Source organism: Parambassis ranga, chromosome 1 (assembly GCF_900634625.1).
Source record: "Parambassis ranga chromosome 1, fParRan2.1, whole genome shotgun sequence".
Taxonomy (NCBI): domain Eukaryota; kingdom Metazoa; phylum Chordata; class Actinopteri; family Ambassidae; genus Parambassis; species Parambassis ranga.
Genome location: NC_041022.1, coordinates 20,396,759 through 20,460,861, shown reverse-complemented (window position 1 = coordinate 20,460,861; position 64,103 = coordinate 20,396,759). Strand labels below are relative to the sequence as shown.

Here is a 64,103-nt window from a genome sequence, read left to right as displayed (position 1 = left end):
AGTTTTTCTCCCTCTCTCTGTCTGTCTCTCGCTCTCTCTCTCTCCTTGTGCTAACTCCCCAGCTGCAGCACCCCTCACATCATTTCAGTTGTGTCCCCAGTGCGGCGCTAACAACCAGTAATCACCATTCTAATTAGCACTCTCCCATTCAAACCAGGTCAAAGCCATGTCCGTGTTCTATCCCTGCCTCTCAGACCAGCTGCCACCATTCAAATGAGGGCACCCAGGTTCATGGCAGACACAATGGTTTTATCCCATTATGAGGCACATTGAGTATTAATGATGAGACACTCTGACCTGTTTGAGGAAATGTGGAGCCCAATAGTAGTCACAGACTTTAATTATGAGAAGACATTTTGTTAATCTCATTCCCAGACATATAACTGCTTACACATACAGGAACAAATCCATCAACTTTTCCTGTACAATAAAAACTGCTTTATAATTAGGTTCTTTACAGAATTTGCATTAAACAACTTGTAATTGTTGTTGCAGCACAATGTTTTTGTACTTCTTGAGTGGGTGGTCATAATTATAGCAATTAGATCTATCCTTCCAGTTCTTTCTCTCCGTGTTGTTTTGTATGCAGTGTGTGTGTGTATGCAGTGTGTGTGTGTGTGAGGGCGTCTTCATGTGTTTCCTAGTGAGTCTGGCTTGTTTTCTTCATGGAAATATATATATATAGAAATAATAGCAGTGAATGTCTGTCACCTTGGGGTGCTTTGTGTACCAGCATGTAGATTATTCATGTATTTTTCCTATTTGCACCCAACAATGTGTGCATAAATGTTTGCAATGTGTGTTTCACTGCCAAGAGCAGTTACCCCTTCAGTGCTGAGGTCGTCTAAATGCACACATAAACAGTGTCTTTTTGTATTTGGTGAGGACACTTATTGTTAAATGCAGTCTATCTCGGCCACTTTACAATTAAATGCCAAAACTCCAAGGTAATTCTGAAAAACTTGAAACAACAGTTTGTTGTTTTTGTTTGCAGGAACTGTTTACAGGAAGTCTCCTCATTGTATGCTTTCAGCCTAAGTTTTTTTCATCAGGTTGTGGGATCCACCAGACTTACAAAGTGATTAAATAAACCAAATTCTCTTTTAACTTTCTGCACATTTCTAACATAATAAGCCAAAAAGCATCTCGTCCTCACCAGGAAAACTGGAAAAATGAAGTCCATACTTCAGTCCCTGAGTCTGCAACTCATGTTTGTTAACAACTTGTGTGTTTTAAGATAAAGACCTAAGACCTTACCCTGTTTTTACCCTGTTCCGGGGCACTACAATTCAATATGTAATATTGTATAAAATGTATTATTGGTATTTTCCGCCTACCTATGGACATAGATATAGATTTCTTTGTATCGTATGGGTGTAACAAGTCTGTTTGTAAGCCTGTCTATGTGGCTTAAGTGTTCGCAGACATGACTTCCTTTAAAACACAGTCCTTGATTCAATAATTAGTACTCAGACCATGTTTGTGCTTTTGGCAAAAGACCCGTAACACAGTATGAACAACTGCTGTTCACCTTTTTGCCACAAGAGAGGGCAAACGTGGCTGCTGCCACTCCCCTTCAACGCTGAGAGGTTTGGCACATGATAGGCAGCATTGATTACAGGCACTGACATGTTTCTAAAGGTAAGGAAGCCTGGTTTGTTTTATGGTAGTTTCGAATGGGTTTTATTGCATCCATAACTTCATAATAATCCTCCCTATATGCATATAGAACCAAGGATTCTCTTTTCTCTGTAATTAATGCATCCTTTTTGCCGTGTTCAGCAGCCCACAAAAGAGGATTTTAAACCTGTCCATGCCTTTCATATTCATTTTTACATGTGCCATTAGGTGTGTGCTTTACTTAAAGCATACCATAAGTGCTTGCATTTTATCATGCATGGCCCCAGTAGGCACTAAACCCCTGCACTCAAGTCATTTGAATAGTGAGCAAGAAAAAGGTTTCACATTCCTAGCATCAGTAACGATATACATAACTTAAAAGTGCATGAGCCCTGCTTTTCTCTCTACAGAAGAAACAGACATTCCATGTCATATAGTATCTTACCTTAGTTCCATTAAATGCTGTTATATGACGGTGGAGGTCAGATGTATATCATCTTGTGTATGATTTGTGCTGCCATAGTGCAGGGACATGCAGCAGCTTGCTTTGTCATGCTCTGATCATTACCATGGGAAACCTGGGGTTGTTGGGCAACACTGTTACACGGTTGACCTGCCACATGCATCCTAATCTCATAACAACACTCTGTTAGCATTCTTGATTCAAATAACTGAAGCTATAGACCAGGACCAAGTCCGTGCTTTTAACCACATGTCCGCATGTACTACCTGTGCTGTGCCATGATTGTAACTGCTTGCCTATGTGCTACATGTGTTATTGGAGGATTCACTGGTGGACTCATCAGTGTGGAAAATTGGCCTCAGTGGACCACTAACTGACAAAATTGCTTAGCCAGCAGGAGTCTTATGGCTGCTGGACAAAACAGGCATTTAATGGCTTCATCCATACTGTGCATGGATGGAGAAGACATGTTTCCATTTTTTTTATGCAGGTTTCCATGTGAACCACTGAAATGCTACTGAACTGACGTACCAGGCAGAGCATGACATCCTCCTATATATATTACAGAAGAAGTAAGAATTGTGAGCAGCGTCAAGGCATTTTGAGATTTGAGATTAATACTGTTACACAGGCTACACAGGCTTTGTGATGCAGCCACCATGTGGACACATAGCAGCTAGTCTCTGGCCTTATTGATAGAAAGTGTGGAAACATGCAGTGAAGTTTCAAGTGATGGATATTGTGTACATTTCGTGTAACTGTGTGGTGAATCTAAGCATCTGTCTGCTTGTCTGCAAACACCCATTGCAGAAGCTTGACCCACAAGTAATCCAGTATGTAGCTCCATCTCATTTCTGACTTTATGATTTCACAGCATATCATCATCTGGTTTATATTGTATTCAAAGCAGAGCTTGAGCTGCTGCATTGAAAATGCTAATATTGAGTAAACACTTCATGGATTAATTGCTATGTTTGTATAAAATCTAATTGATTTGCACCTCGACATGGCACCATAGCATTTTACAAATTATGTTTATTGTGCTGTTTTACATCTAATAAAAATGCAGGCAGTATGTCTGATGATCAGACACTGACTCCATTACAGAATTGATAGCTGCGGTTGGCCCCAGCATACGTACCTGCTCATCACATCATATCTCTGCATGGTCTGAGTTGGCTCGGAGACCTTAGGGCTTTATTTCAGCTATATTTCACTGCAGTGCTCCTCACCCAAAACAAACACTAACACACAGTTTTGTATTCATGACACAGCCTGAGCACGGGGCGAAGAGTTCCAGCTCATATCTTACACCTACACTTGCTGATTTTCTGTAGCAGATCGGCTCTCTGTCTGTCTGCTTTGTCTGTCTGTTGACTTTCTCTCATATTTTTTTCCTGTCTTCACTCTTAAATAAGGCCAGGAACATCAAGCTGCACAAGACGTATACCAGCTAGTCTCTCGCACACACTCTACCATCGTCATAAATTATTCTAACTCATAAAAGTATAGTAACCTGATCAAATTTAAAAAGAACTGACCTCAACCTTGGTCTCTCTCTCGGTCTCCCTCTCTCTCTCTCTCTCTTGCCCCGTGTCTGTGTGTAGGTGTGTGTGTGTATTTAAGCATGGCTTGTTCCATAGCCCCAAACTGTCCATGACCTAAAAAGCTTGCTAATTGCAGGTAAGGGAGGACACAGCAGCTGTTCCCCTAAATCTGCTACCTTCCTGTCTGAACTGCAGCGTGACAATAATCAGCCACAACGCCTCCGAGCTCACCGGCATAACAACAAGAATGTTTTAATGCAGTATTATCTGCCATAGGAGAAATGTGATGCTGTTTCATAGAAAAAATATAAAGCAATATAACAGCAGTACATTAACCCTTTGAATCCCGCTCCTGTCAAACAATTTTATTCACTGCAAGATTCATTTTTGATTAGAAAACTCATTTTATAACAGGCTTGGGGTGGAAGGGGTTAAATGGGATCGATTAAATGGAAGCTATACATGCTATTATCATTGAACTATTTATAATTTTACAGTCTTTACAAACGGTTTTCACTAAGCTGTTAATGTTTAGTTATGCTTAACTTATATTGACAAATACCTACAACTCCCTACAAAAAAACCTGAAAGACCTATATCTATACATATATACACTGCTCAAGGAAATAAAGTGAACACTAAAATAACACATCCTAGATCTCAATGAATGAAATATTCCAGTTGAAAATCTTCATTCATTACATAGTGGAATACGTTGAGAACAAAATAACATAAAGATGATCAATGTAAATGAAAATTATTAACCCATGGAGGTCTGGATTTGGAACCATACTCAAAATAAAAGTGGAAAATCACATTACAGGCTGATCCAACTTGAGTGGAAATTGCTAAGGAGAAGTCAAAATGAGGCTCAGCAGTGTGTGTGGCCTCCACATGCCTGTTTGACCTCCCTACAACACCTGGGCATGTTCCTGATGAGGCGGTGGATGTTGTCCTGAGGGATCTCCTCCCAGACTTGGATTAAAGCATCAGTCCACTTCTGGACAGTCTGTGGTGCAACGTGGTGTTGGTGGATGGAACGAGACATGATGTCCCAGATGTGCTGGATTGGATTCAGGTCTGGGGAGCGGGCAGGTCAGTCCATAGCATCAATGCCTTCATCATGCAGGACCTGCTGACACACTTCAGCCACATGAGGCCTAGCATGGTCATGCATCAGAATGAACCCAGGGCCCACTGCACCAGCATATGGTCTCACAGTGGGTCTGAGGATCTCATCCTGCTACCTAATGGCAGTCAGGGTACCTCTGGCTAGCACATGGAGGGCTGTTTCTCCAAAGAAATGCCTCCCCACACCATTACTGACCCACCACCAAACCGGTCAAGCTGGAGGATGCTGCAGGCAGCAGAACGTCCTGTTCCTCCTTGCACAAAGGGCCCCTCCACGTCTCCTGGTGTACTGGCCTGTCTCCTAGTATCTCTTCCATGCTCTGGACACTGTGTATAGGGCCTGTCTTGATAACTGCCTCTCATTTCCACCTGTTGTCTGTTCCATTTGCACAACAGCAGCTGAAACTGATTCACAATCAGTGTTGATCCTAACTGGACAGGCTGATTTCACAGAAGTGTGACTGACTTGGAGTTACATTGTGTTCTTTATCTTTTCCCTTTATGTTTTTGAGCAGTGTACATACATATTTGCCTTTTTATCATTTCAAAAGAATAGATTTAAGGCTTCCAGGCAGAAAAAACTTAGAAACTCAGAAAAAGTTAAAGCCTTTTTAACTTTTATTTTTGACTTTTTTTTTCATTTAAATGTATAAAGTAAACCGAATTCCCCTTCCACTAAATTGACTTGTGTCGCCAATACTTGGATGAGGTCATTGAGTTCAAACTCTGACATGAGAGGAATCATTGTGTACCTCCACACCAGATGGGGGCAGTGTAGTGCTGTTTGAATCTCTACTCTCTCGCTCTCTCTCTCTCTCTCCTCCTTTCCTCCCTCCCTTGTTTGCCTCTCTTCGGTGATCACAGCAGTGCTGCAGAGAGACATGCCGGCCACTTTGATCATCACACCGGGGGAGGAGAGAGAGACAGAGAGAGAGAGAGAGGGGTATAGATAAAGAGAGGGACAGCACACAGAGACAGAGGATCATGCAGCATGCAGGACATCCAAGCTGATATAAAAAAAGACATTTACTGTTCAGCTGATGGTTCCAACGGTCAGGCAGAAAGATGGAGAGTGAATGGGTGAACAAGGAACATGAAAGAAGATGATAAGGTGAATGAATAAGAGTGAGTCATTAATTCAATAGAAGGAGCAAGCACAAAAGAACATTAAATCCAACAAGTCAGAAATGTCTTTTTACCATCCAGCCTCCAGTAGGCATGCAACTGTTAGATTGGCAGAAGCAGTGGTGAATAAAAAAAGTACCATTTAACACCGGTATGGAAATAAATGAAATCTTAAATGGCAAATAGTCATCAGTTGCTTGTCAGTGTGGCACTAATCAGTCACCATTGAAACACCCAGTGTAAGTCCTTCAAACAGAGTCTTCTGTCACTCTCCACTTATTCTGGGACACCCATGACCCTGTTGCTGCCTCACAGGCCATTTTTGGTCAGGCCTTAACTATCACACTAGCTGGATCAGCTTCTTTTGTGCACATTTGGAAGATTCACATCAGAAAATTGAGGTGGAAATGCCAAAATATGAAAAAAAAATTTCTAGAAGTTTGAAGAAATTCAGTGATTTAGAAACACATTTTTTCACATTGAAGCAGGAGAAAAAGAAGATGAAACAATGCTCCAACAACTTGATGGAAACATTCCTGCGCTCTTTCTTGAAACCAGTGGACCTTGTTAGAGTCCACCAATGCCACTAAGACCAAGGCTACCCAAGTCTCCTGGAGAAGTGACCCCTTACAATTTGTGTAGGCCTGTCTAAATCTTAAAAATCTAACCTCCCACACAACTTTTCTGCATTATTAGTTGAATTGTTTTGGACAATTATTCAATTGAGTGATTTTTGTTTGTGTTTTACAGCTGACTGATCAGCTGCAAAATGATTAATCTAGATCCAAAATAATCCTGTAATCCAAATCCAGATCTTCTCGTTCTTCACTGTTGGTGTCAGTGATCAGCTTTTTGCTTGCATTTGTTCCAGCATACGAAACAAGGAGTCAGTGTCAGAAAACTTACTTCCCTCAGTCGTGGAGTATTTAGATTTCTTTGGAGTAAAAATCAGCATCTTGGACCTCCATAAAGCTGACTGCCACATGAGATGATGAACCTGCTCTAATCTCCATATGTTAAATCATAATGAGGGCTTGAGCAACTAGACAGGGTAACACTGTGTTCTTTGACCAAACATATAATACAACAAAGACTCATTCAGTTCCCTACGGGGGGGTTCAATTTTTATTCATCATCGGGACTTGATGCATCCAAGTTCAGAATCATTCAGTTTTGGCACCTTGAAAGACATTACGCGTTTTTTTTTAAATTCTCATTTACAACAACACAACGCAAAACCAAAGAACGAGAAAAATGAGATAAAGAAAGACACTAAGGCTGTGTGAGAGTTCAAAAGAACTGAAAAAAATAAAAATTAAAGGCAAGATAAAATTTTTCTGATACGTCCAAAGTTTTTTTAGTTTCAAGCGTAATGAAGCCCTACCCCAAATTACCCATTTGAAAAAAAAATAAAGAAATGAAATAAAAATAAAGAATTGAATTTGACACAGTACTGTAACATTAATTTCTACTTTGTCACTCTCACTGCCCTTACATGGTATCATTGTTCATTTGTTCAAAACATAGGTTCCTTAAAAGCAGATCGGATGATTTGATTAGCATGCATGTAAATTCTTAATTTTTTTTGGAGTCACTTAGTTTCAGCTCGCTGGTAGCCATGTTCTCTCACGCACTACTTTGTGTCTTTGGCAGTAGTGACGTTTCATTGTCCACAGTCATCTTCAAGTCCGCAGAGAGATCATCCTTTACCCAGAGTTCTTTCTTCACTCCACCCCTTCATAGGGCAAAAAAAGGGAGGTCGACTTTCACCTCTAGTTGACCTTGAACAAAGATGGCTGCCAGGGTTTTCGGCGGAAGGCCAAAAAGCCTTTTTTTTGTCATTGTAAAAGAATGTGATAATGTGTCTAATACTAACCAATATCAGTTTATCAAGGTAGGCAGAAGCCTTGGCCCATCAAAGGAGCCAGTCACGATGACTCCTCCGTCTTGGTTTTGTTTCCATGACGACTCAATTAAATAAGTTACTTTTGTTTTTTCCTTGTTATTTTTTTTGCGCCAGGGAAGTCTAGTCATGATTTATTAACATATATATTCATATATTTATATATAATCAATACATATATTAACTTATGTTTTTTTCTTTTTTTTTTCTTTTTTTTTGCGGCCTGAATGGCTCCCTGCTAAAATCCTGCACCGCAATGGTTCACAGTATTAATGCGAATAAAGAATGAAATCAAGAAAATACAGCAACTGAAAGAAGGAGTGGGGTCTAAGGAAGTTTAGGGTGTGTGTGTGTGTTGAGGGGCTTGTGGTATGGAAGTGTGAGGGCAGGTTCATAGGCAGGGGGGGGGCAAACTACGTCCCCTCTTTTGTTCAGACTGAGGAAGAGTAAAAAATATAAAGTTCGCCTTTAAACAGGCAGTCTGGCCCATCCCACCACTCCATGGATCCACAGCCCCGAGACAACCACTGCCCACCCCCACCCCAGAATCCTGGAAGCCTCCCCTCCCGACTCATCTTTTCCCCCATCCTCCCCCTTGACTCTTTACAAACATGTTCAAAATGTGTTAAACAATGGTTCATGGTAAAATCATGCATGTTTCTTTTTTTTATGCATTTGTACTCCATTTCTTTTTTTTAAACAGAAGCTCAGTGATTATCTGAGTATCTGTGGAGCGCTCAGAACTTTTCCTCACCTCTCACTCCTATCAACTATCTGTGTAAGCCTTCCTCTGTCTGTCTCCTTACACCATGATCTGTCTTTTGCTGCTTCCCCCAGAGTTCCTTTGATTTTTGTAAGTGTCTATGTCAGTTTCATACAGGTGTGGTACGCCGGTTGGCAGTGTTGCTGTGACCGCCTGAGTCTTTCAGGTCCTTCTGGATGCAGTTGTGGACCTGCAGGAAGTTGTGGTCCCTCTCTGTGGAATTATAGGTGGCTGTTGGGGTGCCCGTTTGGCCCTTGGGCAGCGTGTACATGGACAGCTCGGTGGAAGGGAGCGTCCCAAAGGCCTTCAGGCCCACTGGAGACGCCTCGCGAGAGTGCGAGGGATCCGTAGAGCGGGATGATGAGCGCGAGCGGCGTCGATAACGGTAGCGGTAGCTTGGGATGCGTGTGATGGCCGCGCCTTGGAGGTAGTCGGCAGCTCGCGCCCCCACTCGCAGCTCCCGATGCCGGTCGATGAACATGTGTACAGCCAACACACCCACCATTTCGGCCATGATGAAGGAGAGGGCGCCGAAGTAGAAGGACCAGCCGTAGGAGTAGCTGTTCTTCTTGGAGTCACTCTTGGAAGGGTCCCCAGCGTTGGCAGATATATACACAATGATTCCTATAATGTTGCTCAGTCCTGGAAAGAAGAAAGAGATATATAATCAGATGACAACTGTGAGATAGTCATCATTTATATTTGGCAACTAATACATTTCAAAGAATCACTCAATCCTCATATGGATTTTCACACAATACAATCTGGCTTTTCATGTCAGGAGGGAAAATAGGCAAGCTTGATATGTCTTGATATGTCATTAGAGGAGGCCACAACCTGACCATTACCCAATTCCCTGGTGTAGGACTTCCACTTGTCTTTCATATGTACATGGAACTATGTGGAAAGGAGGTGTTAATAATATTATATCCAACACAAAGAGAAATGCATCAAAGTCCATCCATCCATATTCTACTGCTGATCAGGTCTGGTCGCAGGGGCAGCAGCCGAAGCAGTGAAACCCAGACCTCTCCCTATAGCCACCTTCTCCATCTCTTCCAGGATACCCCTGTGTCCTGGGTCTGCCTCAGGGTCTCCTCCTGGTTGGACATGCTTGGACTACTTTACCAGGGAGCTGTCCAGGGGGCATCCTAACTAGGTGCTCAAACCACCTCAACTGGCACCAATATACTCACAAAATAATACACTGCAGCAGAGATGAGAACAATCCTTATAAAATAAAAGGCAACAGCTACAGTACATAACATGGAACCTTCAAAATATCAGCATGCAGACAGCTGCTACATGTATGCACCCACACGTCTACAACGTTTACATATGGGAAGTGTAAGGGTAGCGACTACAAGAGCAGAAACAAGTTGAGTAACCATAATGTATGTAACACAGATTGTACAGTGTATATGTTTCAGTTTACTGTGGCCATCATGTGCTTTGGTAATAAAACACCCGAGGAGATAAAAACATTGGAAATGAATCCAAAAAACCTGCAGTCAAGTTCAAGTGGCCATAGGCTGGCTCAAAAGTGAATCACTCTCCACAGACTCATGAACTTTATAGCAGAAAATAAACATGTTTACAGCCTTTTTCTCTTGTTCCCAGTCTGTAACAAAGCAAATTTCAAACACATTTATTATGTCTTATTATGTTTTGTTTACAGACGTGGCTCCATTAAGAGAGAGATGGGTGCTGTCTCACAGTGGCTGTCATTTACTTGTTCATAAGTAGTTGATTCCGGAGTGTACGTACATAATTTTTGTTGTTTACATTTCAGTTGTTGTCCACCGATCCAGGACAGAAAATCAAAGGATGCTTAAAAAACTTTACATGTTTGTGTCTTTCACGGTTCTACATGCACTGATTCCTGCTGTGGCGATTGACACACAGCACTTTCCCTTTTACTGTTCTTTGTTTCCAAACTGGGGCAGATTCACTTGTGTTTCTGAAATTCTATTTGAATCTAAATCTCTCTGGGTGTCTGCATTTCACCCTCCTCAGCTGTTCCTATCTCCAACGATGTTTTAAATTCACATCCTCTTGTCAGTGTCTGTCATCTCTCTTACCTTTTCTCTCCATCTCTCTTTCCTGTGTCCCTGCCTCTATTTTGATCATTTGTTGTTCTTATGTTGCATCAGCACTCTGGCTGCGTGCAACCAGAAATAGACATAAAGTTGGACAAACAGGCAAAAAAGGCACAAATATGAAGATAAACAATGAAAACAGCAGAGTGAGGTGTGAGGGCTGTGAGGGCCTGATTGAGATGGATCAGAGCAAAAGAGTATCAGGGACACCTTATTTTTAGAGTGTAATCCCAGTGGCCTCCTCTTAGCCTAGCAACAGGGCGAGAGAGACAGACACAGACAGTGAGAAAAAGAGAGAGAGAACTGCAGCTCTCACTTCTGACTTAGAGGGGAACTAGTTATCTAGTGCAGCACAGTAGGCCATGGCCTAGAACCACAGTACACGCATGCACACAGGAAAAAATGTTTGGCGAAACGGCAGCCCGCTCTACCGCTCTCTTCCTAAGTCGCTATTGTATGTTACACACAGGAGTGCAACATGTCACCTGATGATCATCAGACACTGTAGTACAAACCAGGACATTTTCACATTCAGCAACTCCACATCCTTTTTTAGAGTTTTTAGAGTACGCACATAACACTGATCTTTAATTTATCCACACTCATCCCTGCTCTCCTGTACTCTCCATATTTTCTTAAATTTACCATATTTCATTTTCCAAAAGCATCCCTTTTTTTTGCACCCCCCACCCAACATCAAACCTCTCTCTCCCTCCCTCCCTCCCTTCTTGTCTTTGCTTCATACCTGCAGAGACGAAGAGGATGCCGGCGCTGAGGATGATGTTGTGGCGTGACTTGTAGAACTCGCTGGCGGCGATGCACAGCCCCCCCATGAAGAGCAGGATCACACTCAGGATGGGGAAGATACTGGAGGCTCGTACAGCGCCTGGATACACACGCAACACAACAATAGTCATCAGAATTGTCTTCCCTGTTATGATAATTAGTGCAAATATTTTGACAATGCATGGATTAAACACATTGCTGATGTCTCAAATAAACATCATATTGGCCTTTGTTTACTTTAGATTATGATTTTGATGTGTTTTTGCTTTCCAACCATGCCTCACCTCCTCCTTTTTTTTAATCACAGATCTCTTCTCCAGTGGACATTCTGTCTCTGTCTCCCTCCATAAGACCCCTCTCTATCACTCTATCGCCCCATCTCTCTGTCAGTCTGTGTCCTCTTTCTCTCCCCCTGTATCAGTCTGTCCATCAGCTATCTGTCAGTTTGCCCTCTGCGTGGCTGATTGGTTGATTGGCCTCAGGGTTGTCATGGCGCTGCAGTGGTCATGGAGCTCAATCTGGATTCTAATGCATCCAATGTAACATTCCTGAATTTTTTTTTAACCCGCAAACTATCCTGCTTCACTTTGTGAAGATATTATTAATTCTTACATTTTTAATCATTCCATCCAAAGGCACTAAATCCTTTATAATAAACTAGACTTCACTGCCTGGCCCATGGGCCTCTAAAATGGCTGTTAAATGAACAAAGATCATGTCTTGTCCTTGATATTGTTTCTAATGTCAGAGACCCCCCCCAACCATCTTTCCCATCTCTCTAGCATAGCTGTAATGGTTTCATTCACTGAAGCAGATCAAATATTAAGGTGACCTCAGAGTTGGCACTGCACCAAGATTCTCCTCCTCCTCCTCCTCCTCCTCCATCCTATTTGTTTTAACCCCATCTCCTCTTCATTGACATGTGCCGTCAGGACAAATTGTCTTCAAGGTGGAAAGCCCTCTGCATTACAGGTACATACTGTATGCATGCACACGCATCTTTTTAAAGTGTAAGCAAAAAAATGCCTCCTATCATACAGTCACACAGAGACACTCATACCTGTGCTACCACTCACTAGACGTGAACACACTGCTGGCTCCCCCCAGCCCCCACCACACATACACATATATAGCTTGGTTAGGTTCCCTAAGCATCACATAGTAACACAATGAGTACCCTGGATGTCACTGTTGACCAAACTGTGCTGATGTCACAACATCATTACCATTTTAGATGGCCAATCATCTTGGATGCGTTTCCATGGAAACTAGGTGTAAAACTATCAACTTTTCCTAAACATGTTTGCCTAAAGATGTCTAAACTTAGCCAAACATCAAGTGAAACCAGCTGATGAGGCACGATTCTACGCTATAAATGAATGCTTATTGGTTCTCATTCATCCAGGTCATAGTCATTTCCAAGAGTTTAAATCAAGGCAACTGGACTCAAGGATTGTTTTTTGAAGACGTTTCGCCACTCCCTTCTTCAAGTGGCTTCTTCAGTTCTGCTACTGTTCTGGTTGGGAATCTGAGTTCTAGCTGGTTAGAAGATACCAGCTGAAAAAAAAGGATGTCAAAAAGACACATAAATACAGAACAATACATGAGAAGACTGTTGTGTGGAAAGCTGAAAATACAAGTAAAATAGAGGGATAACTAAGGAATCGAATAAAAACATAGAGAAAAATGCATAAGAGAAAGAAATGAGAGCAGAGGAGGAGAAAGAAGGCGAGACAAGAGGAGAAACATTGCAGGCCTTCACTTCTCTGTGAAGCTGCTTTGCCTCTAGCGATCTCTGTGTGTGTGTCTCTCTCATTCGCTCTCTGCACTTGTGCTTTAAGCAGAAGGCAGGGAATTTAAAAGGAAGAATTTTTAAATGTGCTGGCCTCCAGGCGCACCCTGCCACCAAGCACATCACGGCACGGAAACAGAGAGGCACAGAGGGTTGAGTTGAGAGTGAACGACGTGAAGTCTTCAGCGGCGGCAGCGTGACGAGACGTCAACAGTATGTTTTTAGTTTCTTTGTCAAGGATGCTTGAGGCTGCTGTGCAGATTGAAACTTGGCCTTCCCGGCTGTGGTTTGCACTCTGTAAACTTGGGGCCACCCTGCCTCATGGCACTGTAGCACACATAACATCAGTCATAACTTGCACCTTTTCTGAGTCAACCTCTTCAGTATCTCACTTCTGCATCTGTGTACATGCATTCCTTGACATTTTATAATGCATAGTTAGTTTGTGCATCGGAAATGACATGGCAGATGGCCTGGATGAAGAATTATCAGCTAACTTCAACCAATCTCTTTACTTCTTGCTTTCATAAAACACACCCACGGTTGCCCGGAGCTCCTTACAGGATGCTGATTGGTCTGACTTTCAAACAGCCTGAAACCTGGTAGGAGGGATTGTTACACCAAAGAATCCAGCTACCTCAGAAACCTTAAGAAACCTCCATAAACATCAATACTATACCAATGAGATCATGCTCACCTTGTGCAGATACAAAGCAGTTTCGAGCTATTCCACTAAAAGACAACCAGCCCTAAATATATATAAAAAAACGACCAATGGCCTAGAGCTTGTTACCATGGAAACTATGCTCAAAACTATGGCCTTTTCTTAAACCTAACCTAAGTAGTTTTGCTTAAGTTGTTCAAATCTAGCCACATTGTTGCATTGTTGAATAATAATTTCTTATATGTTGATGCATGTGGATGAGGTGAAACCCATCCTCATGCCGCCCCCTGGTGCAGGATGTCATCAACACTTACATTACTATTAAACTATAACAAACTAGTTCCAGGAAGGTGAAAAATAGGAGTCTAAGTTAAACTTTTACTCACATAAAATATATGTATTAAAACACTGTCCAAACACTAAAAAAGATGCATGTGACTTTGAGAGAGAGACAGGGACAGGGTAAATACACAGCAGGTTTAATGGCTTGGAAGGCCCAGCTGAGCTGAATGTGAGCCCTCAGCCCACTGCACACTGAGATCTATGGCTCCAAATCTGTGTTAGAGGCATCACAATACCAATGAAAATAACACCATGGTGCCATTATGTTCATTATTTTAATATTTTCATAAATGATATTACAAACATGAATATTCTTCTCTGTGTGAATAAAAATAAAAATCTGCTAAAATCAAAGTGTTAGTGTACTCATTCCTTAAAGTAAAATGTCTTTTTTTCATTAAAGTACAAAAAGCTACGTCAACAAGTGAAGGCCAGCAAAAACACTCACGTCACAAAAATGTCCTAACTCCTCAGGTCTAAAGCTTTGTCCTTACAGAGACAGAAGCACAGCACACACAGACGCAGAGGCAGAGTCCTGATTTGCACTGAACACTCTGAAATGGAAGCACTGCGCAATCTTGCTGTTGCTATAATTAGAAGCCTGGATACTCGTACATAATGCTAATACTTCGGATTGGGATGCTAGGAGACACGTGACGTCACCCACCGATGATGTCATCAGACTGGCTGATGTCACCGCAGCTATTTTTGGGGAGCTGAGTTGTGACATGGAGGCATATCACGATTTACATGAGTAATACGGCATGATAATGACTGGCAGGCTGCACAAGCTCCCCCCTTTGTCAGTGTGTGTGTGTATTTGTGTGTATGCTATATTTATAAGAAAACATACACTCACTCAGAAACATGTAAACACACATCTGCCAGGCAGTGTATGTGTCATCTACTTCTTCCATGTAAATTAGTGTGTTTTATAGACATGATTCTAGAAGTGAATATGTTTTCAGATTTGCACACACACACACGCACGCACCAATAGTTTACTGCCCTGTAGCTGTTTTGCTGAGTTCCCACTACCACATGTTCTTTGCTGCTGGGCTCTCCCACGTGGGCGAAATGTGTGTGTTAGAAGTTACTGACTGTGTATGTGTGTGTGTGTGTGTGTGGGAGACTGAGAGAGCAAGCAGATTGCTCCCGCATGGGTAGTGTACAGTGTGTATGGGAAACACCCCACTTTGGAGAGTGAGCAAGTGAGTAGGTGGTAGGCTGATCGATGAGTGTGTTCACTTTGTAGCTTGTTGAGCTTGTGTGTGTGTGTGTGAGACAAAGTAATGGGGGGGTTGCTGCACTGTAGATGGTGCATGTGTTCGTGTGTGTGTGTGTGTGTGCGTGAACCCGGGGAGCTCCCATGGTGGTGTCCACCCCCTCCTCTATAATTCAGCCACAATTACAAGGCTCTCCTCTGCTGCAGCTAATGAAACCATAAGTCAGTCAGACACACACGCACACACACACACACACACACACTGCAGCACATCCAAGCAAGTGATGAGAGAAATGAAGGCAAGATGAAAGTGTTGAACAGAGAAGAAGAGCGATAGGAGGTGTGGAAGTGGGGATTAGGGCCAGGGCTGTTGTGTGTGTGTGTGTGTGTGTGTGTGTATACGTGAATGTGTATTGCGTCAAAACACACATTGACTCACTCTTTATGGATGCAGGAATGACAGGATGTCTCGCTTAACTTTAATTCTAGAAATGAATCATCTTGGAAAGTGAATAAAACGAGTGTACCAGCAGGTGCTACACACACAGCTGATCATTACTTTGATCACTACAATAAAGGCAATGTTATCAGCAACAGTGTCGTCATTCGGAGCCTCTCTCCTCTGAATAATTGTTTATCTATGTACAAAATTCTTGCCACACCTCTCTTTTCTGATACTTCTCTTGGCTGAAGTAACTTCTCTTGCTTAAAACTGTTGTCATAAATGTATGCGACTTTACATCCATGCTTCTTTATGCACATGTTACACTCATTCTTGTGCATGTGTTAGGCAGTTTCTCCATAGCATCTTCAGGAAGCTGCTATTGTATAAATAACTGCTTCATCAACCTCTGCTTAGAATGAAGGTAAAGCAGTGGTTGTGATGGTTCATAACTAGTGAATGCAATATTTTACTGAGGGTCCTCACAAATATAGAAGCACAAGCAACTGTGTGTATGTGTGCGCACGGTTGTGTGTGTGTGTGTTTAACTGTGCCTTGTTCAAGCCAGTTAGGGCCAGTGCTGAGCTGTTGGCCATATCTAATCCCATTCATCGGCTCCATGCATGACACAACACACACAGCCACTTCACACGCTCACACACTGCGTGTTATAATACTTCACACCCTTTCCCTTTTTCATTCCCATTTCCAGCTCTGCATACACACAGTGCGCTTTAGTAGTCGTGTCTGCAATGAGTGCACTGCAAGCCCAGTGCCCAATGCACATGGATCATATGTTGTAGAAGTCAAAACACAACTTTTTAACGTGTCTATAAACACACATCGACGCTTCACACCTGCTGAGGTGTAAATCCAAAACACCTACAGTATCTAGGTATCTAGTGCACCTACATCCTGTTGACACCACAGGACATATTGTCTCCTAAATCTGTAATACAACAAATACAAGCTCAGGTTTCAAGGACAGGAGTTCATGTGCAATAATAGCAAACAGTGCAAGAGATATATCAGGCAGTAACCTATACTTCAACAACTGTTTATGTAGGACATCATAGAGCCTCAGCAGTCCAAAGTGAATGTTATGTCCTTGCATTGTGTTTGTTGTCAGTCGAACTCTGTGTTACTCTCTGATGCATATTGTTGTCCTTTCTTCTCTCAAGTAACTGTGCTATCATTGTCTTCAGAAGTCTAACACCAGCTAGGTAAACCGCAAATTCTGTCCTCTATATTATGCTGTAGTGAAGGGTTAGGGTGGTGGCTCTGTCCTCTCTCTGTGGCTGATAGTACAACTGCTGCAGGACGAAGGCTGACTGCCGCTCTTACATAACCACATGTGCAAATTCACCCAGCGAGAGGAGGGTAGGAGGAGGGAGGAGCGGGGAGACAGCACAGAGAGCAGGAGACTGAGGGGAAGAGATCGAAAAGGCCCTTTAGGGAAAATGAGAGAGAGAGCGAGAGATAATGGTAGAGAGAGGACAGGTAAAGGATCTGAAATGAATAATGACCTCCATCCCCTATTTAATATTAGCGTATAACTGTTTCAGTCATTACAGTTGGACTAAATGGTCGAACCGTGTATGAATTGTGACATTTCTGCCTCTCTCTTTTAGGAATTCATTATTTTCATGAGGGGTACTGGATTTTTCTGACAAAATGTCAAAGTTTCCTAAAACTGAAGTAATATCACACACCAGTCAGACCTGCAGCGCTCCTCTCTGTATTGCTCACATCCTAGTCTGTACTGTTCCAGCAGCTACATCCATAGACGTGGATTTGAAATACATTTCAGAACTGTTTTCAAGTGTAACATGGGAGGCACTGGCTGTCACCATCTTGGCAGTGCCTGAGTTCACCTTAGTGCAGATAAATTCAAATATTGGCAAACAGTCAGTTATATACATGCAGAGCTGTTATGAACTTGGCTGGTATTGTATTCCATTATTTGCTTTCTTTTGTGCTTTAAGCAGTATTGGTATATTTTACTTGTTTTGGTGCGTTTTCCCTTCTTTGTGGTTGCAGGCCCCACTCGTATTGTCTTCACCTGTGTCTTGTTACTCCTACCATGTGTAACTAGGTCTGATGCCTTCCCTTTGTCTGTATCAGTTTGTCTCTGTTTTGCCCTGTGCATCTTCCCTGTGGTCTTACCACTCATTTCTGCCATAGCATTTTCCTACTGTGTCAACCTGTTTCTTCCTGTTTCATTTTGATAGCTTTTATTTTCTCCTTTTTGGATCCGTTTAATAGAAATAAAGCTTGCTTTTGGTATTGTCTGCATTTGGGTCCTTCAACCTCCTTTTCACTGCAAACTATGACACTAAAACATGTTTATTTCAGCTGTACAGTTGGTGTTTTAACATGGAGGCCTGTGAAGATTGACTCACTGTTGGAACCAAGTGGCCACACAAGAAAATGCAGTTTTTGACTACTTATCTACTATATATTTCCTTTTATTGATTAACTTTTCGTGTCTTTACTTGCATACACTTTCTCATCTCTATTCTTATTTTCTGCTGCTTTATTTTTATCTATTTTACCACCTGTTAATAATAATTTATTATTATATTTCTTTGTGTATCAATTTCTTATTCTATCCTTATCTCTTAATTATTCAGTTATTAGTTATTATTTGTTTTTTTAATTATATCTTTATTATCTCTTGTTATTATTGTGTCATTATCATTGACCTTGTTGGCTCATCAGTTGTCAATTGCAATAACAAAAGTTCTATTTGGTTGATTTCATCCTGTGTACTGAATTGTAAGCCACTCGCTTGCATCTATTCACAAAACAATATTTGCCTTTGTGCCATGGGTGTTGCCGGCGGACTGTGGATTGGAGTGCGTACCAGTAAGCTACAAAGTCTGAGGGAGCACTCATCAGGCCCCGGACCACCTCTAGTGGGTCCTCTTTATGTGGAACCTCTCCTAGACTTTTCCAGTTTCTCATCAGATCTCAGAGCCCAGCCAGCACCCTGTAGAGATTTTTTTTGATTTTCAGTTGTTTCTGCAGGTTTCTGCATCAACTTTTGGACAGTGTGTATGTGTCATTGTTTGCTACACACTGTACAAATTTGGGTAAATGTGAATTGTTTGCGGACCATCTGCCAATTACATACATTTAATGGTCTTATGTTCACGAAATAGCAGCGTCTTGCGTAGGTGTAGTGTTAATCTCAGAGGACATGTACAACCGATTCAAGTGGATACATACATACATATCTACCATATATTTCCAGCCTTAGTGAAAACATACTTGATTTAGTAGAAAAAAAAACATGTCAAGCTTTTTTGCCTTCTTCTGCCTAATGTGCACCCATCTCACTGTGTTCTGTAATGTTGAGATGTGTCAGTGCTGCAACATGGAAACACCAAAAGAAAGTCAGATGTATATCACAGCAGCATAACGGTAAACATTAGATTATCACTCTTGGGTCATTTGGGTCAGAAATATTATGCAATGCTAATCACCAATGAGGAGCGACATTGGCCTCTCTACATGTATTTCATTTATCTATCACACCCACACAGTAGCTACTGACACAGGAGAAAGACCTGCATTACTATGCGTTCACACCAAGAGCTACTAAAGCTGAAAAATCGCTGGAAGTCATTTACTGTTTAGGGACAAGAGCGCCTAAAGCGCCTATAGCTACAAAAGCGACGAGCTACAAAAATTGAGGGACTAAAAAAAGTTGAAGACGTTATGGCGTTATGCAAATTAGCTATGACGCATTTTGGCTGTAAAACACTGACAACCAATTGGAATGTAGACATTCTTCGCTTGCGTGGATCTCAGAGAATATACTCGGAAAATTCGTTCCTACTATTCCTATCAAAATGATGTACGAGAAGTTCATCACTGTCATCGCTGGGCACCCGGCGTTGTATGATCCTACTCTTTTGGCTTTTGGAGATTGCCACAAAAAGGCTCTGGCCTGGGACGAGGTGTCACAGGTTGCGGGTTGGCCTGCTGAGTTGATGACAACAGCACAAATTGCTGTTAAGCACTAGCTACAAGCAAAGTCCTAGCTCCTTTAAATGGATAAGCAAAATCAAACGTTCCAATTTCTCACATCATGAGCGACTTGAGCCACAAAAGCGAAAAAAACTTCTTTTACAGCTTTAGTCGCTCTTGGTGTGAACACACAGTTAGAAGCATTAATACACAAACAGAAGACTTGTATGAGCCACACTGGAGGATGGACAGAACCAATTGTCGTCTCATGTCTCCAACAGTTAAAACAAGATCATCAGTCTAGTCGACCTGCCCGTCAGTAGGAGACTGCAGCTGTACTGGGGAGCTTCCAGGTAGGAACGTGTGTGTGTGACAGTGTGAATGTGAAGTGGAGTAACAGAGAGAGAGAGAGAGAGAGAGAGAGAAAAAATCCTGCCTTGATAAACAAATGTTGCATCATTTCCATCTGTCACAATGTGTCATCCTCCACACTCTACATTGTTATTGCGGTAATTTAGCCGACAGTGTTACTCAGAGTGACTTGCAGTGAGTGCAGCAGTAGAATTGGCTTTGATTACCGTATCACTGAAAGATTACGGGAAACCAAAGGCAAAGAGCACAAGAGTCAGTGTGTTGCTGCATTTATAATAATTATGTAAAAGTGGTGCTCAGACAACAAACAGAATAGGAAGAGAATTTATGCAAATGGTCACAGTCATGTATAATTAGGGACTTGACAAAACAATGCTGCTTAGAGATTGAATAAAACTGATAGCTTTTTTAAAAAAGCTGGTCAAACGCAATGAGATTGTGTGACAGGATTCTGCATGCATATGACCACTTGTGTTATTCAGACGTGTTATTGTCTGTGGATTCCACTGATTCCTGTTTGACTGTGCCATTTTTAAGGTTCCTTTATTACAAAAATAATATAACAGAATCACAATTTTATTGTTTAAATTTTCACCATTTCAGTCCAACATGTGTGGAAGAAGTTCTGTTGTGTAGACACTGGACATGCTGCACATTGCAGGGGGGCCTTTGTAAGTGTCCTAGATCCAGATGTAGAATTGCTAGTTTTAATCAATAGTGTTTCTTATTTTACTTTCACCATTTGAGTCAGTAAACACATGTATGCCTAATAACAGGATCAAAGTAAGTTCAGCTAATTTACTTTTTTCTTTTCTTTTTAAATGCACACAGAATCACTGAGCCATATTTAGAAAAAAAATCAATGCAGTGCCCCCAAGATTCATGCCTTCAGTGAAAAATAAATGGGCTTACAGATTTAAACCATCCTTTTTGCAATAGCTGACACAGCTAGCCAAAATTGCAGCAACAGTCCCGCACAGTCTCACATATATGATGAAAGAGCTCTCTGGAGAATATAAAGAAGCAAACATAGGCTCTAAAACTGAGGATCTTGCTCAAACATATGCTAAAATCTGGCAAATAAAGTATCTATGTGTGTAATTTATGTCATTCTCTGAACAAAGACACACTCACCCCAGCACTGGTGACTATGAGTACTTTACAGTGCACACACACGTGTGCAGAGGACAACTAGTACATTCTATCTTCTGCTTGAAAAAGTTGCATCAAAGATTAAAAAACTACCGAGGGGCCACAAAAAAGGCTTAAAGATGTTGAAATCTTTTTCATTGCTCAAAAATTCATAAAGTCTCAAACTTTTTGCATTTCTGGTCAATCCTTGTTGGACCCAAACTAACTTAAAACTTTTCTAAACTTTCTATAAAAATGTTTTAAGTGGACCTGACGAGACCTACGAGTTCCCCCTCTGTCCTGTTCCCCATCATCTCCCACTCCACCCCACGGCCTCTATCCACCAGCTGTCAGACAGGCGTGAAAGCCTCGGCGGAGATGGACAGACAGATGGATGGAAAGCAAGAGGGAGGAGGCAAGGGATGGACGGAAGAAAGGAGGAGAGGGAGAGGTGTGACCCACTTAGCAGAGCCTGGAGTATTTATAGAAGAAAATGTCCTAATTGGCAAGCCGCTGGGAGAACGACAGCACTGCACTGGTGGTACCCTACTCCTTGTCCTTCACCTCCTCAACCTCTCCTTCTCCCAGTTCTTTCTTCTGATACCCCTTCCTCCTGTCCTCTTTCACCTCCGTCTTTCTTCTGCCCTCACCTCCTCCCCTTCCACATGAGTGACCTCCTCTCCATCCTTCCACTTACCCATCTTTCTCTTTTACTCTCTGCTCTAACTTTATGCTGCCCTCTCTATAGTTTCTCCTCCTCTTCAACCACTTTCATAGGTTTGTTCGCTCTCATCCCTGCCCTCCATCTTGCTTTGTCCTCACCGGTTCTTCACCTTGTCCCATCTCTGTCTTTGTCTGTCCTTGGCTCTTTAGAAACGTTCAGCCTTGCATGGTGTTCCCACTTTGTTTCATTTTTGGAGATGTGTTTACTTCTTTGTATGTACCATGAACATGAGTCTACACATAGCCAGCCCAGCCTACGCACACAACGCACAAGGGGAAGGTGTTTGAACTTGAGCATCAGCATTTGCTCACTTGCAGGCTGTTGATGGCCTTGGTACTGTGGTTGGCTTTTGATGGCTTGATCTAGTTACTGGCTGCTGATGGCAGGGTCATAGGGTGGACTGCTGATGCCTGGTCCTGTTACTGGCTAGTGATGGCTCACTCCTGTTGATGGCTGATGCAACATGGTTCATGGCTTGATTGTTTGGACCTGTTGCTGGCTGCTGATACTCTAGTTCTAGGGCTGAGTGCTGACAGCTGGTCCTATAGCTGGCTGCTGATGGCAATTACATCCTCCTCTCAGACAGACATGAGATCCTCATATTCTTCCTCTTCATCATCTTTCAAAGCAGTAAAATATAGAATACTTCCCCCAAGACAGAATATAAAATGTGTTGGAATATGGGAGAGGTGTAGTCGCTTCAAATGTAACAATGTGCATGAATAACAGGTGCAGACAAACACATCCAGCAGGCCCAGGCAGGAGAAGGACAAAGTGAAGTGACCCTCTGGTCCAGTGGGTCCAAACACCACATACATAATATTAGTGTGCAGCAAGGTGAGCAGCTGTTTTGTATGTTTGTCACAGAAAAACAGCCAAGGCCAATGAGTGTGTGGTAAAACCATTATTATTGGCATCATTTAATTTCAGCACACAGGGTTAAAGATGTCTGTTCCCACACCACAACATAACAAACATGAATGAATATGATGTAGGCATGGGACTTCTGCTAACCGCAAGGATTAATACAAGGTCATCAAGATTCAAAACCAAACTAGGAGTGAAGGAAAAGGAAGTAACAAATGGAGGGAACCATGCAGTATAATGTAGACAAAAACCAAGAACTTACGTAGGAAGTACTCTGAAGCATCCGCCTCATAGTCTGCATCTTCAGGGAAGTGGTCTATCTGCTTACACATGCCTTTAAAAGAACCTGCACGAGAAAGACAGAAAGAGTTTTAATAAAACTTGATGTTCTACAGTTAAGTAGAAAACAGACAAAAAACCGTCAAAAGAAGAAGGAGAGCTGCTAAAATTGATCAGAACAGAAACAAGCAAGAGTGAGGAAGTGAAATTTGTCAACAGCTTTGGAAGAAATGCATCACAGGACAGAAAGTGACAGACAAGAGCAGAAGAAGATGGGAGGCGTTTAATCTAAAAATGCAGGTGGGAAGGTGAGGAGGAGGCAGGAGGAGAGAGTGAGCAAAATGCAAATGATAGAGAGGAAGAAAGGAGAGCTGATAGTGCTGCTCATTAAGAGGGATTGTGTGTGTGTGTGTGTGTTTAGCTTGGTTCAGCTCCAGTGGTAATTGTATGCCCTCCCAAACCACTGCAATTAAATGGGCCCTTGTTAATTGGCGATTGAAGGACGAAAGACTAGTGCCCGGCTTTCAAACAGGCATCAGTTACACACACAGACACACATACAAACACATAGGCGCACACTCACACAGTATGTCTCACACTTACAGGCACAAGCTCTCTCTCTCTCGCACACACACACACTGTAGCATCAGCCCTGCTGTTGAAAGCGTCACTCTGGCTGTCTTTCTCACTTATCATGGTGAGAACACCTACTGCTAAACTTTGAGATATTTTTTTTATTTTCATCAGAGAAAAGAACAATTTTAAACCAAAGCTGAGAACATAAGAAAAGATGACAGGACAATAACAACAGCCTGTTTCATATTTATATATCTGTAATACACCTTAGTAAACACTTTCATCAGGTAGACTTTGATAGATACATTAAAGATGGTTTTTTTTTCCCACCAAGACGCGGCACAGAAACCTTTCAGCATCCAGCAAAATGCTTTCATCATTTTATAATTTCACTGTGGTGTAGGTGCTACGTGCTGATATTCCGTGTGCTTTCTAAAAGCCCTGTGAGCGTGTGTGTTTCTGGAGGAGTAGCCTCATATCTGTCTTACCTACTTTACTGTAATTGTTTGTTGTGCAAATATGAGCGGCACTACAAAGTTAAACATACTTGAATCATGCTCTGTGTACTCAAGAGGGTTATCATAGCCATAAAAAGCTGCATGTAGAGGTCTTTGAGATGATGTGATTTTCACAGCAGTGGACGTGAAGGAGGCTTTAATGGTTTAGCTTAGAAATTGCATTCACCACGACTAAATGCTAAAGAGACATCCACACCGACTTGTGTGCCTCTCGACCAATTTTCTTATAAGCAGACTTGGCCTACAGAACAAGGACAAAAGGAAGATGGAGGGAAGATGAATGGGACAAAAAAATTAGACACGTAGCAGAAAGGGTGGTGGCAGGGTGTAACAAATAGCTGAGGAGGAGGAGGAGGAGGAGTAACAGGAGTGGGCTGTGTAAAGTGAGAGCAGTGACACTCAAAAGAGGTGGAGGGGGAAAGAGGTGGAATTTGAAGGATGAGGTAGAGGTCGCTGATATAGATGAAGCGGAGGGGAAGGGAGGAGAAAGACTGATGAAGTCATAGACAAGATGCATTCTTTGAGGTAACAGATGAGAGGAAGTAAGTGCTATTGCTGGTTAGACCGAAGCACAAAGCCTGAGACCACCTCCTGCTTCAATTAGATGTAATCAGGTAATTTACTTAGGAAACATTTGGATCCCGGTTTTTGAAAAAATTAGATTTCTGAGTTTGTTTAGGACTGTTCTCATTCAGGTAAGAGGCCCTCATGCTTTGATCTATGTGTTTCTTAAACCTCTCCTGTACAATAGGGTGTGCAGACAAAGAATCCACTAATGAGGGGTGGGGAGATAACGGGTTAGTCCAACACATCTTTACAAATACACACCTCATTCAGTTGATAATTACATCCTCCAGAAACAACAGTGTTCCATTTTCACTGGACTGTACTGTGGTGGCACTAACCAAGCATACTGCCATGTATAGAGTAACTGACCCATGTGTGAGGGTGCGCCCCTGGATCACTTCCTGGCCCGGACAGAACAATTAGAACATGTGTGTTTACAGTACTACACACAATATTATAACAGGTTCAAAATGGCGTCTGCTGTGGTTGCTAGGTGATGTATGAAGATGCTCTCCAGCAGCATCACTGTCTCAACTTTTAATATCACTTCTTTCGATTTTTTCTTTTTGTTTGCTTTTAATTTATTGTTCTGTGCATGGGTGTCTTCATGTGAATATCCCACATAATGTCAAACAATTCACACGCTCACAGAAACTAAATCATATCCATTCTTATTCCACCATCACTGCTCTCTCTCTTTCTCTCTCTCTCTCTCTCTCTCACTCTCTCCAACACATGCCCACCCACGCTGCACCACAAGCACATGTAATCTGGAATTGCATTTTCCCTTCCTTCTCTCTCCTATCACTCTCACACACAACCCTCTCTCTCTCTTGCTCGCTCTTTCTTTCACTGGTTTTCCTATCGCTCTCTCACATACATACATGTACCCTGAAGACCATTTGAACAGAGCTGGCAGCTCAGCCCTCCTCTCTCTCTCTCTCTCTCTCTCTCTCTCTCGCTCTAGTCATTCTGCAATTCAAATGAAGTCCGCGCTTTATTACCTCGACAGGGATGAACCCTGTGCGGCAAATTTCATGGCTGACTTTTTTGGGTTATACCTCTGAATATAATGCAGTTCAGTACAACAATGACAGGGTTAATTAACAAGTGCGTTATAGGAGCATAAAGAGAGAATGCACAGGTGCTAAAAAATACATTCATTCACACTCTGCAGCCGCACTGTTGTCATACAGACTCAGAAATGTGCGGCTGCAGTGACATCAACCAATCATTTGCTTAAAAAAAAAAAAAAGGAGCTGCTGTGAAAAACCCCTCCTGAGATACTCCTCCGTCCCTCCCTCCTCCTCTCGACGCAGTCGTCATAATGAAGTGTCGCTCTTCCAAATTGCCCCTGCTAAATTATACATTCTGCTTAAACATGGAACAGATACTATTATTCTGAAACCAACCTGCACCTCAGGGGTCAGGCCTGCTCCGTCACCCACTCACAGCGAGAGGGGCCACAGTGTCTCCCAGCGGATGATTTATACCAATACAAAGAGACCCTGTTGACCCTACCCTGCTGTCACAAGCCAATCAGAAGCCTGCTTATCGACTGACCTCATGGCTGTTAAAGATAAGTTAATGTAGTGTGATGAAACACTAGACACCCTTTAGTGAAGTATTAACATCCTAACCCACTCAGCGAGACAGAGGAAAATGTGTGTTTAAGAATGAGGGATGTGAAGTATAAATGCCCTTTTCTGAACCAGCACTGTGTGTTATGCAAATACTCAGCATAGTGTCTTTATTCCTTATGCTAATTATGGCTCAGTCTATCTGTATGCTAAAGTGCCATTAAAGTAATCCCTCAGCTGCAAAGGTGGATGAACATCAGAGACCTCAAAGGAGACGTGTTGCACAGCAGAGGTGGCTATCAGCTCCATTCAGTGGATTACAAGCACGATGCACAGGAAATGTGTTTCCTCCTTTTCTTCATCTATTCATTCCAATTCATCCAGGAGCACTTTCCACCTCTTTCATGCTTTTGTAAACATGTTTTGTGCGTTGTGCAAGGTTGTGGTGGCTGTGATGAACATTTTCTCTCTGGTTCTAAAATGCTGCAACAACTCCACCCATGAACCGTGAGCAGAAAACACTCCACCAGCAGCAAGCACACAGCCTCAGGGACGATTACAGAGGAGCTACACGGTTAAAGCATAACTGAACATGAAATTAGAAAGTGATTGGATCTTGGATTCTATCATGAATACACACTTATGCTATGTACAGGGCTAATTCCCTATGGCAGGAAGGGCTGAAGGTTAAATGTTAAAATAAACTGCACCTTGCTTACAGGTAGATTTTAGGGGTGTAAATCTGAATTTACTGTTAAAGAAAATAAAAATACAATAAATACAAACATTTTTTAAACAGCATGAATAATAAAGGTTCTCTGATGTAGATCAAAAAATAAAAACATGTAGGATATCCCCATTTTTGACTGCAGCCTTTCATCAGTGTGCCAAAATTGAGGATCTGACCCTAAATTAAGAAAGTCAGAAAAAATAAGGGATAACCAGAGTAGGGAAAAATGCTAAATAATTATAAATAAATGTATATTTTTTTTTTCACAGAATCTATCCATCGTGTGCAGGAAAAGGAAAAGTCTCAGATTAAATTGGAAAAACTTAAATATAGCTTCTATTATTACAAATGGGTTTATTGATCAATCAAAAAAAGTTTGTGTATAAGAAGTCCATTAAACAAAATCGATACAGTAAATAAAACAACCAAAACGAACTCATCACTCGTTTCATGACGTTTTCCAGCCCATGAGGCAGAGAACAGAGGCGACTGGGAAAGCGTTCACTTCATTAAATGACTTCATTGTGAGCTGTATTTCATTTTAATCTTTGAACCCGGACAGCCCAATTCATTCGCACACAATTTCAGAACACGTTCGACAATAGAGAGACCTATTAAAGATAATTGTAATAAATGTGGAATTAGATTCTCACCCTATTTGCTCTAACTAATTTAGTGTAAGCAATTACTTTTTTTTATCAGCAGGCAAGCACATGCGTGCGTGCACAACACAGAAATTGGACGGATGTGTAGCTGTGACAGAGAAGAACTGATGAAAAAAAGAAAACGGGGTCCATCAAAACTCTGAATTTTCTGAGACAGGGCTGTGTTGCAATGTGGCAGAACATAGAAATGGCTGCTTGACTGTAATCATGTAGTCAACCAGGACAAAGATGGCATGAAAACATAAAAAGAAGCAGACAGTGTCTCTTTAAGTAGCTTTAAAGGTGTTTGTTTGTTCCCCTTGGACAGAGCCTGGCTATGCTAAGCTAAGCTAAAAGGCTGCTGAATGGCATGTTTACTGTAGAGTGCAGATGTAAGAGCCCTCTCGTGTAATTCTGTAGTGTATTTAAGAAAATGTCAAACCATTCCTTTAAGCCAAGGCTGCTGCGAGACAGATAATAATGATTATGTAAAACCCTGGATTATGTTAAATTTAAATATTTATTTTAGCAATATTCAAGGATGCCACTAATAATATGCTTTAGGTTAAAATACTAAAGAGTGCATCAATAAAATCTGATACTGTAGCTGCTTCCTGTTGTGACCCTAAGTGTGTGTTTTTCCAGCTTTCTATCTCTCCTCCTGAATCTTTCACTACATTACTCAGCTTGAGTGTCTCCTTCATCTGCACCTACATAAAAAAAATAAAATAAAATTTGTTACTGTAAATCCTGAAAACGTAAACACACTGTGACACTTTTTTTGGGGGTAGGACAGAAGCTGCTGTGTGCAGCTGTAATTCAGCTGTTAAAAGTAGGACTTGTACTGTGTCACCACCATGTAGCACTCTCAGAACAAGAGTGTGAGTGCATTCTCGCTTCGAACAAGGGTTGCAGATTTTCAAGACACATTAACCCGCCTCTCTACTCCACAAAAACAGGAACAGTAATTTAGGAAGGGACCAATAAACACAGAGCCACGGTGGATATTTTTATGCAACGTCACAGTAGACAGTGCATCTCTGTGAAAGTTGGTTTGTGTCCCCATCCACTAACATTGGGAGGCTGGGTTTATGACCTATACATGGTTTGGCCTCACTTTTAGGAGCTGTAGAGTGAGTGCTAAGGAGATTTGGGCAGACCTTCATCAGCACTGCATGCCATATGAATACAGGAGATTACAGGGAAAGTACAGAAAAACGTAAGAATTGACATGCATGAAAGAGTCTAAGTCTAAATTTGCAAATGGGATCAAAAAGTATGAAATAATTAGACAGTTACAGTTAATAAACAATTCATGTTTTAATAGGGAGCAACAACAACCACCTGCAAACAACCACTGTCCCCTTTTTGAGAAATCCCTCAGCGCTCTCTCTGGTCCCTTCACTGCTCTATCCTAGTTTTGTTGAGTAAAACTTTCTGCAATGTTTTTCTCCCCCTCCTCCCACCCTGATGAATTCCACTGGCACAGAGGAAAAAAAAACAGAGAAAACCAGTGACATGAGGTAACTAAAAAAGAAGAGGAGGGGGCAGGGAAAAGATAAAGAGACAGTCAGAAGAGATGTGAGAGACAGAGGAGTGACAGAAATAAGACGAATGCTAGAGACTCGCAGAGCTGATAGCATCCCGGCAAAGCTCATTGATAAATGAGGCGGCAGATGTTTGGACTTGTATAGAATTACAGTGGCTATATGTGGACCAGCTACCTGCCCTCATTCCACAGCTCTACATTACATCCTCCAAAAACCCTCTCTGTTACAACACACCGGGCATCATATTAGCTCAGATAATGTTACAGGGGGATAACATTTCACTCCAAATGTCCTGTTTCCTCCCCATTATACACAGCAGGGTTTCTATATCTGCCTAATGTGCAAAATGTTGAAAGTCACCTCATTGACCTGGAGTATCACAAGTGACTGACATCTGATTGGACAGCTGTGTGTATTTATATAAATCATAAATAAAAACAATAAACAAACTTATTTAAACTTAATTTGTCACAAGAAAGAAAAAAACAAGACAACATCTCAGGTCATTGCATCCCCTGATATTTGCAATAGACTGCAAAGTCATTGCTATAAAGCGGGGATGCAGGACAGTGTTGGCAAGAGGTCATCATGCATCACATGTGTCATCATGGATGGATGCATCAGCAGATATTGGCCGTTAAAGGAAATATCAACAGCTGATATTGGCAGTTGACACTGACTGCATCATTACATTTGTAAGCATTAAAAAGTCCCAGATACCGCTACACAAAAGGTTTTTTAAAATGTCTATCAGCAATTGACGATTGAGGAATTAAACAAACTTCCATCCATCCGTTGGAGTCAAGGTTATCAGCCAACCTCCACTGAAGACTTCATCTTTGTTTGTCAATTTTTAATCCAGCTGGTACATTTAAAGGGAGAATTGGAGTCAGATATGGATAGTATATAGAAGCCTACTTGGTAGTCCCGTAATGATTTACAGGACAGATGACATCACCATCATAGTGTATCTTCTCTGGCTGTTTAAGATATTACATCTTTGGGCATTTAAAGCATAAATCTAAGACCTGTGTCACTTTGAAATCTCCGTGTGCTGATTTTTGTTGAATATGTGTTGAATGTTCAGTATTCCCTGGTGTTGAAAGCCCATACAAATTAAAAGCAGTGGCCTATTGATCTAATAAATGATTTAAGCAGAGGTCTTATTTTCAGCACGCAGAGTGGCTCACAGCTGCTTGTGGAGCAATTAAAATGGGAATACTATGAGTTGGTTATACAACAGAAGCACTTAAATGTAGTGTAATGATGTGAATTGTGCATTGTTTTTACAGACTAAACAGATGAATGAAAAGCAGGTCCTGGTCATAATGTCACACATTACACCACATTAAAATACATTCACGCTCCAGTGGAAAACACACACACAGTGCAAGTGGGTCAAAATCAGCCATTAGCTCATGAAGGTTAACTGACGGGACCACGAGACCAGGCAAGATAGTGGGTCAATGACCAATGAATAGTGAGAGCTCTCGCTTTTTCTTCATGTCTCTCATCCACTGTCTTTCTTTTCACGTCCTTTCAGTGTGTCTGTGATGGCTGTTGCGTAACATTACTAAAGAAACACCACACCAGTGAGCAGCATCAGTGAGAGTTGGGAGGATGGAGGGTGAGGAGGGATGGAGGGGGAGAGTTGAGCAGGGAGCACTGACCCAATATCTAATGAAAGAGCAGAGAGATGAAGGGAGAGGGGAGGGGAGGGGAGGGGAGGGGAGGGAGAAAAAAAAACAGAGATGGAGACAGTGAGGAAGGAGAGAGAGGGCAGAGGCGAAGTCAACTCGAGAGAGAGGAGGGAGGGGAAGAATAAAGACAGGAAGATGTGGAGGTTCGGTATGGGGGGTGGGGGGGTATGGAGGGGTGAGAGGCTAGAGGGGGGAAGAGGAGGAAAGAGACAGAGAGGGGCAGACAATGAATTCAGGCAAAAAGAGCCAGGACATTTAAACTATAAATAACCAAGATACTAGCAGCAAAACTGGTCTTCTCTTTCTCTCTTTTTCTGGCTCCATCCTACGCTACATCCTTCTAGTGTCCGTCCTTCATCCACACATTCTAATATATATTCTATAACACATTTTTTCTGATTCAAGAACACATTTTAGAGGACAATTTTTTTAAAGTAGAATGATGACATGGCTCTCATACAGACTTCATTTTATGTTCTTATCCATACATGGAGTGACTTTAAAATCTATGACAGTACCAAATAAACTGCTACATGTCAGACTTAAATATGTCGCATTAAGCCCTATTAGACTCACACGCCAATATGTCCGCTCTGAATTGAGGTGAGGAGTTCATCAGGGACCAACAGATTCCTCTGTCTTTGACTCAGATCAACAAAATGTCTTTTTTTATTATTTTTAATAACATTTTTATTTTGGAATCTGCCGTCTTAATGGCATGCAAATAATGTAGCAGAAGATTTTATAGCTGTGTGACCATCATTTTTAAGGACTCTATTAACAATACATTAACACCATCCTATGAAATATATCACTGCCACTAACTGAGACTTATTTCAGGGATGTCAAACTCAGGATACATGACAAAAATTACTTAAAGGATACAGCTGATCATCTCCTGAATAACCATGGTGGTGAATCCTGACACATTTACTTCACAAAACTAAATCCTATGAAGGATTTGGCATAATGTAAACCCCCCACTTAGTGGTTTAAGTGGTGAAATGAGTAGGTCTCTATGGCTGTAGGTGTGGTGCTGTTCTACTGAAACGGTGAAGCAGGATCAGACACTTTCTGTTCTTAGCCTTCTTGCTTTTTGTGGTCGTAAATTACACATACTGCCTTAATGCAGTTTTTTTTAGCTAATAATTTAACCACTAAATCAATAGGCCAATGCTCATGTTTGCATTGTTGGATATTCACTGATTTGACTTTGTAAGTTTAAAGGATTATTTGTGTTTGGGTTGGAATTGGTGCCATGTCTGTTTCTAAGTTAAAAGCTGATCCTTTAAAACATCTCTGATTTCAACGACATCATCAGAGGTGACATTAAGTATGATGTTTAAGATTCATGAAAGTGCACACGTTAGTGACTGAAATCAAATATTAACTTCCCCTGTCCATCTCCTCTCTCTCATTGGTCGTCTCTTCTACTGGTTCCAACCAGAAAGCACCTCAAACTGAGTGGCCATACCAGATAATACTGTGCCAGAGATGCTGCTTGAACCTGATGAATGTCAGTAATGGGCATCAGCTCATCTTCATCTAAAGGGAGAGCTGACTGTTCATTCCACTCTCACATCTGGAAAGTTCAATCACAGTTCTCCAACAAGCAGCCATGGGTTTTGTGCATGTGTGTGTCCACTGTCATGTACATTTGTATCTTATTTTTTTTTTTTTACACACCTGTGTGTATCCTGCTTCTGAATATGAGCCATTGGTGTCCACAGGGAAGACATGTTTGCAGGTTTGGCTATACCACTGGAAGGATTGGTAAGAAACCACCATGAACCGTGTGTGTGTATATGCATATGCCCAACTGTGTGTTGGTGTGTGTGTATGTGTGTGTGTGTATCAGGGTCCCATTGAGTCAGAAGAAGGAAAGCAGGGGTATGAGTGTGAAGGGAGGGGGGGCTATGACTCATCCTCTGCATGGGCCTCTGGCTCTCTCCCTCGCTGTCTTTCCCTGCATAGCAACGGCTGTGCAAAGGCTCATATAGGTCCATAGCAACCAGTGCTGACGGTGTGCTGGCCTCTAAACAATACATTAAACAGGTCACAAGGACCCAAAAAAGAAAATCATAACTGTTCTAATCAATGTTTATAGACATGTTTGTAGATGTGTCAGCTAAACTTAGACTGATGACTTATATCATGAAAAAAATATTCATTTATGAATATGAAGGATGTGTTCAGTGACAGCACAGCAGTGATGTCCGATCTTTCTGAGGTATGAATTTTAGAATTTTAAAAATTACAAAAGCAGCACATAGATCAGCTGTTACCATAGCAACCAGGAAAACAGGAGAAATGTGTTGTTTTCACAACAGCTATTGATGACTTAACGTAAACTGCCAGATCAATCTATGAGGGAAAATAATTTATCTGCACATGAATAGAGTGTCTGGGAGACTGAGCATCACAGTTTGACTGTCCAGATGTGGCTAAGAGCTAGCTGATTGTAGCTACAGTGTTAATAGTGATAGATGGGACAAGTATCACAGCTATGCCGGTGATGGATGATGTTTCCCAAAGAGCTCAGCTGCAGTCTGTTTCCCAAATCAGCAAAGGAGTAAAGCAAAGTGTTGTTGGTCACTCTCAGCTGATGTTTCTACGACTAAGAATCATCACTCCTCTGAGTTTAAGATCTCTTCCTCCCGTCTTACCTCTCTTCTCAGACTCTCATTACAGATGTTGATCTCAGTGCAGATGTTGTTTGGAAAGCTTTCTCCCGTACACGTCCACATCTCCCTCCCCTCACAGATGTTGTTTGGCACACGGCAACCCGTCCCTGTCTTCCTCTGTTTTTCTGCCTCTCCTCTACCTCCCTCCTTCCCGACACATCCCTCTCTCTTTCTCCCTCTGCAGACCCTCTCTTCTTCACCAGATTCTGTTTGTCTCTCCATCTGCTCTTTCTCCCAATTTCCCTTCCTCTCTCCACCCCTCTTCCTTCTTTTCCTCCCTCTCTCCCTCTGCACCCACCCCGCAACTGTTCGTGCTCTCAATTCCTCCTATTCCCTCCTGTGTTCCTTTGATACATTTTCTTCTACCCTCAGCCTAATTCTTCATCTCACCCCGCAGTTACATCTCTCCCAGATGTTTCTGGACACAGAGATGATCTCTCCCGCGGTGATAATGAAACTGAAAAGCCTCCTGAGGCAAAAGCAGTACTTGTTGTTTGGGTTGGGTGGGTCGGTCACAGTAATGTGTTTGCAGCCTGCATAAAGAGTGCAACACATCCTGTCATGCAAGTGGAGAAACTCTGTGTTTGTGTGTGGATATTCTACCAACTGTGCAGATTTCTTGCTTCTAAACTTAATGTTGAGTGTCTGAACAATGTTTTCAGGTTGGTTTAAATGCTGCTGGTCTGGGTGGAACTGCAGGAGATCACTATCCTGACTTGTATTTTGATATTTCTGTCCTCTTGTGGTACTGACCAGTGTCAGCGTTGTGTTTCGTGTACTTAAAAAAACATCGTCATTAAGAAGAAGAAAAAATAAACAGTAACTGTTACCCTTCTGCAGGCCTGAATTATCAAAGAAGACATGACTTTGGGCTTTGGTAGCATGTGATAGATCTTTTTCATCAAGGAAATCTTCTTCATTTTTTTGTTGAGAACTTAGTCAGAGGGTCTTGTATTGATCCAGCTAGGTTAGCATAGCATAAAGACTGGAAACATTAGGCTGGTTTAAGATGAATTTCTATTTCTACATTGGAACAAACGGGTCTTTGATGCTTTAGAGGAGCAGGTACTGAGAGAAGGTGTGGCTCTACGACCTCAATCTGGTGGATGGCCCGACACAGGAAGGATCTGTTTCCTCCCTGAAATGATATAAAGAGGATCTAACGGGGGCGCCACAACAATCGCCATGACAACAATGATTACTCATCCACAACCAAGTGAAACAACAATGAATAACATCTAATCAGACTCAATGCACTGAAGGTGTGATTATGCACAGTGCTGCTGCTTCACTGCTTTATGCAAAGCATCTCTCTCTCTCTCTCTCTCTCTCTTTCTCTCTGAAAGTGCTTTGGGCAGAATGATTAATTTGCGACTATTGATTCCTCGAGAATGTGGGAGGGATTGAAAGAAAGCGAGGGAGGGGAGGAGGGAGCATCCAGTATTCTGAGTAGCGCCTCGCTGCAGCTCTCGCCTCCAGTCCTTCATTTAAGAAAAAGCCAATGGGTGCAGAGAGTTTGGATCCGCCAAATCACCTCCATCCATCCCTCCCTTTTCTCTCTCTTTATCCCTTCCACCTCCTCTGTTCATCCCTCCCTTCTTTCCTCTCCCCCCCTTTTTTCTTTGCTTCCTTCTACTTCCCTTCTGCCTCCTCTGTCTCTAAATTATCTGTGAATATTCAACAAATGCCTGCGCGTTTGGCAACAAGCAGGAAGGAACCAGGGGCAAATGAATGGAGGGGAAAAGGGGCGAAGTGCTTAGAAAACAAAAACAAAAATATTTGCTCCTCCTAAAGTTCATAAACTATTTAGTTCCATAAATATCTTGAAACCGGGAGGCCAGCCTGTAGCCGTGTTTCACTACAACTTCAAAACACTAATTCAAATGCGGCTAAAAATTCACAGAATAATTCTCATTTAATATCACAAGGAGCATATTAAAGCACAGCTGCTGCTGCTACAGCAAGGGCAGATGTGAGAGTTTTTCACAATAAAAGCACGAAGTTTTCAATGGAATACCTAAAGGTTTCTATCTTTGACTCATGATAAAAAAAATAAAGACGCATCCAACTACCGAACTCCTGACATCAAACCCAACAAAAACAAAAACCCACTTCATTGACAGACCTTCACAATAAAAGCATTCAGTACTCACTTGATTTTCTTGACACTGTTAATTGCAACATTGCTGTCAATTAAAACCTCTCACATTAGATATTAACATAAATGCATGATGCATTGTGGTGTACGATATGGGGCCGCAGAGGCCACAGTCCACTATAAAAGCTCAGCCCTCAGTCTTTGTTGGTCAGCTTATAAGGGCTGCACAGGTAGCACCTAGCATTCCACTTGCCAGCATAGTTTTTCAACTGAGAAAGATAGCAGGGATGAATCTGCAAAAGATTATGACACTGTTTCTGCCACAAGTGAAGAATGAGTCATCAACATTTTTCTTATTATTATCATCAAGGAATTTACACACTACTAAGACAGTTATGTGTAAGTGTGTAATGCATGACATGCAGTCATGAAATTCTTTTTTGAAAAACATGTTAAGATTGGTTCATGTTAAAACTAGTTGCCTGTGATAAACTAAGAAAGTTCATACTTGAGTATCGTTAGAAATTAGCATCTGTTTAGTTTGTTCAGTATTTCTTTGACAAAGAACAGGAAACACTCTGGACCATCAGAACACACACTTCTGTAAACATGTGATGTTGTGAGAGAAGCGACGCTTCACCGTACAGTTAGCAGATGGCTGTCGAAATGTGTTTTAACAGTCAGTTAATCCACAATGTGGTTTGAAAATAACGCTCATCATACAAAAATGTGCTCTTCACACACACACACGTTTTCTGCAGACCTGCACTGAATAAAGCAAAGAGTTGCCGCCTGCATGTGTCACCTGTCGGTCAGCACATCTGAACCACAGAGTTACAAAACACCAAACAAGCAGACTAGCTGGAGGCCATTTTGTGTCGGCACGCTGCTGTCACTGCGCTGACCTGAACTCTGAGAGGCTTCAGGAAACTGCTGAATCGTTTCACTTTATTCTGACTCAACTCGTGCGTTACAGTACCTGCTGCAGGGAAGAAGCTTCCTGTTCCCTCAAAACGACGACTCAATCACATTCTCATGTCATCAGCTGTTTGCATGAGTTACGCTTACACATCAGAATCACTGTCCTACTAAAAAATTACATGTTTTATTAAGCTCAAAGGATGTGGAGACAAAAAAAAGATTTTTGTGTGTGTGTTTGTGTGTGCATGTAATGTTACTCAACAGGGGGAATAATTGATGAGCACACAGCAACACACACACCCAGCTCCCTCACTTACACACACCACCTGCCCAGTACAACCACTGGTCTTTTACTGGGTCATTTAGCAGCTGCAGCTGATCAATGAGTAGTTAAAAGTCTGAGTAACAGATTCACTCTGTGGCCTACTTACTGTATGTCTCTCTGTGGATCCCCTGTTCAAAGAGGAGTACTGCAGATATGATATATATAATTTTTTTACAATTAGACAATATAAATAACACAATGTCCTCTGGCTCACGTCTCTCCATGTACAGTACAGGCTGTGGCTGTGTGAGTGTTGCACTGTAAACAGAAAGGCTGAAGAACATGAAGGATCAGTCCTGGAAAACACTCACCTGCTAATTACAGTAATCACCATTTACTTTGCCCTCTCTACTCTTCAGGGGTTAACGCTGACAGTTTAAACATGCTGAGAGCCAAAACACTGAGCAAGGAATAGAAAATCTAGGACCGATTTCCATCAATGAGTTTTAAATAGAAGTGACTTCAGTGAATGACTTTTGTCACTGACCCAAACAGCTTGTAGAGGTGCTGTTCTAGTCATTGATGACTAAGATGAAGAGCGGTGGCAAGTCTGAAAAATTCACTGATGTCTAATTAAACAATATCAGATGTTTTTTTTTCTATTGTTTAACTCATCAGTGTGATTCGATGAGATTTGTTTGACACCAAACAGCAACAGACTTAAGATTTAGATCCAGATATTGTCACACTTTGGTGCAAAGAACAGAAACAAAACAAAAATGTATCTTTCTGCTGTCTGCACTGCATTCTTATAATTTGGTGAGCTGAAACAAATCCAAAGATGATGAATACACAGTGGGTACGAGTGATTTCAACTGCCTGATTGTTAACAGAAAGATCCTTGCACTGACACAGTGATGCGCCTACACGTTGCCGTGGTTACCAAAATGATTTGTATTGCCATAAATTGATGAAATTGAATAATTCTTTAAGAGCAAAGCGTGACAGATGCATTACAATGGGTCCACATCAGAGTCTGTTTGGAACCAGACTGACACCATACTTTCAGATAGTCTTCATCACCAGAGTTCAGAAAACATTCAACAGAACCAGTCAGATCAAATCTGATACCATAAGAAGGTGAAAATTAAAGCCTTAGCATGACCAAATAGACATGGGAAAGTATTAACGTATGCATCCATGCACAGAATCGCACACACGCCTAACACTCATATATTTACTCACATAGTTACAGCTCTGCCTAAGTGCAACCTCACAAAAATGCGTATGCCAGATACATGTGCACACACACACGCAAAAACACACACACTTTACAGCACATAAACACACTGAGGATTTACAGCAAACCACGAGTCATAAAATACAGACACCAGAGTTCATCACAGCCTGCTTAATGTTGCACCATAACCGTTAACGTGAGTTAGCCACATCTGCAGTGTAGCTGTAAACTCATTCCATTGACCATAAAGATCTGATGAATCACAGCCCGACACCTTACTGGGTCTGTGCTATGAAGACGAATGCCATGACATCTGGGTGCCTCTCACACAGCCAACAACCATATTATGGAGCTATTTGTTCTGTTTGGAGCTCAGGCTCAGGTTCACTGGTCGCACCGTGCACTGATCTGACCATGCTTTCTCTGTGGTTTAAACATACATGTTCTTGCTGCTAAAAAAGTATTCCTCAACCAATGTTTACGTTTACAGACATCATTTTCCTCTCACACACTCTTAATCAGCACAATGAAACAAGCCTCTGAGTATATTTGGTGTCTGCCTGATGGTGTAGCCATATACTGGATGGATTGTATCACATAAAAGGCTTCTGTAACTACATAAATATCATCTTGCAGCTTTAAAACTGTTTGTGTGCAGTCTCTAAATATCTGGGGGAACTTTTTAAACCTGGTCAAGATCAAGGTCAAATGCATAGTTCACCCTAAAATCAAGTCTGTTTTCTCTTCAGTATGTTTTGCCTGATGGAATTCATCATTTCTCAGCTCATATACTTGTTTGTTATTATAATACAGAATTAAAAACATAACACTTTGTGGATTTTTACTTACTCAAACTTAAAAACTTATCAAGATGTCTTTCATGAGATCATGACAGAGTTGAGACTCTGCTAACTAATTCTTATCAAACTATACCCAGTGACTGGTTTTGTGGACATAGATGCGCAAAACCCTAATGATTCAGTTGTGGCAGGACCATGATTGGTAATCCTCATTTAAGACAAAGACAGAAGTGCAGAGTCTTGACGTCACATCTGTGATATCCTCTTTGCCACTTGCTTCTGTAGCTCCTAAGATTCACTTGACATAATAAGAAAAATCAGCATCCACAATGCCATGAAAGAGACAGTTCAACCCAAAATCTAGGAGAAACAGCAATGCAGACAGGAAACTACAGGAACATTTAATTTTGAGCTGACCTTCCTTTAACTTGAAAGCACAGAATCACATTTACATTATGGTAACTTGCTTTAATCAATATCTATTACAATCCCTATGGATTATTGTCATAATTTCTACAGCATAAAAGCATCATTCAGTTCTCTGTCTTTGCTATAGGCTAACATCAAACACACGTGATAGACAACCACTAGTCTAGACTAAAGTCTATAGACACTGGCACAGTGTGTAAATGTGAACACACAGAGTTCTAATCTAATTTTGAATTGTGTGTGTATAAAGCATGTGTATGTGTGTTATTCCTGCTCTAATACATACCAGTTAATCAATAGGCTAATGTAATGGCAATCCAGCCAGGAAACACACACACACACACACACACACACACACACACACACACAGTATGAGTCATGTGGTTTACAGATGACAGCATTGTTACTCCATCAGTTTGACCATATGTTACTACTAACACAAACTCCGGAGCGACTTTACCCGGCATTCACACAGAGCAGCTCCATCAATCTGTCACTCCTCTGGTGACTGACGGTGGGCGGGGGCATGCACCGTGATGACAGCAGCACATAGACCCTTACACAAACATGGCACTTCTTCACTATGTTGTGTGATTTATGTCACAATGGTCATGATGCAAATAGAACAACTAGTGTGTGTGTGTGATACATATTGCTAACACACACACACACTGTGCTCTCTGGTCATTCCCTTTGGCTCCTGATGTCTGTAGGATTAGGGAGCAGTTGGCCTGTCAGCACCTCTCCCACCAGGCGTTAAACAGGCTGTGTGGAGGTGCCAACAGCTCTCTGCTGCACCACACTCAACCTACTATACTGTAAAACAAAGAACGTGACATACTGCTACTACTGTACCAAGCCGGACTCCACTGTGAAGCGCAGCACATGACATACTGTTGTTATCGTGGAAACGGCTGCGTTATACTATGCAAGTGAGACACGCACTTGAAGTTGTTACTACATTGTGAAATACTGAATGCTGTATTGTTTTATGAAGGAAAAAACGGCATTGTACTACATAGAAATCAACAATTTCAAATTAAAGAAGCATTGTAAGTTACTGCTGAGATTTTTAACAGGTGTCAGGTTATATCCTCAGAGAGTTTATATTGCATTGAAATCTGTGGATTCTCTCATCACAGCTCAAAGGCTGCAGGTTTTAGAAGTACATCTAAAACATCATAAAAAGAGGATTAGGGAGACAAAAAAATGATCTGGTTCTGTATCAGTGAAACATATTTAATAATAAGAAGAGCCAGTTAAAATGTGTCTTCCTGCTTCCAGAAGTTCTGTGATCTGGGTGAATCCTCACAGATTGCTAAAAAAACAACCAAACACATGTTTTACTTAAACCGTTTACAGCAAAACATTCTGTGGTGGAATTTATCTTTTATTCAAGTACAATTTTTTTTCGTGTTTTCAACCTGAGCCTGAGTCTTCAGAGAGTCCCTGTGGTGTGGAAGACTTCATGCCTCGTTCCTATTCCTAACACATCGTAGTGACCCCAAGGACTACAGGCCCTAGCATCACACATGCCCCGAAGACCCTGGACACTGGACAGCGAGGATGCAGGTGGATTCCCTACTGGTGTCCTGGATGGTGGACTATCTGACTGGCAGACCACAGTATGTACGCCTACAGAGCTGTATGTCAGACAGATTGATCAACAACACCGGGGCTCCAAAGAGGACCATCCTCTCTCCCTTCCTCTTCACTCTCTACACCACAGACTTCAACTACTGCACAGAGACCTGCCACCTCCACAAATTCTCTGATGACTCTACAGTAGTTGGATGTATTACTGGTGGCGATAAGACGGAGTACAGGTCCGTAGTGGATTTGTGACTTGGAGCAAGAGCAACCACCTACTGCTCAATGTGACAAAGACAAAGGAACTGATGGTGGATCTGAGCAGGACGAAGGCTCCAGTGATCCCTATCAACATCAAAGGGGTCAGTGTGGAGGTGGTGGAGGAGTACACGTACTTGGGGGTGTACTTGGACCACAAACTGAACGTGGACACTGTTTACAGGAAGGGTCAGAGTCACCTCTACTTTCTGAAGAAGCTGAGGTCCTTCAACATCTGCAGGACGATGATGAGGATGTTCTATGAGTGCCAGTGCCATCAGGTATGCTGTTGCTGTCGTCTGAGGGTGAGGGACATGGAACAGAATCATCCAGAATGCCGGCCATGTTGTGGGAAAAAACCTGGACTCTCTGACAGATGTGTCCGAGAGGACGATGTTGTCCGATATAAAGACTATGCAGGACTTTCTCTCTCACCCGCTCCAGAACATGCTGACTAGCTACAGGAGCTTGTTCAGCAACAGACTCCGACTCCCACGCTGCACCACAGAGAGAGACAGGAAATCATTCCTTCCTGTCACTGTTACACTACAGAAAGCTGAACTTTAATGGTCATACAGACATTGTACGTACATACATACTTGTCTGCTCTTGTATACCATTCTCTTTACCATGTAAAGGCGTATACAGTGGTAAATATGTTTCTTTTAGATAAAGCTCAGGGATTGGATGTTAATGGAATATTTACTTAGATATTTATTATATTTAATACTTTAATTCTTGCACTTTCTATTGTCCTCGGGGATAAATAAAGGAATTCTGATTTTTATTCAGATTTTGATGTAGTCCATTTTAGACTCTTTTCACATCTTGGAAACCTCAATGTGTAGCCAGGCACATGCTTCAGATGTCTGAAGCAATGCTAAAATGTAAACTTTTATTTCAATAAATCTTTAAATTATCCTACAAAATATGATAAGATTTCCCCCCAAGAAGATTTTTTTGGTATCAGAACAGTTTCTTTTTTCTGCTTTTAATAATCATCTCATAGCCCCACATATTTCAAACAATTTATTGATATTTATTGGTTGTTCTTAAACAGCAGTAAAGAACACTCAATTCTGATTGGCCACTTTAATTCTGTAGTTCAAGTCCTTGAATGAAAAATGCCCTGATAAAATGTTCATCAAATAAAAACATTGTATGTAAAGTGTTTCACCTAGCTCCACCTACAGCAACATGCTGTTCTAACACTGATGCCTCACATTTAATAATCTAATCATGTCACATACAATTAGAGTATTCAGACCTGCACTTTGAATGCAATACTAACAGATATATAGAGCATTTTTTTATTATTATTATTTATTTATTTGCAAGACTTGCTTGTATCGGAGTGTTTATACCTTGCTATTATATTATCTATGTTTTAAATCATGAAATGGAAATGTTTATTTACTTAATTTACTTAATTTCTACATAACTGGGGTGAAAACAACTTAATGATGTGACCTCAAAACCCCAGGATGGGAGCCATTGCTCTACTTTATCATATGACCTATTTGTAGTCTCATGTTTATTCAGGAACTAACTTTTGTGGAGCTTCCACATGTTTTTTTTTTTAGTTAAAATACTGCATACCAAAGCCTGACTCCTCCATTACTCATCTTACTTAATGCAGAATGAAAGAAGCCAGCAACAGTTTCAACAACATACTGTAATCAGTTTAAGAGGGAAGTTGTAGAAATGCAGGATTTCTACACTGGCTTCCACTGTAGTTATACTACAGCGGCTACCGCTGCACATACTAGACGGCTCTGGCACACTTGCCTCGTGCCACACTATAGACTGCTAACAGCTCTGTCCTGTTGCATAACCCTGTTAGTGAAACACTTCAGCATCTGCAGCAGAACAAACACACCACTGGACACACTGCTGCGGCTTTCAGAAGCAATTTTAGGATTAACGCTGGAGGCTTTTGATAGCCAGCTACACACACTGAATGTATGGTAATTAAAACACAAAACAACACATTAAACCACAAAAATAATTCAAATTCAGCCTCTGTCAATCTAAACTCAAGGGACTACTCTATAATATACCTAGCAGTATTTACTAGTATACTAGGCTATACCTAAAATACTGAAGGAACTGCAGAGACACACTGGGCTGCTTGAGACCACAACACGATTGTGTCCTTGTGGCTCTACTACACCTCATTTTATGTGTGCATGTTTTTTGCATGTAAATGTGTTCTGTGTGTGTGTGTGTGATTGATGTTTCTCCTGTGGAGTGTGTGTCAGTCCCAGGTGGTGTGTGAGTGCTCGTAAACAGTCTCTTTGATTGAGAGGCCGTGATGCTTGTTTGACAGGCGGCCTTGTGCTGCCAACAGAGCGCTGCATCGCCATAGTTACGCAGTGTCATGTGGCCACAGACACCAAGCAATGCCATGAAGGAGGACAAGCAGAGTGGCCACAAATAGAAGGTGGAATAACTGCATTAATTAGTTAATGAGAAGAAGGTTATCAGGGGGTTTAATTGTTGGTGAATGTAAAAACCTATGAATAAATATTCACTAAAAAAATGGTTGTTTAAAATACATGCAAATAATTCAAAGGAACACAATGTAACATTTAATGTTTTGCAGTGTTATATTTATGATGTATTTGTCTTAGATTTGATTGGTTGGGTAGGATTACTTTTTAGAAAGTTATTATGTGCATCTCATATGGTCCATATATTGTCACAACACTGAGCAGAACCTACTTAGGCTAGTCATAAACTTGCCACTATAATTCTCATATTTTATGGCATGTTGTTATGTATATACCATATATACATAATGTACACAAGGACATAGCCTACTATAGTAGTGTGTGTGGTGGCTACAGCATACCAGACAACACCAACAAACCTATGCGAGATCAACCATTCCGACTTCAAACGCATCTGACTGAAAAATACTATTAAGTTTATTTAAATTGGTGTTATAGAAATATACATTATCAAGACAAAGGAAACTGCTAAACCTATGAAAATCAAAAGATAGATAACCCTAATTAGAAGGTAAAGCCTCACCTTGATTGTGTACCTCATTGTCTTAACAGGTTTTTATTTCTATGTAATACATACGCACGCTAACTAATGGAATCATAACCCTGTTATGATGACCCTTGTCTATCCAGGCTACTGGTGCTCAATGGAAATTATTAAACATGGCAAGGTTCAAAGGGTTCAGATGTCTTCAGTAACAAAATGATTTTCAGCGTGATGAAAGACGAATTTCAATGGCGGTACAGACACATACACACAGTACACTCTCAGACACTCACACCTCATTCTCAGAAACATATCTCCTGTCACACACACCTCGCTCGCTTTCAAACCCGCCATGATGGAGATTAATAGCAGCATTTAGGGCCCGCTGAGCTCCACCTGTCAAGGCTGGGGCCCCCAGGGCAGCTCCGATCTGTGCCTAGAAACGAGAGACTGTCCTGGGGCAAGATCCATCATGGAAGTCTGAGACAAGTTGGATCTCTGGAGCCAGCCTCCACAGCTGGACCACCGACACAGGGTCATCTGTCCAGGATGACAGGCGCACTGAGCGAATCCAACATGAACAGGCTCGATAGCTGCTGGATGGACAAGTGTTGGGTCCAAGCAGAGGCGTGATGGCCACATGTATGTCAGGAAGGTGAGATGTGACTGGTATACAAGTACATGCTATAAGGAGCACTAACATACACATAGAACATATGACTCAGCGACGGACTCAGATGATAGCGTCCAAAAAAGGAATGTTTCTTTGGTACTGACAAGCTGCAACATCAGGAATATCTCCTCATATTTACTGTTACAGCCACAACACATCAGCATATAAATGAGAAAAGAACTGCTCGGGACAGTGGCGAAATCCATGTGTGTGTTGTGTCCAATGTGTTTCCAACAATTTAAAACAAAAAACATCTTTTTAAAAAGTTATGAAGATAAAAATAATTCCAAATAGTTTTGTGGTTGCTCTATTGAGAAGAATTTCCAGGAGTTGGGTGGTTGCAGCTCGCTGACGGCTGTAGTTTGACAGCTGCCTTGACCTGTCAGTCACTTCTATTACAGTATCAACAACAACACGCCCACAGAGCGCTGCTGGATGCTGACTGTTTGCAAGGCTCAGTGCAGAGGCAGAACAATGGCTCTTATTTCCATAACCACCACTCCTCTGTAGGACACCATAAATAGTAGTTACATGTTGCAGTATATTTATTAAGGGATTATGGCTTTGACCTTTGCTCTCCAAGACTGTAAGAGGGGGCAATTACACAGATATGCATATTTCAAGGTTTACAGCTGGAAACTAGTAATCACTCATAACTTGTACCATTTTTCATCAAAAGCGAAATTTGACCAAAAGGAAAGCTTTATATGTTTCAGCCTCATCACGTAATGACTACATCTACACTGCTCAAAAAAATAAAGGAAATACTTAAAGAACACAATGTAACACCAAGTCAGTCACACTTCTGTGACATCAGCCTGTCCAGTTAGGATCAACACTGATTGTGAATCAGTTTCAGCTGCTGTTGTGCAAATGGAACAGACAACAGGTGGAAATGAGAGGCAGTTATCAAGACAGCCCCTATAAAGGAGAGGTTCTGCAGGTGCTGACCACAGACCGTCCACAAGTGGGGCTTCTGCTTACAGCCCAACACCATGCAGGGTGATTGGTATTTGCCAGAGGACACAAAGATTGGCAGATTCACCATTGGCGCCCTGTGCTCTTCACAGATGAGAGCAGGTTCACACTGAGCACATGTGACAGAGGTGGCAGAGTCTGGAGACGCCGTGGAGAACGTTCTGCTGCCTGTAACATCCTCCAGCATGACCTGTTTGGTGGTGGGTCAGTAATATGGGGAGGCATTTCTTTGGAGGCACAGCCCTCCATGTGCTAGCCAGAGGTACCCTGACTGCCATTAGGTACCAGGATGAGATCCTCAGACCCATTGTGAGACCATATGCTGGTGCAGTGGGCCCTGGGTTCCTTCTGATGATGACAATGCTAGGCCTCATGTGGCTGAAGTGTGTCAGCAGTTCCTGCATGATGAAGGCATTGATGCTATGGACTGGCCTGCCTTTTCCCCAGACCTGAATCCAATCCAGCACATCTGGGATCTCATGTCTTGTTCCATCCACCAACGCCACGCTGTACCACAAAGTGTCCAGGAGCTGACTGATGCTCTAATCCAGGACTGGGAGGAGATCCCTCAGGACAACATCTGCCGCCTCATCAGGAGCATGCCCAGGCGTTGTAGGGAGGTCATACAGGCACGTGGAGGCCACACACACTACTGAGCCTCATTCTGACTTGTCTTGAGGAATTTCCACTCACACAAGTTGGATCAGCCTGTAATGTGATTTTCCACTTTCATAATGAGTATGGTTCCAAATCCAGACCTCCATGGGTTAATAATTTTGATTTACATTGATCATTTTTATGTTATTTTGTATGTATTCCACTATGTAATGAATGAAGATGTTCAACTGGAGTATTTTGTTTATTTAGTTCTAGGAGGTGTTATTTTAGTGTTCCCTCTCAAAGTAAACAAGTGGGACTTTTCATCATTATAGCCAAAAAGGGTGGAGAAAGGTGTTGCAGATAATGTAATGTTTATTGCTATAAAAGGGTCACACCAAAGAAGTGCATTTTATGAGCCTTTATAGCTTAACAAGTTGATCATACAAGTGGCTGTGTCATATCAAACACATGTTGCTTTTGGATTTACTGTTGTTAATATGTTTAGATGATTTATAGAACGGCTGTATAAACAATGTCAAGCAATGTTAACAAAACAGATCTATGCTTTTAACAACCTGTGGAGATTGAAAAACTACAATAACAAGACAAAACACTCAGATTGTTGACTTTTTCATTTGTCTGTATTTGTAATGTTTCTCTATCTTGGGGCCTACAGATCCCAGATCACCCATAATCAGGTCACTTTTGAATAAATCTGCTCGTAATTATCATTTCCTGTCATAAAGCGTCTGATAAAGCACCCTTGTGTGTGATTTTTTTTTTTTTTGTAGCAAGATAACATTCAATTTACCAGTCCCCAACTACATTGACTGCCTGACCGGCAGCTGATAAGAAAGGTCATATAATGTTTTTCCAATCAGATTACATTAGTAATCAGATTACATGTAATTTTTGTTCCCTATCCACTGAACCACTTTAGATAAAGAGGTGGTCTGCATTTTGTTTTTTTTGTGCCAGCCAGATTATTTTTGTAATCTGATTCCATGTAATTAGTTACTCCCAATCCTGGCATATACACTAGCTGGAGCTTTAGATAAAGAGGCGGCACGGAGAGAGGCCCTGTTGACGATCAGCACAGCAAAGCTGTAGCTGTTTGCTATTAGCATAATTAATGTCATTGCCGTAATGCACTCCAGTTCTGAGACAGCCTGCTTTCACACACACACACAGAGAGCTCATACATTTGTGTACAGGCCAAAGCATAAAAGGAAAAACATAATGAAATCTGCAATACCGAACTCCAAGCTCAACATGAAAGAGTCACGTCACCTGTTTTGTAATGCTAACGTGTCACCAAACTCGCGCAGCCACGCACTGGTATCTGCAAATCATGTACATCATGTCCCAAGCATTAAAATAAAATCATTCTCTGTGACGTATTATGTTAAAAGCTGGGGCAAGATAGGTTAGATAGAACGTGGGCCTGTGTGTTAAAGATAGCACAGGATGCCTGAGGGGGTGTGACAGCAAACCAGGGCTGCCTGCTCTTTTTTCTCTCTTGTTCTTTTTTTTCCCCCTATTTTTTTTCTCAACACCTCCCAATTTTTCTCTTCCTCCCTCTCATTCTCTTCTCTGCACCACACAGCTATAAAGCAACTGTAGCTCTGAAGGCGAAGCACACAGAGCAAGCTGGATCCCTCTCAGATTCCTCTCTGCTCTTAACCATTTCAAATCTCTGGTGCCAAGGACACCGAGCGAGCTTAGAGTGTGAAAAGTAAAGCCACTTAGCGAGAAAAATAAGCATATCACATGGAGCGAGTTGGCGTGGCTGCATTCACATCGACGAATGTGTTGGTGATTTGACACAATTTTGCCATTTCTGCCAAGATTTTTATGTTTTCTGTCATTAAAATAAACACATTTTGTACTTGCTCTCACAACCAATCAGTGTAAGTACTTCCAAACTTGGAGTAACACACTTATTGCCATGGCTTGCTCTTAAAAAAAAAAGATTACATAATGTGGATTCGAGGCTCATCACACCTGCACAAAATGAGCCAAAATAGAAAATGTGTAAGTAGTTGCATTCTGTTTCTGTTCTATCACTATGAAGCTCGGACGATCACTACAAAGAGCAGCACATCCCTGTTCACCATGATGGTCTTTTAATGAGCCTGACATCCAGCCTATTTTTGCACAGGATACATTAGCATGTTGGTAGCTTTATAACCAATGAGCTGGATCTTTACTGAGCTAGCATTAGCTTCCATTCATTAGGGTTAGTTCCAGGCTACTTTCCTTGCTGTGGTTGGGGGAACAGGTGATGGAACACAGCTGAGCATAGTCCAAGGCTACTGCCCTGGTGCCTGCCAATTGCTATTACCCTCACTGCATCTGGAGGTCATCCTGAATTATTGAACCACAGTTACATAACTGTGGTGTTTACTCATGTGAAAATGAAATACAGGTATAGTTTTGAGTCCAGGTTACATTGTTATCTTCCATAATGGATGTATATTTCTGGTTCTCCTTTGCACCAAAATGAACATGTATATAGAGTAGTTTGACACCCATTAGCTGTTTTTGTTTGCCTTTTACTTCAGACTCACACAAAGGAACGGCCGAGACATCGCAGCGTCAGGCAAAGATGTGATCTTTTCACCCCTTACAGGGTCAATATGTAGAAATGTAGCCAAGGGCAAGGCAAGGCATACAAGAATGTAAAATCAATTTTAAAACTGATGGAGACAGTATGCACCATCACTTTAACAGAACAGGACCAAGACGTGCAGCCAAAGCTGTGCTATGTAAAGAGGACATGGAAGTCTCCATGTTCTGCAGATTGTTTGTGAAGTGTTTTTTTTCACTTCTGTGCTTTTAGTATGTTAAATACTAAGAATAATCCTCATTACAAATAGATCATGGTAACTACATAATGTGATTTCCATACATACTATCATTGCTTATCATGAGCTAAGGTGACAAGCTCATTAAAGCTGGTCTTACAATAGGTCTTAATGACACACTGTGTGGATGAATAACAAGGTGTGTGACAGGATCAGGCTGCGTGGCCTGACCAGTGTGACAGTGTGAGGTCACAATCAGGGAGAGTCACGTCACGGCGCCTAGACCGTAACTGGATATGCACAAGTGCACACACACACACACAGTGCAGGAGTAAGTATGTAAATGCTAATTTAGACATACATCAAAGAATATTTTGACTAAGCATCATCTCATTCTACAAACCTTTTATTTTGAGATATTTACAATATAAAAGTCCCAAAATCAGCAAACAGTGGTTTCCTTCCTTATTCTCTTCAACCCACATTTAAACTTGTAACCAAGTAAATGATGGACAAATTTTAACAAATGCACAGAATCTATGCCATCAGCAGGTGGCTTTGTCCTGTGAATCAGGTGAATTTGGGGCTGGGTATTGTCTGATTGAGGATGATTGAGGATAAAGAGCCTGTGTGTGTGTGTGTGTGTGTGTGTGTGTGTGTGTGTGTCAGTTTCACACATAAAGAGAAACTTCACAGTTTTTTCTTTTGTATGATCACAAAGATACAATACAAGACATAACACTGCAACACACGGGCTACAGGATGAAGATTCTGAAGATTGTGCTGTTTCTCTCACATATGCTTTCATTTCTCTCAACCAGCCACATTTCTGCACCCACACATCCATTTTATCTCTTAGGATGTGTTTATGCCAAAGTTAAACTAGTTTTCTGTCCATCCCAGCGCGATAAAGCAGCCATATTTCTTTTCCTTTATAGCACCATTTCAAACTGCAGATTAATCTCAATACACTGGTATGTTCCACCTTCTTTTTAACATGCACTGTTTTAACATCTAGTATATGCATTGGGATGTTTGAGGTCCTCATCACCACACCACATATGGTTTGAAAGTGTCACATAGATGTGAATGGTAGTCCAATAGACAATGATGGAAGTGATCGGTAAATCATATTGTAGAAGAGGCGGTAGCTGTAACCATGGTAACCAAACCATGATGATTTTTTTTCTAAACTAACTTTGTCCAACATTTAATCTTTAAACCTTAACAAATAGTGCAAAAAAGTTGTTCAAAGCAGCCAGAGAAGGCAAAAATTAGCATGACAATGAAACCTATGCGCTTAAACTGCAACATCTCAACAAGAATCAAACCTGTGTCTCCTGGTCGAAAGGCTGTGTGTGTGTGTGTATGTGTGTTATTACCATCAATGAACTTTAGTTCATTATGTGGGACATTAAAACATATGTCCAATGTGTGACAAGATGTGTGTGAGACTGTTGATGCCAGCTTTACTTTTTCCACATACAGGACGAGTCTATATCTTAAGGGTCTCCCCTATATCAGAAACGGCAGACAGAATCTATGTTGCTCAGTCCGTGCCAAAACATCATGTTTGGTCAAATCTCATATCGTGGTTCAACTGTCTGACCATGGAATTCAGTCCGTCATCATTTTCACTGTTAGTCACAGAGCTTTATTACTAGATGTCAGAACAATATGCTGAATTGAATAAATCCCACAACTAGCTAATCAACTTTTTACATGATGTAAGAACTATGAACACACACGTACAGAGTGATGTGTTTACAGCTGTTCTGAGTTTACCGTACACCTGGCTGGACCATGTGTGTGTGTGTTGTGAAGTCTGGTGTGGCAGTTTGCTAAGTGGGCTGAGCTGCTCTCTGCTGGGACAATTAAAAGACCATTCTGCACAGTGGCCATGACAGAGCAGGAGGACAGGCCAAACCCTCAACAACAACACAACCATTTGGTGGACTTGTTGTCCAAATCACCTCTTTGAAAAGGCTGCAGTCATCTCTCAATGATGTCACAGGTTGCAGGCAAAGAGTACAAAGAAATATAGATAGAACAGTGTGTGTGTGTGTGTGCGTGTGTGTGTGTGGAATTGGATGCAGAATACACACAGAATAGTGTGGGCATGTGAGCGTATGTGTAGGCATGTGAGTGCACATGCAGGACTGTGTGAATGTGTGTGTGGGCATGTAGGAATCGATCTGCTGGTGTGCCTAAGCGGGCTGTTGTTGGTGTATCTGTGCATGTATATACGGCTCCTTCAGCTATCTGCTGCTCACCTTCCAGGCAGCAGGTCCTCCAGAGGCCCGAGTGCGTCATCACCTCCTCGTTCTTCTTGCTGGTCTCGTTCTCGTTGGTGCTCTTGATCTTGCAGACACCGCGTGAGTACAGCCAGTAGTCTGTCCCCACGGCGATGGTCATGAGGCTGAAGGCAGCGAAGGCCCCCACCGTGGTCAGCAGCATCTGAACTCCGCGGTCAAACACGCCCATGTTGCCGCATTCCACGAAAGGGGGGCCCCCTTTCCTCTTGATGTATAGGAAGTAAATATTTGTGAGTTTGCGTCGCCACGCCAGCTCGGAAAACGGGGGGTGGGCGGCGTCGGGTGGGCGACGGTAGCGGGGGGCCGCTGGGGGGGCGGGGGAATTAGGGGAGCTCGGGGGAAATCGTATGGTTGGTTTTGGGCAGGGGGTCAGCCAAGAAGCGAAAATTAAGATAGTGGGGAAGATTTGAGGTGGATTTGAGGCTGTTTGGCCCAACAAAGGGGTCAAACAGACTATGGTGAGGACAATGGAACCTTCAGCGACAAAGCTGTCTGAATTCTAGTCCTCAAATGGCAGTACGCTGCCCTGCTCTGGAAAAAAAAATGTTGACCTAAAAACACAGGCTTCTAGCAGATCCCACAAGAGACCTGGTCTGGGATCTAGGCCTACTTTGTAAAGTTGGAAGGCCTCTAAACGTCAAACTCTGAAAAAGGCAGAGATAATGAGAAGATGGAGGATTTCGCTGAGCTTCTCTGAGGCTCGGTTTTGGCTTCCTGCGCTGACTAAAGCAGTCACATGTATTACAATCCTCACAGCTTCAACAGTGATGTATGGAATGATGTGCATGTAGCGCTTGATTTTTCCCACACAGGCCGTCAAACACAGCCTACACTGTCATTCTTCTGCTCACACACACACACACACACACACATATACATACACTCGCTCACAGACTTAAACTTTCACACACCTGTGCATGGACAAGCACCCGCATGCATGCAGTGTGAATTAATTCATACTTAAAAAGGATGAAGGAACACTGGGGTGGGGGTGGATTGTGGTTAAGACTAATACAGTTGGTGGCCTGATTTCTTAAAAAAAACCTTAAAAACAAACAAACAAACGAAAGCCTCCAACAGATGAAGACAGAATTCACTGATGAGATCTGACTACCTTAAACATAACCCAGAGGATCAGTGAATGTTGGAGGTTCATCTTCAAGCGTTTCTAAAGAATCAAGCTATCACATGTATTCTGTGGGAGAGAGGGTGATGGGAGACAGGCAAGACAGACAGGCAGGGCCCAGAATATGTTGAGAAAATCAAGGCTGAGATGTGCTGAGAGAAATGAACAGATTAAAACCAGCAGAATCAAGCAGCTCCCCAAAATCAAGGACAGAGTGTTAAATAATGCCAAATATCAGCCGGTACCATGACTGCCATGAAAACCAGCCATTCCTTTAGAGATGATGGAAAATAAACCAACCAGGGACGATCAACCCCCCTCTCCAAATAAAAACAATCAAGCCAAGAGGACGAGAAAAAATATTAAGTTATGAAAATCAAACGACAGCCTGCTTAGTTTTCCTTTTTCCTAAAATTCTGATCCCCAGTTTCCATATGTGGTCCCTAGACCTTTCTCCGGCAACAGTGGAAATCTGCTACAGGGGGATACGGGCAGCGGTACCGACGGCACACCGCGGAGAGAGGGGCGCATCCAGGCGGAGAGGCCGACCATCACCGGTCATGCAGCCGGTCGCAGGAATGAGGAGGACACGGAGGGATGGACGAAGCTTCCCGGAGCGTCAGAGCCTCTTCCTCCTTCATCCAAATGATCCTATACGGTTATATCACGGCCAACCGGAGAACAACGACCGCACATATGAACACAGCCGTTTACTGTCATCACATAAAAAATGATCAGAAATCATCAAAAGCAGTAATTTTGGCGAGGCTGCGGGGCGTGTGGGGACTATGTGCGCAAAAAATAGCAAATTTCAAGGCGAGCAACACATCAATCCTTGGTTTCCTCGCTTTTCTTCTTCGCAGAGCTGAGATAGAAGTGGAGAGAGGAGAGGAGGAGGAGGGGGTGGATGATGGTTAGGAGCATAGGATGAAAAAAATCGACACAACCAGAGAGTGAGGAAGAGAGAGAGAGAGAGCGAGAGAGAGAGAGAGAGGAAGATGTTCCATGCGCAGCAGCAGCAGCACTTTGCGCAAAAACAAGCGCACTACAAAAAAAGGTCATTTCCAAGTCAGTTCATGTAACACTGCTTTACATCGACTTATCTTTCTTAAACAAAAAATAAATATTTTTATTGTGAAAGAAATGTGTGTCCTAGCAACTTGGCTGAAGATTAATTCCCGTTAGTCATTGCTCTTCACTATGGTCTGCTAAAGGCAATGAAAGTTTCCTTCACATAAGACAAAGACACACCTATAAAATCAATTACTGCAGCTCCTAATAAAATAGCATTTACAAATATAGGCAAATATAATCACAGTTTACACTAAAGTTACGGTCAGATATCAGTTTTAGGCTAATTTTGCAGTAGGAGGAGGATAAGTATTACAAGCTTGACACTTTTTACAGCCTATATTTAACTGTTTAGTCTGTTTCTATTTAAACTAATCAATAAAGGTCTAACTAACAGATCAAATAGACTAAACACATTTTACCTGTGGAATGTTCCCTCTCTCTTTTCTAATCTTGGCTAATCCAAAAAAAGGTTTGACCTTAAGAGCTGAATTCAAAGGACTATTCATTGAATTAATGACAGAATCGGAGGTTAATACTGCTTTGTTGTTGGGGTGAGACAGACTATTGTGACTCAAAGCTGCTTTAAACCAAGTGTACTCTGCTCAAGTGTCGTGCATCACTGTAGTCCCTGTCAAGCCCCAGGGGTACAGCTCTGTGTCTGACCTCTAACATCTGATCTCTTCATAGAAGAGTGGGCCAGGAAAGAAGACAATTGTCTGACACAGATCAATAAGGTGTCACATTATTATCCGTGGAGTGTTATTATTTTTTTTTGTTCCAGCAAGGCTGTTGTGTATTTTAATTTCCTGGTGAGGGGGAGATAGGAGACACAAATGATGAAAGGGGTGAGCAGTGAGTGTAAAACACCTGACCGAGCGGTTAAGGGCTTGGATGGCTTCAACAGAAATAGATGGGTTAGGCTGTAAAACTCACTGATCCATGCTCTGTATGTTTGACTCTGTCATATGTTTCATATCCTCCATTGTGCAGAATAGAGAGTGATTTAAACATTGCCACTACCACTCAAATGTACTGGATGTTAGACACATGTTCCACAGACCTGCACCGAACACATATAAGAAGCTAAAAATGCTTGTGTTTGCAGAGATTAATATGGAAAATACAAAAGCCTGCAGTGCATTCTAAATAAATATAACTCTAATATACATATATGTGTGACTGTGTGACATTTTTAATTATACCTCTGCTGTTTAGGGGGAAAACATGGTTGGTGTTTGTTTAAGTAGTCCCATCCGTGGTTGCTGCTGCCTCTCCGTGGTGCTGAAATGGACAGCTCCTTCAGTGGAATCAGAAGCACGGCAACTGTCTCCCTCTTGTGATAGGCTACACTGTAGCCACATGGTATTTTCATGAGGAATACCAGGGATATAGACACAGACACACTAAGATACTCTGTGCAGCAGGCTGGCCCAGAGGTATCAGGCACTGTTCAGGAGTTTAAGGAGCAGATATGGTGCATTGGATACAACAGGCTACTGCCACGCAAGTGTTTTATTGACTCATAAACCCAAAATTGTTCAAATGAACATTTTTGAAAAACATGTTGCTACAGTAGTCTTTTGTAGTGTGTCTTTGAGTATAACTTTCTGATGTGTGAAGTGGATAAAGACCACAGAAAGTGAATGTATGTATGTTGATGTGATACAGGGCAATAAAGAGAGGATTGTTGTAGAGAAAAATGTCAAAATGCAAAATGATGTGCATGCTTTTGCACATTTTGTCCACGCAATGATAACATTTGTAACAAAAACATGAATCTCATCATATGTTAATCTTATGTGTCATATTCAAGAGTTTAAAATCAAAGCAAGTGGACTCATAGCATTGGTTTCTGGTGTGTCTAGCCAATAAATCATTAAAATTAGGGTTAAAATGTAGTCCTCAATAGAGCATGTCTAGTATTGTTTTTGTGTAACCAGTTAGTGTGTTGTAGACATGTACCATATTTATGTGGTCACATATCCATAGCCAGGCTGCTGTCCTCATGTAGATCCTAAAAAATATATTTATGCAAAAATGTATATAATAACATTTAGATTTCACTGAATACAAAAAGTGAAATGATCATATATTATAACAGACAAATCTGTCAGATAAGGTGACGATTCAGATTATGCAGCTCACATCCTACACATAAAGGAGCAGCATAGCTGTGGGCTATGCAGTACAAAGGCTAACTTACAGAGGAGGTGCAGTTCCTACACAACATTTCAGGATTTGTAGGTAGCAAAGTTCAGATTTTCACAGTTATCTCTCGCTGCTACTTGCAGTCTCTGATATGCAAAGTTGCTCGCTGCTGCTTTAGCTACTGGGATGATGCAGCCCCAAAAGGGATCTAGGTGTAAAAATGAGGAACACGGTGCAGCAGCTAGTAGAGGAGGAGACAGTCTGCTCATACCTCCATCCACCCAACATGTTTCAGGTGATGCCGGAGACGTTACTGTGGGTGGAGAAACTGTGGAGCAACAATGGATTTTTTTTTTTGCATTGTTCTAGCATTTTGAAATGATAAGCTGCCTTTTGGGGATACTGTAATTAAATGTCAAAACTTCAAACTTTGAAAGGCCATACACGCCTCGGCTCTGCTCAGATCTGGATGTAATGAGGAAAGCTCCGTCTTGTCACTGATTGCCTGCAGCTGCCTGCACCGTCTGAGGGTGATGACATACTGTATACGTCTTGCTTTTGTCTGGCTGTACACACGTGTAGCGTGGGTGCAGCAGTGACATGGCATGTATGCTTTTGTTGTTTGACATTTACTGCTGGCTCTGCATCTTCTCCATGTTGTGTTTATTTATATATTAAAAAGTCACTACATTGTTACACTGAGGGCTTGTATGGATTAAACCAGATGTTACACCACAGACCCATGAGTTCCAGAGGTGCTGGTTGCCAGATATTGTTATAACTAACTTGCTGCTTTTAGCTTCACATTAAAGGGGCACTTATAGTAAATACATGTGGAAAAATAATAATAATATAATAATTTTTGCCACTGGATCTCCTTTATTTTAAGTTTCCATGTTACAACCTTTACAATGGATCTATTTGGTTGAATGGGGTGTAGAGGTGGGTTTACCATGCACACACTAGTACCTAACTATGTCACAACATTAAAGCGTGTTAAATAACATTACACATTACAACGATCTTATTAATAATAATATTATTTTACAATAGAAGTTTAAACAATATTACAAGTTTTTAGTAGGAAAAGGTGTGTATTAATGTCAAAGTAAAAAAAAAACACTTATTCAAGGACTCCTGTGATTCTTTGTTTGGTAATGCTATGATTATCACTGAGAAATAATTTTTCAAGGGAAAAAACAACTGTTAAAATAAAACAAGATCATAGAACCTCATAAAAAAAAGTTAGGATACAGGCTTCAGAGTGACTTTCTTTTTTCCTTTGTTTTGTCTAAGATTGCATTTTTTCACACTTACACACTACACCATACTCCCAAATGATGTACACACATTGGTCAAAAAGTTAAGCACGAAATGATGAGTGCCATCCTCAGTGGTCACCACATTTGTTGAGATGTAGTTGGGGTGGGACCAACCAGTAATTTTCAAACACATGAATTGCAGCTGTCAAAACACATCCTCCTACTGTCACAGGCCTTCAGTAAGACAGTTAACATTGCAGCCAATACATCAGTTTGAAGACTTGCTAGTACTGCTAAAAGTACTACTGCTGCTTAAATATAGCTTATATCTTTCGATCAGAGACAACACTACAAGAAGTATCTAAAATGAGACACAGCACTTTAACAAAACATTACCAAGCTTGGCTTCATAATAGGTCCAGCTGCTCAACTAAGCTGTCTACAGTTATGAAACCAAATGACCAGCTAACAAATCCTGTGTTAAGAAAGACTCGGAAAACCAAATCTGGCTTATTTACAGAATCTGGTTTCTTCAGTTCATCCAACACAGTGACATTAAAAGTAAAGGTGACACACACACACTTAGTTGCGGCTGGTTCTCATTCTTCAGAAGTGTGAGGAAGATGTGATTTGTTAAGTGAATGTGCTTAAGTTTCCTAAATAATTTAGAAAGTACATCAAGGTATTAGGATATTACTCCATCAGTCATTCTGAAAGAACAGGTTGGACTTAAATCAAATGAGCTTTGCCTCATTTAGTGACGCAAATCCTTCAGCCTAATAACATTTCATACACTCAGTGAATTACAATTAGTGACAAACAAAATCTGAGAGGTCCAGAAACACACAGTATACAAGTACAATATTACAAGTACCAACAGTTTCCAAATAAAGGAATGATAGAGTGGGAGGAAGGAAGTGAGAGAAAGTGATACAGAGGAATTGAGACAGAACCATAGAGAGGAAGAAAGAGGCAGAGCAAGAGAGAGAGAGAGAGAGAGAGAGGGAGAACAGTCTGCCATGTTGGCTGCCCTCCCTCCTCCTCCTCTGGGGTCTAGAGGACATGTTTAACATTCTACTCTACTCCTCCTCCTCTTCTCTCATCCAGCCACAGCCTCAAGTCCCTGCTGCACTCTGGTTACTGATGGCCAGAGACGAGAGGAGAGGCACAGAAAATCCCTTAATCATGACCAGCACGGCATTGTTACTGCATTGTTGTTGCTGCATCTTTTGAACTTATTCTGCACAAACAATGCGCGTCTCCAGTTAGTCTGTTGTTTTCATCTCAAAAGCTTTTTTATCCAGTCCCTTGATCAAAGCTTGTTTGTCAAGCAACATATTCAATGCAGCGCCAAATATCCAGCAGGATTCTGTTTTGTATCAACATTCTTCTGTGTCCCTTTGCAGAAGAATCAAAGCCTGGGTGCTGGCTAATTGCTGATATGCATGTTACTGTTTCCAGGGTACAACTTCTGGATGTGGTATTTTTTTTTCAGGCCTGGTCCCACAGATGGGACATCTTGTTATAATAAAACGAACAACATCACTAGTTACCTTTCCAGTTACTGATCCTGTAGTAGACATGCAGTCTTTGTATGCACCATATATGCTGCAGTAATCAGTGCCATTTTTCCAATTGGGGCTCTCAGACAGAATACAATGTGTGCTCACTGCAGTTTGGGATGTCTTGGATGACAGAGCGAACCAGGGCTTTCAAAACCAAAAGTAACTGGACACCATGTGCAACCTAATTTTACTTGTAAAAGTGGGAAAACTTTAAGCTTATGATTGTTTGCATTGTTGATTGGTTGGCTTGGAAGGAGCATGCCTGATGCCTGACCTCATCAGCCTTAATCAGATGTTACAAAAATGCTTCATGTGCTGGAAATATAAACCTAAAAATGGAGACCAGCAAACATATGGTAGCTGGGAGTCCACATACTTTTAGTGAATATAGGAAAACACATTTAAGAACTCAGCTACGTTTGAATTTTCACAGTAGTGCAGGTTGTTAATATTCCTTAGCTGCAGATGCTTTTCATCTGGAAGCATTAGTACGGAATGTTTTACTGGCTTTCACACACTGCTTTGGTTTAGCCTTATCGTTGCCATTGATGTCAATGCAAGGGGAGCCAATTCATGCAAAAAGCTAATAGTTAGTAGCACACATTTCTTATTGCTTTTACCCCAGGAGGAGGAAATCAGAGCTAAAAAGAGGATGTAGCATGTTTGCTCTACATTGCGTGTCAGTGTTGTGTTTATGGTTTGTTACATTACCCTCTAATGGACACTAAAAGCTGCTTCAAACATCAGCTGCATTTATGTTAGACATGGACGTTGTGGCCACACCTGTACAGTGCCCAATGTTCATACTTTGCATGTGCATTTACTGTGTTTAAGGTGAACAGTGATCAACTGGAGATTAATTTCCTGCTGTGCCAGAGCAAATGCATTGCATTCGATTCTGCTGGCATACATGGTTTTGGACATGTAATTTATCTCTGCAGTTCTTAGGATGTAAATGTGCAGATGGTGGGTGCATAGACATGTGCGCTGCATGTAGGTTTTAAAGTTCTGCTATAATTTATGTAGATCTATGAGTATTTTGCACACATATCTAGTCCCGTTTGTCTAATTTAAGCTAATGCAGCTCCTTTCTTTTCTTGTTTCTTCATTCCTTTTGTCACATCCTCAAACACTCTTCTCTCTCTCTCTCTCTCTCTCATTCTCTCTCTCTCTCTCTCTCTCTCTGCCTGCGGGCGAGCCAGGGTGTCCTGTTCCCCCCCTGCTCTCATCACAAGCTTCCAGTTTGCATGAATGACTCTGCGTTACCTGCTGCAACCTGGCCTACTTCGAAAGTTCCTCCTCTGCTCTGCTCCAGCGCCGACAGCAAAGTCACCAGCAGATAGGAAAAAAAAGGGAGGAGAGAGGGAGAGAGAATACCTATCAAAAGAAATAAAACGTGCATGGCTTTTATATTTGTAACAGCACATTGAGATTTGTGACAATGCAACATGGAAGATGAACAGTGGGAGAAAAATGAGGCACTCACTGCCAGCGCTGATGCATGGAGGAGGGGGCTGTAGACAACAAAACAAATGGATGCAGCCACATCTGCCTTTCCATCTGTTCTTCTTGTTGACCTCTGGTGTCATGTTCTTCTGCTTAAACTAGACTAAGGAAATAGAGTTAGAATAACTTCCCTTTTTTGGGCTTTCTTCTGATCTACACTGGGAACATAACTGTGATTTTATGTGTAAATCAGGCCATCACTGAGATGACAGGCAGCCAAAAAATGAAAGAGAGGGTGCTAAATTTCCACAAAACCACAAAACAATTTGAATTCACAAGCTTTGTTTCCTTTAATAACATCGACTGTGAGGAAGCTCAGTATTATCTTTGACCAGGATATATTGTTTACCCCTCACACAACTCATACAGGGCCTCTCAGTGGCATCTCTGACACACACATATGATTTGGAGGGAAGATTTTATAAAAGTGTATAATTATACATGAATAATGTCATTGAATATTAAAGAAATAAAGCTTGTTCAACATTTTTCGTCACGTTTCAGATTCTCAGTCACTCAGATCATCATTCAAAGCAATGCTTCAGCTGCAGCAATCAAACTTGCATTTCCTCCAGGAAATGCTTTGCTAGTTCCAATTTGTTCTTCTGATTTACTGACCCGGTCAGGACATTTTATTTTTTTTTCTGTCTCTCTGTTATCAGAAACTGTTACCAGAGGGGTAAACAGCAACACTGTACTCACACAAATGAAGGCATGTGCATTACATTCTGGTTTAAAGAGCATGAATTGCCGGGCTACAGCTTTGATCATTTATTCAAAATGAAGCTGTTCATTAGAAAATACACAGCCTTATTTAAAGGGTAATGTCACCCAAATCATATGTGCAAAAAAAATCAGTAATCTTCATAGATATCAACATATGCATTCAAAAAAATATTCTATTTATTTTGTAAGTAAATCCAAATTGGTTAAATACTTTTTTAAAGATAGGGTTGCTTTATTCTACTTTATTTTACTAGCTAATATAATGAATGCCTACTCAATAAAAAGTCTGATATCCAGCAAGGTCAGGACTGTGGGTGAAAGAGTTAATCGCCAGACAGCACATATCCCTGTTGTTAAGCCATGGGTGCTATTTAAATAAACACATAAGTGAATAAAGGGAAATGGGAGAGACGGACTAATTGCTGTGGATTTTCAGTCCTCTGAGGTATTGTCTCACAGACCCTGCTGTTACTAACATGAACTTCCCTCTCCGCCTATCTCCTGGGAGAGCGAGGGAGGTCCCAGGCCTCTTCAGATGTCAGTGTTAATGGGGGCAGAGGAGAACACACACACACACACACACACACACACACACACACAGAAAGAACTCAATCAAGATTTCTTTACCTATCATTCACATTTGTCTTCTTCCATTTTGTAGCTCTCTTTTCTATTTTTCCACTTTCATTTCCCCCCCCCTGTTGGGGTTTCTTGGTGTAACTTCTGGCCGATGCTCACAGTGTGAGTAATACAAGGTAACACAGTCGTCAAGCTCTCATCGCGGCTCACCGAGAATTTAAACCTACAGAGAAATGACCTTATTAACTGTCTGCCAACCAAGTAATTGCAGTTATCATACATTTCTTGTTTTTTAGGATAAAAATAAAACAATACATAGAAATTAGGATAAAAGATGACTTTAAATTTCCACCAGCTCTGCGGTTGCTAACGTATAGCTGAAGTCAGTCTCTGAACTACCTATAGACGAAAAAAGAACCAGATTACAGTATCATTAAAACTAATTCAGATGTAATATATCCTAATGAGTCAGGATGACTTGATTTGCCATACAGGCACAGGAGGAAAAGGTGATAATGACTGGTCCCTGTGGAGAAATCTATTTATTACTGCATTAAGTAGCAACAGGAGCCTGTAAAGACATACATATATTCACCTAGTCAAGTAGGGGATGTTTTAATGTAATGTAATCACCAACTCAGACACACAGATACATTAGGATTAGGATTGTTAAAGACATGTATGTGTGTATAGTCCAGTCCTGCACACAAGCCAAAGTGGATTGGAAACCTCCAAGCTGTGATGTCAAATTTTCTTTCCCACTTCATATTAAATGGATTCTGCATGGGGAGGACAGAGAGGAGTGAAGTTTTAGAAGTTGCAGTGGACAACCTGGATGTGACATCACGAGTTCTGCCTCAATAGGAGTCCACCTCATATGGCCTGTAGTGAAACTGCAATAATATGTTAATATGTTCTTAAAAATATGCAGCTTCACCACTCATTGAAACGTCCTTTTAGCTGAAGTCTGTCTTTACCCACTTCTTCTTCTTCTTCTTCTTCTTCTACCCCCCCCTTACTGGAAGTTAAAGGGCCAGTGGAGGCTGATTAGAATGCAGAGGAGGAAGGCTCTGCTGCAAATTGAAAACATATTGATTCTCCTCATGCTTCCAGGGAGAGGGGGCGAGAGACAGAGGGAGAGAAGGAGGAAGACAGAAGCAAAGAAAGAAGAAGAAAAGAGGGAAAAAAAAGAAAAAATCTCACGAAGAAACAAGAAAGGGCAATACACATCTAGGACTTGTATGTCTTTGTCACACTCACACACACATAAACACACATATGCAATATTTTATATACTAAAATAACATCCCCATGGGTTAAAGGCTCTATTGTCACTGTGGCAACAGGGTCAGGGCAAGCGTTTGTAAGTATTTGCATGTGTGTGTGTGTGTGTGTGTGTGTGTGTGTGTGTGGACATCTTCTCCATGTGAGCGCACGCTGTCATGTCCAGCTGTGGGGGAGAGAGTCCGCAGGATGCCAATGAGAGAGGACAGCGCATATCACGTACAGATGTGCTGACTGCACAGTTTCCATGGGAACAAGCCCCCTGCCTCCCCCTCCCCACCCTCACCGCCAACATATCCCTCCTCCTTCCATCGCTCCTCATTGCTCTTGCTAAAGCTTGACAAGCTCCTCTAATGCTTCTTGCTCCGTCTTCATGTGTGTCCGTGCGTTCACAGTGGAGCTCTCACAACATCTACAGCTCAATCTGTCTTGTTCTAAGTACATGTGTCAACACTGTGTGCATGTGTGTGTGTGTGTGGACATTAACATGCTTGTCTCATTCTTTAATCAAGGGTGTGGGTGACGATAGGAGAGTGTGAGGGAGGTGGAGGATATTATCAAACAGAGTGGCTTTATGTCTTGAGCACAGAAATAACATGCTTACACACACACAGACCAAACCTCATTTGTGAGCACAATCACATAGTGCTTGTACCCCGTTGACAAAAGCTGATTGATTGTCTGTGTATGTGTGTTATTACTAAGAGAACTACTCATGAAGAGTACTCTTGTCTCGTCTGCTGTATGGAAGCTGCCATCATATGGCTGTCCACTGCCACTGCATGTTTATGAATTATACTGTGTTGATGCTGCAGTTCTTATACTGCTCAGCCTCATGGGATTTTCAACCATTTTATCTCATAACAGTAAATTAAAGTGAGCCATAAACTTTAAGTCGTATTTGGAATTAACATGCCTGAAATCATTACAGAGCTACACAGCAGCTGTGTACAGTAAATCACTTGTCAGCATAGATGAAAACTGATATCACACTGTACAAATATTGCTGTTTACGTTCAGTAAGGTAAGCAGTTTGTGAGTTTGTGTGTTTATTGTGTTAGTG

General features: G+C 41.6%; 1 protein-coding gene across 1 annotated transcript; it reads right to left on the bottom strand.

The window, feature by feature from the left end:
* Positions 1 to 8,396: 8,396 nt before the first annotated feature.
* On the bottom strand, positions 8,397 to 52,244 carry cacng2b (calcium channel, voltage-dependent, gamma subunit 2b). Its single transcript, XM_028406532.1, has 4 exons — positions 51,729 to 52,244; positions 23,234 to 23,317; positions 11,397 to 11,537; positions 8,397 to 9,194 (listed from the first exon to the last, which is right to left on the bottom strand). Exons 1-4 carry the CDS (start codon positions 51,937 to 51,939, stop codon positions 8,662 to 8,664), a joined length of 969 nt encoding a protein of 322 aa, XP_028262333.1. The 5' UTR covers positions 51,940 to 52,244; the 3' UTR covers positions 8,397 to 8,661.
* Between the last annotated feature and the right edge of the window lie 11,859 nt (positions 52,245 to 64,103).

Excerpts from the sequence above, each read along its gene's own strand:
- cacng2b (XM_028406532.1), bottom strand. The coding sequence starts at position 51,939 with ATGGGCGTGTTTGACCGCGGAGTTCAGATGCTGCTGACCACGGTGGGG. Across the intron at positions 11,538-23,233 it reads TGCTTCAGAGTACTTCCTAC|GCGCTGTACGAGCCTCCAGT; the intron begins GTAAGTTCTTGG and ends GTGTGTATCCAG. Across the intron at positions 9,195-11,396 it reads CATCCTCTTCGTCTCTGCAG|GACTGAGCAACATTATAGGA; the intron begins GTATGAAGCAAA and ends TCTTCTTTCCAG.